This window comes from Cyclopterus lumpus, chromosome 6, assembly GCF_009769545.1.
Source record: "Cyclopterus lumpus isolate fCycLum1 chromosome 6, fCycLum1.pri, whole genome shotgun sequence".
Lineage (NCBI taxonomy): Eukaryota > Metazoa > Chordata > Actinopteri > Perciformes > Cyclopteridae > Cyclopterus > Cyclopterus lumpus.
The window spans coordinates 22,971,616-23,042,724 of NC_046971.1; the positions used below are offsets into that span (position 1 = coordinate 22,971,616).

The following is a 71,109-nucleotide window of genomic DNA, read 5'->3' on the forward strand; positions in this document are numbered from 1 at the left end:
AACTGAGAGCCTGTAACCGGTTGGTGTGAGCTGATTAATGTTCTGCACTCTGCATATTCCACCCCATTGTACATGTCAGCCAGACTCCAACTGTGGCAATCAATTCAATCAGCAGCGCTTATGAACCCATTACAATCTAGCTGAGAGCAGGCGGGTGCTGCATCCTTCAGCTGGCCTCAGAGTAATTACTATTTAGTCAAGCCAAAAAGGGTAGAGGGATGAAAGGATGGATGGATGGATAGATGGGTGGGTAGACTAATAAAACACGTCCCTAATGACTCGCATGTGAACATGAATATGCATCACAGCGATTGGGCAATAAGAGTAGGTGTTGCGTTATTTACACCCCCAACTCTCAACCCCCTCTGAGAACGCTGTTGCACGTTGCCACGGTGACTAACGTGTACCATAGCAACCGCTATGCAACATTCCAATCCTGATTCTGGAGGCCAGAGGTTTTGCAGCGCTGCAAGGACGTCTACGGGCCTCAAGGGCGTAATATGCGATGGAGGGAACTCATTGGCCCCTACGCTGCCGGAGGCGCCCCCCCGCTCTCCCCTCGAGCATGATTACAGGCTCGGCTCTGCATCCGCACAGGAAAGGGGGTTTCGACAACGCTGGCAGCAAGCGTTCGAACCACTAACTTCTGGACCAATGGCGTGTGTTTCTGTGTCACTCGACAGAGAGTTGTCGTGCTGCTGTTGTGTGCGTGTGTGTATGTGTGTGTGTGCGTGTGAACGTTAGAGCCGCAAGTGTGTGGCTGCACAGTCTAAATGGTTTGGGGCCTTATAATCACTGGTTTAAAACTTTACTTCAACCTCTACGTCCAGTTAAGAGTTCTAGTATAAAACACCAAAAATGCAAATGTCATTTCTTTTTTTACATTGAACCAAATTCATTCTAATTTAATTCCATTCATATACACATGTTGTATATATATATATATATATATATATATATATATATATATATATATGCAAAAAAGCCAAGATGTCGACGGTCAAAATCCAAGATGGTGGCGGTTGAAATGTCGAACTCAAGGCTTCAAAACTGCATTCCAAGAGCCAACGGGAGACGTCATGACAACTAATCCACTTTTGTAGAGTGCAGTGCACCTTCAGGTAGCTTCACGGTGGAAAAGAACCTCACTCACAGTATTTGATGATGACAAAATAATTGTTTTCTCTTTTAAAAACCAAGCTCAGTTTGGTGTTGAAGCTCGGTTAATATTTGAAGATCTCGCCGGCTTGAGAAGAGACAGACGGCTGGCATGTGTTATAATAAACATGGATTAAGTTGTCAAAGCTAGAACAGCACCTCCGCTTCAGGATAGAAAGCCAAGGCAAATAAGCAACAGATTATTTGGAGAGCAGCAGCAGCGCTGCTCCGAGTAACAGCTTTTTATTTCAAAGCAAATAGTTTAAAAAAAACTGAAATACTGCTCGACGGGGTTGCCATTTCTTTTGACTCAATACAAATATTAACTGTGGGATTTATATATATATATATGTATATATATATATATATACATATATATATATATATATATATATATATATATATATATATAGAGAGAGAGAGAGAGAGAGAGATAGATAGATACAGTAGATAGATAGATAGATAGATAGATAGATAGATAGATAGATAGATAGATAGATAGAGAGAGAGAGATTTACACAGAACATTCAACAGCTTTCTGGCGAAATCCACTTTGGCTCATACAATCATGACAATGTGGTTAAGGTAGAAAAAGAACATTTTGATATATATATTTATATGTTTTACTACAGCTCTGAGTCTCCTGCTGGACCACAATTACATCACATACTTGACAGATAGCATACTTCAGCTGGAAGGACTCGCATCAGATTCACCAACAGCGATAAATCCTTGCGCTACCCGCTAGACCGGCACGATAATTCAGATCTGACGCCCATATCGGTAGGACAACATTGTTTGTTTGTGCCTTCTAAAATGGCTACAGATATAATCCTTTTTTATGCCGCGACAACACTATGGTCAAGGTTTTCTTAGGCACAAAAACAACCTGGTTAGCTTTCGGGAGAGATCGTGGTGTCCCACAGGGCGCCCTTCTTGGTCCTTTGTTTTTATTGTCATCACTGCTGCATTACCATTAATGCACAAGCCACACTATTTTTTTATATACTTTTCAGATATTATTTTTCTCTAAAATGCTGAACCACCTGCTGCTCAATCTCAGAATCCATCGGCTTTCAGCCTTTTCAAACGACTTAGCCTCTTGGGCCAAGGCCAATGTTTTAAGGGTTCCAGTGAAGCCAGTTGATATCCGGACCATGATTTCTTTTTCCGTGCTCTGGTCATAATTTATAGTCCGATTAGCCACTTGAAACGCGAGAATGTTGGAGTTGTGAGACGACACTACGGAAGCTAATAAAAACCTAAATCGTTTCCAGAAGTTAGCCTAGCATCTGGAGCAATGTGTTTGCGACTCTTTCGCTCTCCTCGTGGACTACTTACCTGCATTCAACCAAAGCTTGCTCGAATGTGATTGGTCAATACTGCTTAGACTACAAAGGGAAACAGCTGATACCAAAATATTGTACTGTTAGATTATGCATTCATATGCCAATATCTGTTCACAGTGATTACCTACTGCTCTAATCTAATTAGAATGAAACAGGTTAAGTGGATACAGGTTAAACATTTTCAGAGATAAACTGAAAAAAAACTAATTCACTTTGTGAATTGAGACACAGTCTCTAGTTCTCATCAGAAGTGTTGTTAATAGTTTTTTATAGCTTGATTTTCCCTTGATTTTCAACAGAGGGCATCTTTATTTTCCTTCAACCTCTGCAAGCTCAATGTTAACCTAAAAGAAATTTGTCAAAAATATATTAGGCAGCACATCTCAGCTTTTGGGAGAGTTGGTCACTAAATGTTCTATTCGTTTTCATCCAAAGATTGATATCAAAACTGTATTTTCACTTACAGACTGATAGTAAACCAAGAATTTCTTAGCGTTACACCTTAAAAATATAGATTCTACTTTTCAGACCATTGTAAAACTGGGAATTACACGACAACTCAATGTTTAACATCAATGTGCAACGATTCCTCTCGATCAAAAACGTGGTTTTGAAAGTTACAAATATAGTGTATCATTATATATATACGAGAAAAGGCAGTGATAAGGAGAACGAAGTCTACAGGGGACCGCAGTATAGTACTATGTATAATCTTTATCGAAAAATGTGTAACGTGAACAGACCAAATACAAAATAAAATGCAACAAGAATTAATTCCAATCTGAGGATGCCTCTCAGTGCCATGTTGGTTATGTATTCTACAACCTCCTTCTGCCCTCTGCTGTCCAACTACTATATAACAGAAACACACCAAACAAGCAATAACAGATGACACATAATGCATGAAGCATAGAACAAATACCACAAGTGTGTATGTGCTTTGGTGAAAACATAAAACAAGATGTCTGCTGTTGTATAGCACTACAAAAGGCAGACTCTTTGAACATACAGTAACTATTGTATCATATTCAAGTGTAACACATTAAGAGTAATGTAAACCAATAGGCCTACAATATAACTCAAAAGCACTTTAATCCATTTACTTTATTTACTAAAATATTCTATTATGTGTCATAAAAACAGGGACATATTGTGGTCTATTCATGGTTATTAAATAAAACACACAAAGCTTAACAACTAGCTTGATGATGATGATGATGATAAATGGAGGCTGCAGGGGATTGATAACATGAGTTGACAGAGCTAGAGTTCACTGAAAGCAGTGAATCAGCTTGTCATTTTTTCCAGTGAAAAGTCATGCTTTTGCATTTGAAGATTCTTTTATTTTTAAGATTGTATGTGCTGTTTGCGACATCCTTGTTTCAGGAGGATCTTCTACATTCACCAGCCTCAAGACACGATCAATAAAACTTTCAAACTTGAATTCTCATTTTGTGGCAAACTGCCCAGTGTGTTCTGCTTGTGTCTTATATAGTGTGTTGCTTTGGAGCTGTTGATACTTGATTGCACATCTGTACAAGGAATGTATTGGAAGATGTATACAATAATAGATGTTGGGCAGATACTTTACATTCTGCAATCCTTCTTGTTTGCACATTTCTGGAAGGGAAAAACACACCAAATAAAAACAGTAGATCAATCATATGCTTATGGATGTATTTTAATAAAAATAATTCTGTCAAAATTAAACAGAATACAATATTTCTTTTTTTAACATGTTTCCAGTACATAGTTTTTTTTTTTTTTTTTGTCAATTATCATTTTTACTTATTTTTTTATATCGTTTTAAAAGTCATGCTAAGTAGAGGGTAACTCATTTCACAATAGGTTTTTTATTCTTTTTTACATTTTTTCTTTTGCTAAAACTCAAAAGTCAAAATACAAAATTAAAATCATGATAGAAGTCAATTGTGCACAGCTTGTCCGCAATGCCTAAAATCCATTTCTCCGGCATCTCCAGAAGAGGTCCATGTGGCTTCAAGAGGCCCCCGGGGCCCCATTTCCAAAACTGCTCAAATCCCTCCTTTCCTTAAAACAATCACTGATCCCATCAGTGTTTATGTTTATATATGCAGGGTTAAGAGGAAGGATGCGTGGTAACAGTGCTGAGACGCAGCCCAGGCTCAAACACAAAGGACAGCTGGGAGACTTGTTCCCTACAGGGATGCAACAGAGGTTGTTCTTCCACATGTGTGATTGTGTGTGTGTGTGTGTAACAGAAGTCCTTTACAGCTGTAGAAGCAGATGTTGTTGAGTGTGTGCTGTATGTGTGGTTATTATAGAATAGTTCCTATCATAGCAGACGGTCTTTATAAAAACCAGCTTGGTAAAAAGTGTGACCCTGTAGTAAACCCCACATATTGTTCCACGTTTTTCTACATCAGACAAACATTCTCTTGGAAATGGAAATATACACTTCAGAGTGAATCCACCAGAATTTTGCCAGGTCACAACAAATCAGCCAAAAGTGGCAGCTTGCACAAGTCAGACAAACAGTAAGTCAGTGCTATTTGGTAGAAAATAAGTCTGGTGTAAAAACAAAATAGTTACAATGATTCACACAAAGCTAAAGGATGGAACAAAAACAAGTTGTTGTACTCAACATCCAATTATTGGGTTGGAAACAGCTTGAAGTCGAGTCCAATTTTGTTCATCCGATTAGATGCAGAGACAGAAAGCTGATAGAATGTCAAAATCAATCATTTAATATTAACTAAATAAACAAGATATTGTGAAATAAATGATCCACTGAACAGACATAAGAGAGCCAATAAACTGTGAAACAATTCAATAAATGATAAAAAACCCAACTCGGGACCCAGCGGGGGCTAGCTAACGAAGAGTTTGTTTGCTCTTCACAGAGTGAAGAAACATTTCCAGGGCCTCTCAGCAATTCAGAGTTAACGTTAACCAGCTAATGTCAGCCACCGGCACTCGCTCTTCGCTTTGGTGCTGCGTAATAACATCCAAGCCCACAGGCCAACCTAGCTAGTTAGCTGGCTAGGTAGGTAGCGTATGTGGCCTTGTTAAGCTCAATTAAAAAAGAAAGCCTGGTTTCTGTGCGGCCCGTTTATGGGCAGCAGCAGCAACTAGTTGGTTGATTCAACATCACTAACTAGCTAGTTGGTTGGTCAGCTACTAGCTATTAAGTTGTCTACTGGCTAATAGGAGCTAGCTGGAGACTCAGTCGAGAGGTGAACACAGGTGAAAACAGACGTTTGATGACCAGCTATTGTGAAATTTAATTATTTCACAATGCATTGCTTTAATTATATTTTTGGGGGGGCGACGACGACGACGACGACACCTTCCAACACACAAAACTGGTTTTAACAACCTTTTAAAAAGGGGTTTGCATCATCAAACGGCAAAAAATTTAAGCGAGACTGTGACTTAATTATCACATTCACAGTCATCAGCCGAAAATATAAATAAAAATAATCTTTGTTTGACATTTTAATTGCGACAGCACATGCACAGAGCAGGTCAGGCTGTGGGCAATGGTACAAAAAAAAGGAACACACACACACTGTGCTCGTTAGTCTGCCTGAGAGACATATTTTCTCTACGCTGGCAACCGTGATCACAGGTGTTGTAGCTGCAGCTGGTGCTGAGCTCCGCCACCTGCAATGACATCGCTGATTGGTTCATGTTGGGGTCCTTACAGTAAAACTAAGGTTTCGACACTTCTTATTTTCCAATATAAAAAAGGAACAGTTGACCCCCAAATCAGAAATAAACTTGTCTTTTCTTTTTTCATATTACCCGTAGTGCTATTTCTCAGTCCAGGATGTATTGGTGCGAGCTATCTGCCGTAGAAATGTCTGCCTTCTCTCCAATACATTGGGACTACATGGCACTCTGCTTGGATGCTCAAAGCGGCAATAAAATAAAATAACAGACATCACTATGTCTGACATATCTCCAATACTCAGCAGCTCAAACCAAAACATTCTCGATCGATAAACGACACTAGCAGGAAGAAGAGAAACATGTATTTTTGATATTTTTTTCGGCTGAACTGTTCGTTCAATCCCTTGTCGTCAAACTACGCCTCTGGTTACTGGCAGCGTTCTCCTCTACAGAGCCCTTCTATTAGTTGTTGTTTTTTCCACGAGCAATTTATTTTCTCTTTCAGAATGTTTCTACGAATTGTTATCCTTTAATCATTGCAACACTGACAGAGAGATGGATTTTTTATTTCAAATTTCTGGAATAATTTAGGGAGCCAGTTTTGTCTCATAAGTCTATCTTCTATTTTCCATCAGCAGCAATGTTTTCTACTGTACGTAGTCAGCCTTGACTGGGGCTGCTGATCTGCTCCACACAATCAATGGTGTCTTTTTGTTTCTCTCCCCATGCTGAGCACTTGTTTGCTCGCACCGGTTGAATTTATTTAAAGACGTGCATGCACTTTTTAAGTATTTCAGGAGGATAAAATAGTCTTTCTGTCTTCTGCATCTCATCAAAGACGATGTTAATATGCCTCAGGGTTTGTAAAGTTGACCTATAGTCGTGAAGGGGGGAGCTAGATGTGGGTATTGTGGTTTGTGATATGGTGAACAACAACAATGAGAGTAAAAATACTGATCGCAGGGAATCAAAATCCACCCATTAAAAACAGAATAAAAAATAAAAAAAGGGGATTCACAATTTGCTTTGTCCAGGAAAAGCACAACAAACTGACAAAAAGAAAAGAAACTATAAAAATGGCTAGATAAACAGAATAATAATTCATTATCTTTAAATAGTGTCACACATGTCTTTATTTAATAATACTAAATTAAAAAGGAAGCTTTCTTCTCTGCCGCTCTCCTCTGCTCCTCTGTCTGTGCCGCTGGCTCTCGGTCTGACGGACAGCCAAACACACCAATCACACGCATGCTCTTTCCTCCGTCGCCATGACAACTACCTGCTGGACATGCCTTCTCGCCGTGTTACTTAACATTAACCTGTGGAGAGACGGGTAATCATCTAAGCAAAGTGATGAATGAATGGAGCAGGATTTTAAAAAAAATTACATTCATATTCCTGCACAGCACGATTTGGTGTTTTGGTATTTTCACGAGTCCGTAATTGTACTTGTCATTCAAATGTTTTTCATTTCATCGTGCTTGTAATTCAATGTCGAAAAAAGAAAGGATGGAGACTGAGGTGGTTTCGGCTGCGACGTTGCTCTGTTCAGCCATACTGTATATTTCAATATGGGATGCCAAATGTCACATGTCCTTTAAAAACAACGACAGGACATTTTTCACCTCTGCTGTAGAGATTCAGGTGGATAAACCTGGATAAACAATGTGTATCAGAGAAAGCGTTTATTTAATTAGTCTTTCAAGAATCTAACAGCTGTGTATCCAGTAGAGACTATTATGAGAACGAATAAGCTGATTGTGTGTTCAACTGGAGCAACAAAACCTGTGGGTCACCTCCCTAGAACCTAAGCCACAGCAAACACACCTACAAAAGCAATCAGATACCTGTTATACAAGTGTTTAAGTAACTGTTGATCATTACTTGAGATGAACAGATAGTTTGGTTAGCTGGAGAGTTGCCCGGGAAGTAAAAAGCTAATAGCTAATCCAGGGGGCTAACTTCTTAGTTTATTTTCAGTTAAACTGAAAGGACTTATTTTAAAAATGTAGGTCCAACTGGGAGAGTCACCACTTGCCATGAAACTGGTTGTTTTGTCCACATTTCTGAATCTCCACAGTGGGGGGTGTTAGCATGGCGCGTAGTCCGAATGTAAGAGAAAGACACGAGTATTGTCCGAGGATTGTTACGTGACTCACCTGGACCTGGGCTAGTGCAAAAAGTTGTCGACTCTGGCGAAGGAGCATGAGCCGGACCGGACCCGGGCCATTAGCTGAACACACTCGGTGGCCTGGCCGAGCGCCAACATCAGCGGAGGCTGCTTGGGCAGATTTTGGGACTCTGGAGTGGGAAAACACAGTGAGGAAGGCGGGGTGCAACACGTCAGTCACAATGCGGGGTCTGAGAGATTCACACGGCGGTCAGGTAAAAACTAAAGTGCAGTTTGAATTTATCAGTCACACACACCACACACATACTATTGTGTCCACGTTTGCTCTTTACCCAGTATGGCGCTGTTGAGTGCAGAGCAGAGGGATTCTCTCTGGGTGGGGTCTAACTGCTGGCCCACGGGGCAGTTCCACGGGTCCGAGTACGCCAGCAGGCTGAATGCATCCTAGAGACAGACAGACAGACCATATGAATACATTCTGCATCTTTCAAGGTTAGGCTCATTTGGCTTCAAGTCTACTTGGTTTGATTATTGATATATTTATTTCTCTATATATTTTATCAATGTATTTATTTCTCTATATATTTATTTATTATTTATTATTTTATTATCAATTAATCTATGACTTTATTTATTTGAAATTTGTCTTAAATTTATGAATCACTTTATATCATCATTTAGCTATATATTTATACATGTATTTATCTGTTTATACCATTAATTATCTAGCTATTTATTTATTCATTCATTTATTTATGGAAATTGTAATATGATCTTTGGTCTCAATTTTGACGACACAAACTACTGTATAACTTATCATCTCAGTCAGGCAACTTGACACCCATAGTGTCACCATCACAAGTGAGTTATTAGTGCTCACTTATTGCTAAATATGAATTATTGAGACACTTTTGAGCTTACGAAATCATTTGGCTCAGCTGTAAAGAAAAGACAGAAAGACTGCCGACCAACTCTCGAGCAGTTACTTGTGTGACGCACCATAGAAAACCTAAACTGTGCACTTTTGGCCGGGCACGTGGCAGAGAACTGGTGTCGTTGAACGGGAGGTGAACATAATCTTCTAAAAGAGATTCTGTTGCGATAGAGGTTTTGCTATAATGCAATTTGTACAAAATTGGTATGATATTAGAAAGTGGTCTGTTTGACAGTTATTCGTGGTTTACTAGAGACTCTATTGTTCTCTGTGGACACAGCCTGCAGCACAAAGTCATCCGAGCCTTCTCCTGTTGCCCCGGAGAACCGAACCACCAGTCGAGTCTTCTCTCTATCGCAGCACATCCTCATTCAAACATTGCTCGAATTCCTGAAGCGTGCAGAGGACACACCCGTTAACGGGTGCCAACGGGAATGAGGCCAGTTTTGGCGTCACTTTAACCTGCTGTAGCGCAGCTGTTCGTCGAAATCAAAAGTGTGCGCATGTGCAGTTGTGCGCGTGTACCTGTAACATCTTCTTGTGCGTGGCATTCTTGCCGTACTCGCGGCACAGCTGTTCATTGAGCACCTGCAGCTCCCGTCCGAACTGGATCATCCTCTCTGTGGCTGCCTGGTTCCCTCCACACAGCTGTCTGCCATTACTACAACCATCATCTGCTGGCAACACACACACACACACACACACACACACACAAAAACACCATGATTGATGTTTCTCATATGCTACATGCAGAGTGTAGATCTGTCCGTGTGTGTGTGTGCCTGTTTGTTTGTTTCTTTCTTTGTGTATGTGTTTACCTGTGACCCCATTGCCAATGCTGTTGTCATCAGGCTGAAGGATCTCTTCGTGTTTGTATGTGCCATTCATGATCCGCGCCGAGGAGCCCTCGACGACCCCGTTGGTATAGTGCTCTGCTTCGATCTCCATCTCACTGTCACTACACACACACACACACACACGCACACACATACAGAAAGACACAAAAGAAGGCATTTACAGAGAAGGCAACAATTGGAAATCTAAACACGACTGAAGACAACACTGAGCAGAGGTGACAAAGCCCATGTGAAGGATTTGTACAACTTGTACCTTCTGTACTTTCAGCCATGTTCCCGTAGCGTGCGATACAACTTTGTTCGCCAATTAGATTGCGGCAACCTGGTGACGTGACTTTGTCGCGACAGAAGTCCACTGAGGCAACGAGCACCAAAAAGACGGCCAGTTGTATCTGAACCACTCGTCTAATTTGACTCGTACACAGCGGAGCTGTATCACGGCAGCTGCATCTGCATGTTTCAGTCAAGAAAGTGGAACGTCATCCTCACCTACAGAATGCTGGTCAGAAATGCTAAATTAAGAACCAAGTTGTGGAGGTAAAAAATAGAAAATGCTCCCCCTGCTGCTTCCTGTCATGAAGAAGGTGCTACATGTACACCAAGTATTTGTCCACAGCATTACATAGTCACGACTGGACAAACAACAACAATGTTTATTCATTAAGAGTTTAGCACTCAAAAACTAGGGCTAGGCGATTCATCATATGTTATTTTCTATTTCTGGCTTCCAAAATGATTTCTGGCTTCCAAAAATGTACGAAAAAAAAGATAATCGAGATGAAACGGTTATCTTGACGCTCCCGGTTTGTCTTCAGGGCCTTTAAAAACAGAAGATATTATGCCCTCACTCGACGCAGGAGATCAAAATAGGAGATTTCTTTTTTAATTTGTTTGTTTATTTTGCAGGGACAATGCACACCAATCAACACTAAAACTGTAAGTGAGCCAGAGTTAGCCAGATAGGCTAATTTTCATCTGCTGTCCCAGGCTAGATTATTTTGAAGGCAGCCTGAAATCACGAAATGTCCAATAACATAATGCAACTAAGATTCATCGATAGACAGACAGTGAAGTATGGACAAAAAAAAATTCACATATAAGCAAAATAAAAGTGTACCTACACATATGAACACATATATATCACTGAGGCACATAACATACATCAACACTGAACAAGACAAATGCACATTTACACCAAACAAGCAGGAACATTAATCTTTGAATGTTTTGCTTTCTATAAATAATCCACTGGCACACAAAGTCAAGTGTAGTAACATAGACGCTGCTAATGTTCTTCTGTGCCAAAGTTATTATTTGATTGCATATTAATGTCTTACAATTGCTGTCGTTATAATTCATTGATGATAAACTGTCCCGTGGGGCACCTTTTATGATCCAACTGTGAGTGGAATTTCAGCACTACCTCCTAAATCTCCATTTATTTTGCGACCATAAATTGCGGGCGTGTGCTGCATTCGACTGAGCGCCTTACACTCCACACCCATTGTGCACCAGCGGTGGTGCCAGGGGCCACAGGTGCGGTTTCCCTACCTGGTTTCCTGGGTGCTGTGCGGCTGGCTCTTGGTGGAGTCGGAGGAGTTAGACTCGGAGTAGTTGACGGAGGACGGGGAGGAGGAGGTGGATGAGGAGGCGGAGGAGGACACGCTGGGGTATTTGATGCCACCGGCGCCGGTGCCGCTGTGGCTCTTTGACTTGTCGGGGGGGGTCACTCCGTTACTGCAGGTCGGGCTGTCGGCTCCTGTGTGGTGGGTGGCAGCGAAACACAGACGCACATCTCATTTCTTACAAAAGAAAAGAAACAAAATGTTCTTTTTGGTGGATGTTTTAGAGGCGATGAGCGTGTATACCTCCGGCGTGCAGGTGTGTGTTGCTGGCTCCGTGGCGGGGGCTGAGGCTGGGCGACCCTGGGTAACTGTCCTGGGACTTCGGGGAGCGGATGGTCAGGCAGCGGACCTCGCTGTCTGTGCCGTTCACCATCTCCACGAACTGGCGACACCTACAATGAGAGGCACTCTGGTGTTGTACTGCCATTTTTGAGTGGACGGTTTACTTTTTTTTTCATTTTCATACAACATCTTCGCACTGCATCCAATCTTAGTCCTTAAAACCCTCCGACTTACTTCAACATGAATAGTAGGTTGGGGTTGTGTTCTAACAGGCTGGGGTAAAGCTGCTGAGTAGCCTCTATGGCTTCGCCCACCCGTCCCGCCAGCACCAGCTTCTGTATTCCTATTGGACCAAAGAAACAGGGTGCTATTCACAGCACATTGATCAAGAGGAACCGACACTTACACAGCGAACATTTGACAGGTCATTAGGAGACAAACAATACCCATAGTATCATATTCTGGGCACCTTTTGTTAAAAAAAAGTATGGGATGCTTAAAAGCCATATGTCACATCTGATAAGAGTGGAAATATATTATTTGACGGGGAGAAAAAGTTCGCTGGAAGTATTCCGTTGAGAAAACAGCTACAGCTTAAACGGTTCCGCAGAAAGACCTCAGCAACACAGTAAAATGGATATGTGAAACAATATGCGTGCGGTTGGTTTGGTCACTCACTCTGTCTGTTCTTTATAGATGTCTGGTCCTCTTGTATCAGGGTCTCGGTGGCTCTGGCGAAGGCTGTTGCGGTGGCACAGTAACCGTGATGCACCAGGTAGCTAGACACCATACTGGAGATAGGACATAAACTAATTATTGTTTATAAAAGGTTGAAGAAAGACTAAAAAGGGATTTAAGTCTGGGGATATATCCATGTTGGATACCCCAAAAGAACCAAAACTAACAGAGTGATCCCTTCTCTAATGCTTTCTGACTCCCCGATACGGTCTGTGGCTCTCGGCCCCAAGCACACTGGTTCCTAGTGATGACATAAATCTTAAAAGAAAAGCTGACAAATACTGTATATAGTTTCATCATTGAAAGAAAATGCTTGAAAATGTCCTAAAACATCTGGGCACTGTAGATTCCAGCACATCTTACTCACACATTAGCAAATACGGCATTTGTTGGGGACTACTTTCAGCGGTGGTTAATCTACATTTTGGGGATCTAGTGAGTATTTTACAGCAGCAGGACAGACTACGTAGGATTAATCAAAGTAAATAATAGTACCAATCTTCATGGTAATAAGGGAATATGTCATCCAGGGCAACAGCGGTGTTACATTACATTACATGTCATTTAGCTGACGCTTTTATCCAAAGCGACTTACAATCATGTTACATTCATACACTGTAGAACAGCTACAGGGAACAATTCAGGGTTAGGTGTCTTGCTCAAGGACACATCGACTAGGGCGGGGATTGAACCACCAACCCCCTGATTGAAAGACAGAGCTGCTAACCACTGACCCACAGTCGGACAGCAACGGCGCTCTATGGCGTCATCTTTATAGCTTTCAGACATGTTTTCAGCAATGTTTCTGTAGCATCACCCAAAACAGCGTGCCCTCACAGCGACAGGTAGGTGTGTGTCTATGTGTGCGCGTGTGTGTGTGTTCACAGAGATGTGGCGACTGAACCTTACTTCTGCAGGACAGCCTGCCACTCCCCCAGCCTCTCTCCTATGGGGAAGCGGGCGATCATGCCGTGGATCTTTGCCCGCCATTCGCTCATGTAGTCCTCGATGTCGAAGACAAATGGCTGCTGGCCAAAGTTGGCGTCTACGATCTCTCCCGGAGTTTGCAGCCCCACCGTGGGGTACAGGTTGGGCTGGTGGATGTTACAGATAAAACGTGAATCAGGTGGTTTTGAGCATTTCTTTTTTTTAAATTTTTTTTTTACATACAAATAAGTGTGTTAGACTAATTAGGTATCAAGATGCATAATCTTGAGAACGTTATAAGTTGCATAATAATCGAACTTGGACACTAAACTTTTTTATGACATATTTTTAGTACATCCTGGTGTTCAAATGATACTAGAAATGCAAATAATAACTCTGTGCCCAAGTTCTTAACAGCTTTGTTGATGGAACGCCTCAGTTCACAGCTTGTTAGGTTCCTGTAATGAGAATCTGTCAGTGGGTAAACTTTTTACTTGGCTATCATCAGAGTGGGATCTTCAGTTCTTGTTCTTTTTTTACTATTTGGCTAGTAAAACTGATAAGGGGATGTTGTTTTGGAGAATGTTTCCAAACCAACTGACAACGCAAGCTGCAATTAGACGTGGGCCTGCATGTACAACATCCAGCTATATATGTGTGTGTATATATATATAAAATCATTTATCACTACATGGTATGATAAGGCTCACATGGTTTCAGTATCATACTATTGGCTTAATGTGCAGAAAACGTTGTAATACTGTTTGTTGTCAGAGAAAATGTTTGAAGCAAAATAAACGGGTATAAATTGGAATATTTTCATGGCTGGCAAGCTGCTACAGAATCAAAACTAAGAGAAAAAGAGAAAAGAAAACGCTGGTAGAGTTAAACTGGTGTGCGTGGGAAGGGTTCTGTGATGCGCATGACAATGATACTTACAGGGAGGTCTGTGAAGGCCACACCTGCGGGACAAGAGGACACACTGTTAGAGTTAGGGACACCTGATGATTTCAAGCTAGAGATGAAGTGGTGACGTCTGTACGATTAATTCATGTCCATGTACGCGACGCGATCCCAGACCTAAACTGATGCCGTTTTTGGTGTAGAAGCAAGTGTTGTTGATGAGGTTCACGCAGCAGCCGATCACGTCACCCGTCGTGAACGTCGGGCCGTACGGCTGGCCGGTCCCGGAGGAGCAGAAGGAGTGTCCGTCGTCTCCGTGGTAGCCGTACGAGTGCTTGTCCCATCCTGAAACAGGTCAGGGGTTAGGATTAGCTCACTTTTTTTGCACTTGTGGTAAAATAAAAAATTAGAGCCAGGCGCACTGTGACATCAACAAAGCTCGATGAGTATGCGCGCCGTTTCACAGCATTACTCCGCCCACCCTGCCTGCCACCATTCAGATATCAAGTGAGATAAAACGGCTTCTGAAGCCAGCGGAGTCCGAGGCGACTTGCTCCAGGCAGCTCTTGTCTCTGCTGCTGAAGGAGTGGAGACAGTTACTCATCGACTTTGGCTGCTCAGATTTCTCTCTCTCTCTCTCTCTCTCTCATATATTTTTATATATATGCAGTGCTGTGGGTGACCAGCAGGAGGATCTTGTCTATGCAAATAAACTGGTGAGTCACTGCCAACAGGAACAGCAGCTCAGGAGGATGAACCAGGACACCATGGGGGGGGGGGGGGGGGGGGGGTATTTATTAAACCAGTTTATTAGCTCACTGCAGCTGTAGAGTAAAAAATGTATTTCATGGAGCTGTATTTCACAGGTTTGTAATTTCGCTCAGAATTTAAATTATAAAGAAATGCGTAATTTTGGTACAAATGAAAACAGGATGGTGAGGGAAGGGCCTTTTTCCCCCTCACAGCAGACATTTTGACTCGTCCTTGTAGGAAAAGCACAGGTGTGTCTAACAATAGCTCCGTCTAATGGATGCACAATGCCAGGACCCTGAAACTGATGCAGCTAAATGGAATTTAGCCTCCATTAATTGTATTATTAACACCCGTGTTTATGTCAAAAACATCCTGTTTTTTTATCCCAGTTAGTGAACACCAGTTGCTAGTGTAACCTAAAGCAGTGGTTCTCAATGCATTTTGGCAATTAAATCCCTTTAAAAGTGCAAGCGGTAGGTTTTTGTGACTTTCTGGGACCTTCAGTTTATTGCCTCAGTGAAAGTTTTTCCTTCAGTTATTGCATAATTTTAAAGATTTTGAGAGATAAAGTATCCAGTAAAAAGAATTCCATAAAAATGATAGGAAGAGAAATAAGTCTATTCTTCTGTCCAAGAAATATCTAAACAGACAAGATGTGACGTGTTCATTATTGAGCCATAGCGGGGCAGATTGTTTACTTAAAAGAGAGCCAGGCTAGCCGTTTCCCCCTGATTTCAGTCTTTATGCTAAGCTAGCCCTAGTTCACCCAACTGTCGAGCAAGTATTTTTTCCAAATATTCCCAAAGATGTCACACTCCTTTAGCAGCTCGACCGAACGCGCAATAATGTTTACTAAGTCTACAGACAAGCACACAATTCAACAGACATATGGAGAATAAGCTTTACAATCATGAATGAATAAAGCGGAGATATATCCTTGGTTACAATGACAGTTATTTCTAGGAAATTTGAACGGAATTACAGTGTGGCCACATATTTTAAAGTATAGTATTATATGTTCAAGCCCACCAAAACATCTGAAAAGGAAAAAAAAACAGTGTCCGGTTTCTGATGATGAAAACTCTCTCACATTACGCTCACAGTTCTAATTTTATATCGGGGCTTTTGACCATGTCGTTCTTTTCAGAAAACCTCAAATAACCTTTAAAAAGAGAAGGAAGCTTTGTGCACAGAAGATAGCCCAGAGGAGGAGGGGCTGGTAGTTACAACATACACATGTTATTTTTAGGTCACACACATAGTGAGTCTGACCTAAAAATAACCTATATATATATATATATATATATATATATATATATATATATATATATATATATATATATATATATATATATATACACACACACACACACACACACATACATACATATACACACACACACACAATTCTAAAGAAGCTGTAAAGCGATCTCTAAAGGGTTACATGCGTCCATCCAAGAGAGATATACTGACACACCAGACAGACTGATCCCTGTATGCCCTCACCCCCCAAAAACTTAAATACAACCAAGAACAGAAATGACTTTCGTCCCTCTTTGAAGGCCGTATCCTTCCAACAGAAACTAAAGCAGCCTTCTGATGTCTAGAGAAAACATGCAGACCGGATCCACAAAGGCGGGACTCCTAAGTTCTACAGCACGAATCCCCCACAGCGAGAGGAACCAGCTGACCGACATCAGTCATTCACTTGCAGTTGTTCGGATGACCGGCATGTCATGCCCTAGGTTTTTGACTCTTTCCTGAACTGACCAGGCTGAAAGGGGCAGGTGCTCCCTGACAGCATTCAGCTCACTGCTGCCTCGTCGCCGTCTCTCCTCAATCACAGCTCGCCCGTCGGTGCCAAAAAAGCAAAGCAGGGTTAGTGAAAGTAGGTCGTGGACTAGCCCAGATATTAGACGCGTCCTCGTATGTGTGTGCATCTGTGAGCTCGTAATAAGAGTATTAACCTGAGCATAAATGTGTGACTCCGGTTCTGTGTCATGTGCCGTGCTTCTTTTGAACTTGAGCGTGTACTGGGCAACGTCTCCATGCATTCTGTGTATGTACTTCTGCTTGCGTATGCGCACACGTGCGTTCGTGTGTGTGTGTGTGTGTGTGTGTGTGTGTTATTAGATTAATCTGCTGACACGGATATTGCCTCTAAAGCCAGGCTCACTGCTCCGACATGCTAATGAAATGGGCAGGCCTCCACAGCAGGATCAGACACAGAGGTCAGCAGTGGAGAACGTTATACTATTATGGGGACACACACAAACACTTATATCAGTGGATAGATATAGATATATTTTTAGCACTTTTAGTCTTGTGTTATATAGATATATATCTATATCTATATCTATTAAAAAAACACAAATGATGAACGCATGACTTTCTGCAGCAAATATGTGCACATTGAGTATACGATCAAAGACTCAATTGGTCTGTCCAGGACACACAGATACACACACACACTTTCATAACTACTAGGCGAGCAGGCTTGGAGAGCTTGTCCCTCCATGCGGTTCCACCCTTTGTGTGATATTCGACACGTGTGAGGAAAACCAGAGGATGGTTGATCTCTCTGTGTGTGTATGTATGTGTGTGTGTGTGTGTGTGTGTGTGTGTGAGTGTGTGTGTGTGTGTGGGGGCTCTAGGCTATTATACGGCCACTACGCTTCCTCCTGTGTCATCAGAGATCGTGGCAACAGATGACGCGACCATGGGATGGTTGGCATTCCCATTTTGTTGGAAAGTAGCTTACAGACGGTGGGTGCACATCACACAATACATGTTTATGTGTCAATAGACAAAGGCTTGAATGATTGTTGTCAGACTGTTGTTTCTTTTTAAATCTTTAGAGTAGCACCTTTGTTCTCTAGATCCGGCCAGTGGATTCATTGGCAGTGGTCCGAGTCCCACTATATTCACACATATATTCGCCGATTGTATAGGATGACTCATCTGCTTGGCATGTGCTATTAAGAAAAGGAACAAAAGATCAAAAGGTGCTCTCTCGCCACATTCTCACTCCCAACTCGTCAACAACAGCACTTCAGGGAAAAGGTTGTGGTTTGGGTTAGAGGTATGCTTTTTTTCTGTAAAATATGTCTGTTTGTTACATAACTTACGTACGCAACTTTAGTTAAGCGCATACGTTACATAACGAAAGTAAGGTACAATAAGTGAACGTTGAAGCTTATGGACACCTGGGTGAAATTCTGTGTTTGTTGAAAAAGCGGATTTCGTAGCTCTTTATACTCAGTTGCTCTGACGCAGATGAGCTAACGTTGAAGCTAGATGAAATACAGGGTGTCTCGGTATCAGACGCCAAGTTCGGCAGTTTGGAGTGAGAGCAGGATTTGGCATCGTAACTAGTTCAAAGTTATTTATTCCATCTTCATCTTAAGATCTCGGTTTAGTCTTGTGTTATTTCATGCTCGGTGGTTTGGTTTTGTATTGAGCTTAATTCTGGAGAAAAAAAAACGAGAAAACTTTAATGAAAGGGGAGCTCCACTGATTTTTTTACTTGACTTCTCAGGTTGACTTGTCATAAGTACTGTTATATGGTATCTGGTGTAGCTTTGTCCAGAAACAACTCTTAGTTTCGAGTGTGGAGACAACAAATGTATACAAGTAAGACGAGGTAACACACTGGGAAATGGAGTTTGAAAGATTTGGGAGTTTACCAAGCATGGAGGGTCCAATGAGGTCCAATTCACACGCATTATGGAACCAGTATGTATTTCAGCTCGAGGGTTCTCAACCTTTTGTAACTTAAGACCCACTTCTGATTGTAAAAGATTTTGGAGGACCACCGATCCAAATAAATGAGTAAAAAACGGACATGAAGGATACACGGATTGCATGTTGTTAAGTGACACCGAAAGTAAACATGACTTTGGTTTGTTTACAAGGAAACTCCACAGGGCACTTAACTCATTTTGGGGTCAAAAGGTTAAAAACAGCTCAGCCTTTGATGCTTTCAATAATAGACTAGTTTTGGGCCAACTGTTAATTTAACTTCATTCAGCCGTTAATAATCCAGTTGGTGTTATGGTTGTTCATGAGGTCAAATGTGGAATTACTTAAAAGGTCATCAAATGTAATTCATAATAAACTACACTGACTATTTTTGACACAGACAAAAGCATATTATATTCATATAATTTGATATTTTAGGGCCAAAAGTATTTTCTATGTAGAATACAGTGTGAGCAATCTATCAATCCAAAGTGAGTGTTTGTCATAAACCAGAGTAGTCCGAGGTCAGACTGCAAGCCCAAGTCAACATCATCTGTCACTGATCCATAGACTGCTCGCTGACATGTCCTGACATGTTCTTTCTGCAGCTGTCAGACAGAATCCACAAGCCACATCCAATTACTATAGCCACGCCACACGTCCTGTCTTTCATCCCCCGAAATCTCACAGGAGCTTGGCACTTCTCCGGCTACTTTCACCTATCCGCAAAATACATTACTTGTCGCTTCCCTCATTCCTCTCATCCACGTTTGTGTCTCTCCTCCTCGCACAGAGATAGGAAAACCATGACCTAGTGTGCCAATATCAACCCTCGTTCAGTGTTTACATTGCTGAATAATACCTCCCGGGTCAGTGACGTAAAAGCTTAAGTTAACCAACCACAACACAGCACTGTCAACGCTTGATCGTAATCTGAGCCACTGGGGTTGGAGGGCTGGAAAGGTGGGCCAATGAGTAATTAGGAAAGTCCAGAGTCACGGTTTTGGCCAACCCCTCCAGAGACTGTCCTCTGTGTAACCAAATCCGAACAAAAAGAAGAAAAGAAAGCTGCGGGGCATTTTTTTCTTTCCAGCTTGTTAACGCAATGGTCCGATTCGACCGCCAGGTGTTTGAAAATGCTGGCTCTGGCCCAGTGAGCCGACATTATCCCCGGACAGTGACGTGATTAAGTACTCGGCATGCGCTCTGTTCCTCTTGAGTAACCTTGGGCATGTTTCTTTTGCCCCATCTTGCCATTTGCTCCAACCACAGACTGTTGTTCCACCATCTTTTCATAAATTAATATCGACATCAACCCTTCGTGCCCACTGTAAATTAATGTCAGCATTGATCTGTCTGACAAAAACCTATCTATCTTTCCCCATGCTGGTCATGTTATGGTGACATCATGCATCATGTTACTCACCAGGCAGTCTGTTCATGTTGACTCCCTGGGCGGACAGGCCGATGCCCATGTACCTGCACACAACAAGAGAAGAAACATTCAAACGTTTGTAGATTTTACACAGCATGCACAGACATTTAAACATATCTGTAACTACACTCCCCCACCCCCAAGAATATTAGTACTTAGGTTGGGTTAACGGTGAAATATATTCGGATCAACGTCAGGCAGTGGTCGCATCAAAAGTGACAGCTAGCGCTGACAGCTTAGGGACCAGCCGTGACATCATAAGTCCGTCACACGAGGCTAAGCGCCTCGGCTGCATCCTTTCCGTGTAAGCAAGCTTTGCGAAAGCACAACGAGAGAAAAAAAGAAAACACATTTCTTGCCCGATTGAACGGGTCATTACTTATTTCTCGTCCAACCCAGATGGGCGGCCTTATTCACAAGTTTCCTGTTTTTTCCTGAGTGACATCTTGGATATAAGAGGAGGAAGAGACGCTGGTGACTCATCAGTCCACTGGAAGATGTTTTTAAGGAAGTCTTTTAATAAGTTGAACTAAGGGTGAGACAAGAAGCGTGACGCAGAGTGACAGGAATAAGTCTGTATAACTCCAAAGAAATGTTTATCTATGGGCAATTTCATTATCCATAATAAAACAAGACAAAGAGACCTCTGTCATGCCATCACCTGCAAGAGGCTGTACTTTGAGCTAAATGCTAACATCATTTGAACATTTTCTACTTTGGACCAATGATGGCCTTAAATGAAAAGTTAAGGGATCACCACAGTTATTACAATTCATCCTGAGGGGACATAAATGTCTGCACCGCATTCCACTGCAATCAATCCAACAGTTGTATTTCTTATGGTGGCACTAGAGGAAAAGTATTGGAATCACTAAAGAAGGGTTCATCCTCTGCAGACAGCTGTTGGCGCTGGACAAAAAGTCAAGGAAACACCAAAGTCAGTCGGCTTCATCCTCTGGAGACCACGAATGTCTGCACAAAATCGCATGGCAATAGTTGTTGACTAATATCAGAGCTAAAGCAGCGAGCTAAAGCAGCGAGCTAAAGCAGCGAGCTAAAGCCAAAGCAGCAAGCGTAATAATGTCTGATATGGGTTACCCTGGTTATGAAATCATTAAGTTACTACTCAGCACCCATCAGAACACCGAGACTATGCTTTCTATCAGATTACAATCATAGTTTCCCTCAAACTAAATAAATCATACTGAGCCTTTGACCAGTTCTTAAAATGGAAGTGTCCAATCACTCTAGAGCTGCCTGGCGTTTCGGGAAGGCTTTCCATTTAAAGCTGAGGCAGCAGTTACACATACAGACACTCCCACACCGCAGTTGTCTTTTACACCACTCGTTTGTTCTGTTCGCACTCAGCGTTAACAGTATATTGTGTAATCGGAGACTATTATTGGGGAGGATGGAGAAGAGTTTTGATTCCTAGGAGTCAAAAAGGGGAGTTTTGAAAGCCGGGAATAAGCACGTAGCAAAGTAATTGCAGAGTCGCTGGTACAGATCAACAATCACAACAATCCCATCGGATGCTTAAGCTGAAGGGCAGTAATGCGGCTTTCTGTACAATTGAATTTGAGTTCAGTTTTCAGTTAATTTAGTTACCTCAGGAGCAGGGCATGATGTCACCTATTCTGGCTGCTATCTTGGCGCAAACAATGCCTGGATTGGTTTAATCACACGGTAAGTTAGCACAGAGTGTACTCGGGTCAACATATGAGTACAAGGAATAGCATGATCAGTTTTTTGTTTTTTTTTGCACTAGTGCCTGCACAATAAAAAAGGCGTTACAACCTGCCTACACATTTTTTTCTTTTCCTAATAATAGTTTAAAAATGTATCATTAAAAACCACTAAAACACGATTAGAATTCTACATTGCTTCTCTGCTGTCTTTTGATGTCCATTCATAATTCATGTTTCTGGAAATAACTGGGCCAAACGTCCCATTTGGATAATTCTGGTGCAGTCCTCGTCCATCAGGTCTTGTCCCCCAGACCTGACGGGCATGTTGCTGAACCATTTTTGGGTTTGTATGGTCCCCATTTTCGTTGAGGCAGCAGAGGAGCAGTGTTGGTGCAACTATCTCTCTGTCTGTCGTGCCACCAAACTGATCGGAGGACATCTGATGCAGACATTGGCAACAAGACTGAAACTGCTCTGATATAGGTTGTGAGTGAGTGTTTAGCAATGGACTTGGAACAGTCACATCAAGATTGCTGTTTTTCTTTTTTTTTTAAATGCCAATTTCAAGGTGAGGGAAAGGCTGCTGGAGTAGGTTCACAAATTCCTGAGTTGTCACGGTGACCCCGGAATGACTGACCTTACCAAAACAACCCACGGGAAACAAAGAAAGTAAACTCTGGTCCAGTGGTTTTTGACACAGAGACCAAGCTAACCTAAAAACACATGTACTCTAGTAGACTTCCTAGATAAACCGCTGTAATGCTATTTGGCACGTTAGTTTGACACGCTAATGTTTAGCACAGTCACATTTTTTCTTTCAGCTAACGTTTAGCATGTCGGCATGCTACGAGAACAGACAGATTAATTTATTTAATGATGGCATGCTGGTGCGCTACGCTAACATTCATTTTAAAGCAGCACATCTGAGGCATACATGGCCAAGTGGTGCCATTGGGTGAGCGAAGACACTGGGCGTTCGTCCTCTGCGAACCCACATTGCTATGGTACTGAGATCAATTAAAGTCCAATTCAAATATTGCTCCTTGCTAATGCCTTGTTTTTTTTTCTACCACTAGCTAGAACTTCCGTATGTGCGTAAATTAGAAAGAAATAGGTTTAGAAAGCAGCCAATGCAGTGTCGGGATCTATGCACCCGAACGTGAAGCATGAGACTTCAGGCAATACAATCTAATGTCTGGGTATAATGAAGTAATAATGGAGCTCATCAATTTTAATCTATAAACTTTTTTTATTTTGTTTGAGGGCCATTTTGACCCGGAAAACGTTAACATACCTCATAGGACACGTGCGATAGAGTCCTACAAGAATCCACAAAACCTGGAAATGGTTCCCCTCATTTCAAAGTCAATTAGGTTAGTTGTTTTTTTTCCTCAATGGGTTTTGGGTTAGATGCCTGATATAAGGTATGTGGTTTACACAAGCTTAAAAGATTTTGTTTTGGTTCTACGCTATAAAATACATCAGGAATTTCCCCCGGGTCTTAAAAAAGGCAGTTGCTAACAAAATGACCAAATGGTACTCTAAAACATCACCACCCTTGAGCTTCGTGTTTCCTTATTTTCAACACCAATCCTAAAAATCCAACGGACAAACCCCATCGACCTTTTTTGGTTGAAGGCACCGGTCCGAATGCTCAGTTCCGGGGTTGAGCTACAAAAATATGCCATGCCTGCCCCACCAGCTTGGAAAACAGTGCATCAAGCTCGAACAGAGTTGTATCTGCTTACCCATCTCGGCCTTTGCTGACAATCTTGACCTCGAAGTAGTAGATCCCGCAGGCGGCAGGGATTGGGTGTGTGGCTCGCACCGAGGCTGCGTCCTTGTGGTTCTTACCATGGCCTGCAAGAGGAGAATTACAGGGTGCACGTGAACAACACGGAAACATCCTTTCATGCAAGAAGTCAACTCTCAGTGCATAATAAAGGTTTGGGTTGGTGTCGAGTTCTTCATCTGGAAAGAACAAAACCAACCGTTGACAAAGTGGCATCAGTCTCAGTTTTCTTTCACTTGCAAAATGCAGCTTTAGAATAAACATCGGAACTGTGTTTGATTGCTGCTTTTTGGAAGAGTTTCACCAAACAAGTTTGCTTGTTGGTAGAGTGTAATTCCAAAACCAGCGCAGGGAAAGCCAACTGCTCGTAAAAAATGAATTCCTGTGCACTTTGTTTGCTTTGCTTTTGTTGTCTCATGATATGACAGACTTCTATCAACTGAGTTTAGCATCTTTAAAATTGTTGCGTCTGGCAAATCTACTTGCAGCTTTAGACGGTCAAACTATTTTTCACATGTAGCAGTGTAAAAAAATGTTAATGCTGGAATATCTGCTTCTTTTCTGAAAAGAAAAAAACTACTTGTGCCGTGAACTGGACTACAAACGCGTGATAAGAGCAGCAATGTGGTATTGCCTTTGGTTTGCCACCGATGCTGCTCGCCTGAGCATGTTCTAAGTTGGTCAATGTGATCCATCAGGAGCTTCTATTTTTCCATCCCCGTGCCTTTGTTTCCACGAACAGGCGCCTCTTTGTCAATTACTTAGTTTTCTCGGACGTCATATCAATCTACAGATCAGACACAGCAGCGTCTAACAATTTGACTTGATGCACTGGGACCTGCAATGACATCCAGGGGTGACACCATACTTTCGCTAAGGTGACTTTTACATCAGTCGCATAAAGATACATGACTTTACATACAATCAGTGGTAAAGATGTGAGCAGCGGGTATCGTCTCTGGACCTATTAGATCCAAGCACAAACAGTCATTACTGTCTGTCATTCTATATTCAGATGGCTGCTTATGCAATCCCTCGGGTCAAGAGAGAGAGAGAGACACTACCGTGTTCAGCCGCGTGTTGTGTAACTGCCATCTAGGCTCTAAAGTAAACATGTGCATCTCTTTCTGTTACATGCAATCCCACCAATGACTGACTCCGCCCCTTCTGATAAAGTCATTGTGAGCTCAGTGTGTGTGTGTGTGTGTGTGTGAGAAATTTAGATAGGCTGTAACCTTAAACGAAGCAGCTGGCTGTCAGCAGACACCTTGAGGCTGTGTGTGTGTGTGTGTGTGTGTGTGTGTGTGTGTGTGTTGGAGGTTCCAGCTACTAACACACAACCCGACTGGGAACATACAGGACACCCAGTTATGATCAAATATGCTAGTTGACTGAAACAGAGCACAGTGTGATCTATATTTTAAAAATAACATACATTTACACTCATCACCCAAGTACGGCCTTTATCAATTCCATGCAATCGTTCCTTAAAAACTGTCAACATGATTAATTGTAGTGCATTACAAGTTGTAAAACATAATTAATACGCACAATATAAACATATGCTTGAACCTACGTTCATCCATGTGTGTGTGTGATTGTCTGGTCCGATGGTAATATATATATATATATATATATATATATATATATATATATATATATATATATATATATATATATATAAATAAATAAATATAAATAAATAAAATAACAATAATGTTGCCTGTAGAGAAAAAAAAGTCCACATTGTCAGGAGAAACTCTGTTCGGGGTGTTTTAGAGACGTAAACCTCCAACTACAACACAATTAGCTACTGCTACACAGTACAGTACTCCAAACTGTAACCTTTACGTAAAAATACTAACGATTTAACTAAATTAAAAGGTCCTTTTGAGAAAGGAGGCTCACACCTTTCAGCTGTTATGTGACATCAAACCTCTCCACTGGAGGTCAGGGATTGAAGGTTTATGTCCCGCTCTTACCCCGGCAGCCCAGTGACACAGGCCGTAATTGCTTACCAGGATGCCAGTAATCCCATCCTGGGTTTCTAAGCTTGATCACAAGCAGGTAGAGTGAAAAGCCCTACTGTAATGTCAGGGTTGCAAAATTACTCAAGACTAATTTGTGACAACGTTAATACTCAGGTGTGGCCAAGCAGTGGAGGGCTACATATTGCCCATTCATGTAAATGGTTATAGTACAACTGACAAATACACCAAAATCCACTGCTTGTAATGTGGAACAAGTATGAGTACTTGACACTGTTTTAGTATGCTGGTTGAGTCCATACAGCTCCCCGTACAATATAAAATCGTCGGTAGCCACTCTGAACACGCAAGCTCGATGGTCTACCATCTTTCCGATCTGAGTGTAGGCCTGAAGCAGACGGGCCGTCAGTGTTGTCGTCTTGGGGACTTTCTCACTAGAATTAGCAACTTTTGGAGATTTGGCTTCACTGGGCTTGGGTTTTAATGTTGGATACTTTTTGAAAACTAGCGTACTTGCTAGTTTCTCAAGTTTACCAACCCTGCCTTTGATCATATGAAAATTAACTGCATAAAGCGTTTTACCCACAGTGCTTAGCGCACAGAATGGTGGTAGAGTTGAAGGTGGTGGCCTCCTGACTGGGAGCAAACGGGATTCAAGGGCTTGTTCAAGGACACTGCTTAATGTGGAGAGCACTGGGCCGGGGATTGAACCATCCACTATGAAGAAGATAATACAACCCGCTCCTGAACCACAAATGCCCTCCGTAATAGCAGTATGTGGAGTTTAAATACCTCACCAGATCCCCCTCAAAGATCTGCCAAACTTAGACCTGAACACAGGACCGCTGAACACTAGTGGTGTAACGGACCACTGTCAATCCCCGACCTCATGGATCCTCTATCGCATGTTAACCAGTGATTCATTACACCGTTCGGTTACATTCTGATGCGTTCAGGCTCTGTTCAGTGAAAATTAGTATTGGGCGTAGGTAAATTATTACTTTATCGTGACGTGATCACATGTAATCTTGTAAAAAATAGTGTTGGTGAGAAACATGAATAAATCCAGTTGTTTGAAGGAGACATCTTGAACCTTGTAGACCAGCAGTATAACCCAACAATAAATGGATCTGTATCATCAATGATCAGCAATTGGTATCGGTGGCAAAAAAACATGATTGTGGATCTGTAAAAAGTTATATTTGCTCCCTTTTCTCTTTTATGCTGATCTGATCTGCGACTCTGATCTGTTGCACCACTACTGAACACACCTGTGGGAATGTGTGAGCTCTTTAAAAACTGAACCGTACCTTATCTATTGTAAAACACGCAATAGAAACAGTAAAACTCAAAGATTTGACGGGATTTGATGAGCTGGCATTCTTGAAATTCAGCTGTCGAAGGATCCTTCCTTGACTTTAAGAAACACCCATGGTTTAAAAAAATTAAGCTACCGTACCTAAATATGTTCCATTATTCTTTTACTCCACCTACAGTACTCGCGTGATGAAAATGCAATGCAGCCACAAGAAACCTTGAAAGAAAACTCCCTTTAGCCACAACTTCAATGATCACGCGGCTAGGACTTCTAACTTCTAGCAGGGTGGACACCTTGTTTTGTATCTGCAGTACTTTTCTTTTTGACTCTCTTGTGTTAAAGTAGAAGTGTGCTTATTGAACTTGAACCAGTCCAAGGTGTCCTGGGGGGACAGCTCTTGGATTGTGGGCCACTGGGGTTGCTCCTATGAGCAATTAGGTCCTTGTATAACTGGACCAAAAGCTTTGGCTTCACTCTTGGCACCTTGTCAATCACTTTCTCAATAGTTCACTCTATTGTGCTTGGTCATTTCGTTTGTGATTTTTATTTTTTTCTCCAAGGATAGAATTTAAAAAAAAAATGTTTCCAGAAGATTTCAGTTGTTGTAGCTGTGTCAGGCTGTGACCTGTCCTACATCCCTTGTGGAGGTTTCACATTCAAGGGGTTTGGATGAGGGTCAGCATCTCATGGTTCATGTCGTAAGAAGGTGAATTATCCCCGACAGATTTGGAGTGAAGTGCTGCCACAAGTGCAGATGCTTAAGCTGCTTTAATTGATTTGTGTGGGCCCCTCGGGGGCAGTGCAACAAGTTGCAATCTAAACGTTTGCATATCGTCAACCTTAAAAGTTGTTTCTTATTTACACATCCAACAGGGCAACTTTACCCCATCAGCTGGGACCCTGGGCCAGTTGCCAGGCTATCACAGGTCAATTTAGAACCTTCAATTAAACTAATCTGCATGTCTTTAGACACTGGGAGGAGAACCCGGAGAAAAACCCACGCTGACACAGGGAGAACAGCCTCGGGATCGAAACCTGGCCCCCTCTTGCTGTAGGCGTCAGTGATGACAGGCGGCGCACCTCAACGCTGATACGCTAGGCAGTGTCACGCAAAAAATGTGCCTCATTCGCGCCTGGCAGAAATTTGCGTTACTCGCATCCATTCGCGTCTTTGTATGTATGTGAACAATTTTATTCACTTTTGGTGTGAACACATTATCCCTGGAGGGAAATTGCTAGCCAATCGATTCTCAATCAGCTATATGTTCATTCATAATTACAAGAAGCACAGACAACACTATAGAGTATGCTACGGTTAGGGATATACACAATGTTTTGCTCCCTCAAGGACTCCACCTGTCAACCAACTGTATCTGGCTTTCCATTCAATAATCCTTAAGGCCTATACATACATTGTAATAACAGTGTAATCATATTTTCATCAGAATAAAGCAGAGACATATTTCATGGGCCACAGTGCTACAGTTTTTGTAATACTTTTTTTTTTTTTAAAACATCACTCATTGGTATTTTCATAGCCACTAAGTCAATATATTTGTTTTTGTGTTGCAAGTGTTTATTTATGTACCTTACTATTGAGACAGGGTAAATGAATCTGTCTGTGCACAGCAGGACTACATAGACACTGTGTGGCCTTGAACAGAGAAAATTGGCACACTGGTCAAAATAGCATTTAAACCACAAGGGTGAGAGGGAACAGAGCGGGAGCTAAAACTATCCGGAAAATTATCCCGCACACTCCAGAAAGAGACCTATTTATACATCATCCCGATGAACGATTTTGCAGTGTCACCTAATCTGGGCATTTCTCGTCGACGTAAAGACTCAATGACCTACATAAATAACCCCAACATGACATGTCTTATCTGCAGACATACACGGGCCCATTCATTGTTCTGTGCCAATGCCAAAGCTGTGACAAGTGCACAGGTAATTTGAGACAGAACGCCAGGATCTCAATAGTATTGATTTTAATGGAAAGCTACATGAAAGGAGAAAAACACAATGTCACAGCTCTTTTTGTCACATCTTCAACACAAATCAATGAAGCAGCATCCGAAATCCACTCCACTGATATAACAGAACGCAGGCTGATATTACATTTGACCACTGATCATAGCAACAGCAGGGACCTGATCCAGTATGCATCAAATAATCTGTGGGCTGTATCTCGCAATCTTCCAGAGAGTCTTGATTTTAACAAAACCATTTCTTCTTCTTTTTTTCACGGCCTTCCCTGCTTTCCACAAACAGCAGGACCGTCATACAAGCCTGTGCCAAACATCAGTTCCAAAATGCACACAGCCTGCCTGCATCCTCTCATCCCCTGCATGTCCCACTGATGTAAACAGCCAACAGGGCCCAGACTGGCCTCGCGATGCCTCTGTGGGGTTTTTCTTCGCCTGAGATGCAGCGCTAGCTAGTGGGAGGGAGGGCTGCCCTGACGTGTCGCCTGACGAAAAATAACAGAGCAGGCGAAAGACTGTAAACAGGACTTCGCATAGAGTCACCTTGTTTTGATTCAGGAGCTGGGTATATAGTTATATACAATCGAGCTGATAGGCCTGGCAGGCCATACTGACGGTTGTTAGACATCCGAATTAATGATTGATTGATTGGACCGCCTGACGACTAACGTTAAAGTAGCTGTTGTGGGAATGCACAAAAAGAAGAAGAAGCTAGCCGATACCAAACGATGCATTACAAGATCGTTACATGTGGCCTAATGCAGTGCGCAGAGGCCTCCTCCCTCACAGCAGCTGTTAAACGAGCTGCCTGCTGGAGGTTCGACCTGAGACTGTTGTTGAGCTCAGGGCACATACAGCCCTGAGCTCATGGAGTTGGACCGGTTGCTTCCAGGCTATGGGGAGGAGAAGGGGGGGGGTTACAAAAAATGATTTACCAATTCTGGAAAAGACTTCTAGAACGCCGTCACTGAAATCACGCGAGAAACACAACAAAGCCTCTTTTTTTTTATTATTCTATTTTTGGTGCTGGCTGCTGTCAAAAAGCTAAACAATTGCAGCACTGCCCCCCACAGCACTAGCTACATTGTAACGCGTTAACAACAAGTTTGGCTCGTGTCCATCTTTTCTTGTCATCTTTTTAGGTAAATACAGCATTAGTCACCATATATAGCGAGGCTAGCTCCCGCTAGCTGGTGAGCCACACAGCTAGCCTCCGGGAGCTAGCTCCTGTTAGTTAAATGCCATTAGTTCGCTGAGCTCGATGCGTCGTTCGCTTCTGCCAGTGGCCCCCCCTTCCAGTACAAACTATGGAGAACGTCAGAGGCACAGTTTACTGCAGACAAATAACGCCACGAACGGTAACTAAACAAAAGGAGAGTACGTGTTGTTGAAGGTGGATTTCAGCGTGGTAGTAACAAGACAAACTGTCAGGGTGAGCGAGTTTGCGGTCAGACGATTTGGGGCATTCCTCTGCTCATTTGTGAAACAAAGCAAGGTTACAGGAGAGGCAGCTCAGATTAGATTTACCAGGAGTGCGCACACACAATCAACATAATCGCATACTGAGTGAGTAAGGGGGGAGAGAGATATAGAGACACCTCCCCCCCTCCGCAACAGCAGAGTGACAGATTTGAGTTTAGACCCTCTTAGCTGTTGTGACTACTGGCCGAGACTATCGGGGCTGAGCTAGCTCTCTAACCTTTGTAATGGACCCGCAGGTTGTTCTGTGACAGCCCAATGTAGCTGTATTTATCCTTGGGGCTCCAGGATCGGGGTAAAGGGGTCTCCTCCTCGTTCACAGCTGGGTAGAGCCGCTTCAGTCGCTCGTTCAGCTCGTGTTCCTGGTAATTAAAAGCAGGATCTCCCAACGGCAGGCTTCCCGCTCCGAGCTCTGCCATGTTGGCCCCTGTTTCGTGCCTTATTGTTCGTTTCTTTCTATCCAAAGCCCCGTGTCAGTCCGCTTGAGCTGTAGGTTGAGAGTGAGAGGGACTGAGGGGAGAAAATAGCAGCGGTGTGACATCCCCGGATAAGCAGCAGAATGCACTGTAGGCTGGACTGGTGCGGTCTGGGTACTGTAGTTCCGCTACACGTTCCCCTGAACGCGCACTCTCTCGAAATGACTACACGGCTCCGCCGCGGTCATCCTGGTGAAAGGCTTTCCCTGAGAAAAGAAAGTGGGACATGTAGTTTTTCAGCTGTTAAATTTATAGACCTTTTTTCAACAACATTAACGTTATATAATTTCAACTTGATCCCTTGTTGTAGCCATACGTGGCACGCGATAATGTGGAACATACAAGTATTTGTAATACATGAAAATCCGTTGACGGAATTCATATTATTTCCAGAACAACAGAAAAAGTGTATTATTTTTCTCTAAATATGCCTAATGAGTTTTTATTCAAGAGATTTTGCCAGGTGATGTTTTTCGTATCTCTATGTTATTAGGCCTACTGTAATGCGGCATTTTGGAAGGTGCAGTTCATATGGGATATTTATGAAGTATAAAAAAGAAAAATGTATTCATACATATAATTGGAAAAAGTCAGCGTTGATGACTTGTACAGACTCGTTTACAAAAAAAGTCGCCGTTTCCCATGTTTAGACAGCGTCTCCGTGTTCTTTATTTAGAAGGAAAGTTTTTTGCTTACACGATTTAAAAACTAGTTAGGCGCGCCGCGGTCTACTATGTGGGTCTTGCTGCGTGGTCCGTTCTCGTTACCATAGAAACCCCGTTACAATGCTGTGATTTGTAATGCTAAAGCCAACCTTGAGCTAAACGGGCCAAATTCAGCAATATAACTAGCTAGCTAACGCTAGTTAGGTTATATATATAGGTAGGACAAGAGGTTGCTCCGTTATTATTGGGCCGCCATAAAGTCGCTAGAAATGTCGCCACATAAAGATGTAACATTTCCAACTTTAACACCGTCACACAAAAAAAGGCAAGTAATTAAAATATTAAATATATAATATACAACTTTTTTGTTTTATTATTAGGTATCTTTACTATGTAGCAAAGTATGTTCAATTTCGGTGTGCAACCCTGTTGTATAATGACAACTACAACAACAAGTAAACTCGTAACTACAACGTGCAATAAAAGCACTGTTTGATTTGCCGCAATGGGGGATCAAGGGTACACAAGTCAGTGGAGGCATGCGAATCTAGCAAATCTAACAGCTGCTGCTCATCAACAAAATGTGTACTTCTACAAAGACAGTATTTAAATTAAGATATGTATTAGAGTAGCTGATTTAATTCAATTATTGTGTACTGCATGTATTTACATGCTTGCTTACTTTCGCCACAGTGAAACATAGACAGGCTCCGCTTCATGCAGGTGTGTTGCTGTTTTTACAGCTTGAGAGCAGATAGCAGTGCAGATGGTGCATCTGCATAAAGAACGTGTGGAAACAGGCCAGCCTGAAAAGCCCCTGAAGTATGTGGTCTGGAGAAAGAGATTAATGAATGAGTGCTGCACACACAAACCCACCTGCACGTACACACACACAGAATGCAAGATTTTAAAATGTTAACAGTCTGGACTGTTTTTTGAGGCGCATGATCTTTATATTTACAGATTTGTCCGAACATGAGCACGGTATCAATCTTGTCATCTAACAAAGCACTTTGAAAATGTCACTTTGACCAAAAAAATTTATAAAATGAACGATACCTTTCATGTTAGGATTTTTTATAAATAAGAGGCTCAACTAAATACCTAAACTATACAGTACATTGTTTAATATATCAAAGTTTCTTCTGGAATGTGTTTCCATATTGAAAGAAGGGGCTAAGGACCCGGTGGAGCTGCAGCTGGCTCTGAAGGTGTGTCGGAAAGACCTGACTAAAGCCCAGGAGGAGCTCAATAGGATGAAGGCAGAGTACTGGGATGTCGTGCCCAGACGCAACTGGGACACCCTGGAAAAAACACACAAACAGGACCTCCTGCAGGTAGACACATATGGACACACGTGCTGCACACACAAACCCACCTGCACGTACACACACACAGAATGCAAGATTTTAAAATGTTAACAGTCTCCGCCGCGGTGTTTTTATATTTCCAGTTGAAGACGTTGCAGGGTGACTTTGACCAGTTGAAAAGTGAGTACGACACCCTGCTGGAGCTCCACAAAGGAGGCAGCATGCAGATTGAGGCACGCCACCCCGTCCCTGTGCAGGTACTTTATAACACCCAATATTCAAAAGGAATATGTTGTGATCAACCGTTATGTAGTTATGTCTTCACATTTGAAGGTAATTTGTTTTTTTGGCAGGCCCCCCAACAAATTTTAAAAAACAATACCATTTTAAATGTAAGGGGACATAGCTAGCTTAGCTTAGCATAAAGGTTGGGAATGGGGAACTCTATAGTCTGGCTCTGTCCTAAATTAAACACAGACCCGCCTACCAGCAACAACAGTTTACTAAATCTGTAAAAATAATATATATATATATATATATATATATATATATATATATATATATATATATATATATATATATGAATTGCTGGTTGGTGGATATTTTTTTATTTGTTTTACGTTTAGACAGAATCAGACCAGCTGTTACCCCATTTCATCACTTATGCTAAGCTAAACTAAGCTAGCTATTTCCAGGCTCCAGCTTTTTATTGAACCAACAGACACCAGAGGAGAATTCTCAAACTCTTGGCATAAAGGCAAATACGCATTTTTCCCAAAATGTTGAACTGCGACTTATTACAGCTGTTTGTGGTTTTCAGATGGAGGATAGTTTGTTTCAGGGGCAAAGCCAGATTCAGTCCGACCACCTCAAAGACCCAATCAACTCCAATGCCCCTCAGAGCGGCACACTCACTGTCCAGGAGTTGAGGTGATACAAATATAAATGCAAACAGAAGCATACACACCATTGCAGTCACAGCAGTTTTATTCATATAGATTAACAACATCTAATGGCACCCTCTATTATTAGACCCTCAATTCAGAAGTAAACATCACAAATATATCATTTGGCAGGTCTTGTGTGTTCATGCATGTTTGTTATGTAGGACGGCCCCGAAAACAGGGTTCCCTCTGAAGTCAGATCAGGAAATAGATGAACTTGTGGACTCGGCTCAAAGTAAACCAGACAGCAGCAATGACGCCATCTCCTCTCAGAGACTGGTACGTACCACCAGAGGTTGCACCATCTTCTCACAATCTGTGATCCATGGCCTGCATTTGCAGCCACTCTCAGACCTTCGTGCTCTTAGTGGGTGAAAACATTGAATTACAGTGAAATTTCCCCCAAAAGTGTGGTCATTGAAGCCAGGGAATCAATCGAAAATATCAGAATCAGTATACAGTGCATTCCGAAAATGGTCATACTCCTTCACCTTTTTTTCCAAATTTTGCTATTTTTTCCTTCAACATATTAACTCGATACATCATAAAGGCAAAGCACAAACAATGTATTAGAATTTCTCTCTTATTAAAAAGAAAAAAAAGAAACATCACATTGACATTCAGCCTCTTTGCTATGGCGCTTTCATCTTTTTTTTAATTAGCTCAGGTGCCTCCCATTTCTCATCTTTGAGATGTTTCTTATTTGGAGTCCATTGCGAGATATCAAAATGTGCCAAAAGTGAAGGGGTCGGAATACTTTATGAATTAATTGTATTTTTTTTGTTTTAATTGGTTCTTGTTCGTTTTTTAAAATGTGTATCTCTTGACTTTAATGCTCCAACAGCTAGCAGCATCCGATGCGAGAGCCTAGAAGAATCAGAGGAAAATGTTGCATCAAACCCCTGTCCAGCCGGCGACTGATATAATGTTGTTGTATACATTTGATAGATTGTTCGTTAAGGAGGTTGGACAACTAACAGTTTCTGATATTTAGATATGGCAAATGTTATGTACATTAGTCATGCAATATCACTGTCTGATCAAAATAAAACAGTGCCATTCACCACCATTGTATTGGGAGCTGCAATAGAAGCCTCACAATGTGGATTTGGTAAAGGAAAATGTAATTTGACTGACCCTGAGATGCTATTAGAACCATGGGTGCCATGTAGAGTGAGTTGCCAAATGCTTATCAAAAACTTAAAAAATCACTATAAATTTATAATGGTCAGTCAAATGGCTTTTTATTTGTATGTTTCTTGCATGCATAAGCTATTCGTTACAACTTTGAAATACATGATTTCCAATATATTTTTCATCAAAATTTGTCTTTTATTTTTGTGTAGCAACACATTTAATCCCCGACTTTGAGTATGTGTGTTGGTGGGTGGCTGTGCCGTGTTTTCATGACTTGTGGGGACTTAAATCTGTTGACACAGTTACATTGTGAGGACTCGCCTTACTTATGGAGACAAAATGCATGGCCCCAGAATATACATTATTACATTTTAGGGTGAATACTCGGTTTAAGGTTAGGGTCTTCAGGAAATGAATGTAAGTCAATGGAATGTACACAAAAACGTGACAAAAACACGACCTCCGTGGCTGAACTGAATTGGATATTGCCGCATGGTAAAAGCACTGTTTGATTTGCCGCAATGGGGGATCAAGGGTACACAAGTCAGTGGAGGCATGCGAATCTAGCAAATCTAACAGCTGCTGCTCATCAACAAAATGTGTACTTCTACAAAGACAGTATTTAAATTAAGATATGTATTAGAGTAGCTGATTTAATTCAATTATTGTGTACTGCATGTATTTACATGCTTGCTTACTTTCGCCACAGTGAAACATAGACAGGCTCCGCTTCATGCAGGTGTGTTGCTGTTTTTACAGCTTGAGAGCAGATAGCAGTGCAGATGGTGCATCTGCATAAAGAACGTGTGGAAACAGGCCAGCCTGAAAAGCCCCTGAAGTATGTGGTCTGGAGAAAGAGATTAATGAATGAGTGCTGTTTGTGGCCACCCCAGATAAACTCTTTTCGGCCATGGACAGTCATCAGTAAATGTTAATTTGACTGTTTCTTGTTTGAAAATGTCCCCCAGTCTGAAATTAAAGTACATGCTAAGAAAACCTGGTATTTGTGGCATACTACATTTGACATAGCTAAATATTGTTATATATACTAAATAGTATAGTAGAATGGGTATTGGAATGCACAGATAGTGTCATGATCTGTCATGTTTTATTTAACGTAGAACGCATGGTCGGAAGTTTCAAATGTGAAAATTCTGACCACCGAGATGTCTGGAACGCAGCATGAATACATGAGGAAAGGCGGGTGATAACCAGGGACAGGTGGAAGTTATCAGGGAGTGGCTGTCAAACAAAACAATTTGGACGGGAAAAGCACACAAAGGCAGGAAGTGAAGTTATATAAAACGGTAGGAGAGGTGAGTAACAAAATAAAACAGGAAGCACTTAACACGACTGAATAAATGGCATGTAACAAAGGGAAAAACATCATCTTGAAGCAGGACAGACCATGACCGGTGTGCCAGTGTGTGATTAGATGACTTGCCAAAGAGGAACCAGTCCTCCTTGCCTCGCTTCCACTCCATCTCGACCACCACAACCGCCAGACACACTTTTTTTCCCCATTTGTCCAGAATGTGCATGTTTGTATTCTTACTGTCGTCCTCTTGCATGTTTATTATCCGGGCAGCAGCCAGACCTGGAATTCTCTCTGTGGTCCTGGTGCGCAGCAGAAAGGGAGAGGAAGGCACCGAGTTCTTCTTGTTCGTCACCATGTTTTAAACAAAGTTGTCAGTCATCTGGCCATAGCAATGTGCTTTCCTATGCTGTGACAAGTGAAATGAAGCATTCAGTTGGTACATTTTACTAACTTACTCTGTCTACGTTCCCTAACGTTACTACTCTACAAGTCGATTTAACAGTTAGTGCTCACCTCAGTGAGTCTGGGACATGCCATAAATTGGTTTAGTTTATACAGATCGTAAGAGCAACGATTCACATAAAAATGGCCGCCGCTGTGACCATCCTGCTACGTTGAATTGAATGGGAAAACATGAGCCTGTAATATGTTCAAATTAAGGAGTAATACATATTGTATAATGATACATAACATGTTATAATTTTGTTACGGTTAATACGTTGCAGTAAAATGCTGTCCCATTTGTATGTACATAATTGCTGGCCCTTACAGCCTCTCACACTCAATCATTGTCCAGGTGATGTAAAGTGAAGTCCCTGAGGGTTCAGGGTTCAAGGCCTTAGGAGGGTCATTGGAATTGGGCCAATGTATGTTCTAAATCGGTTCCATTTCTATGGTTTGTAGAGGTTAAAGCTGTATTTACCCTGATCTATCACAAAGTACCAATGGGGAGTTTTGAACGATTTCATATATCTGAACAGTCACATTTAACCCGCATCAAGCTTGCCATCCCATCTGGAGCTTTTGAATCTGCTTCGTCATTGTCAGCAAAAAGCACCAACAAAAGACCAAGCCCATCCCAGAAGCCAGGAGTTTAAGAAACACATCCTTCCTGTCATCAGATTCCTCTTCGCTATGTAAATCTGCTGTGAAACACAAACATGGCTCACATTGTTTTCTAATCCCCCGCTACTTCTGTATTGCACAGAATGCAGTAGCTCAAACTCTGCACAACAAAAGTCACTACAACTGCACGTTCTGATGACCTCACTGCTGCAGCGCTTACCGGACAGGTGAGGACAAAGAAACGCACAGTTTTAGAGGGTCACATCATCCGGGACCCCCATTGACATGAACCACATGCACACTCAAACAATTTATCCATGTATGAATGAGGTTCAGGAGTTATTAGAAAAGTCCAAGGACATATACAGGACTTGTTTGGGCTGAGAAGCAGCTCAAGCTTAGGGCAGAGAGCTTAAACTATGCCCTCATCAGTTTAAAAAGGACACATGTATGTATGTACCTAATACATGTCAAATATAATACTAATGTAAATGTTTTAGCTTAAGCCTACTTATGGACCACACAGTACCCTAAACCCTTCCATTACCTAGTTATAAGTGTATATCATGTAATGTGCTTTCTTAATTAGTATTGACCTGAGGGTCAAACATGTGTGTATCGATTCCCAGCCAATGCAGTTGTACGAGCTGTTTGTTGTGTGTCAATGAAGTGGTGATTAAACATTTTTCGGTTAATGTCTTAAATATACAAAGCGGTCTGAGATTGGCAAATTGATCTGCAATGCCGGCCAAAAATGTCATGTGGATGATCAAAGTAGTGCTTTTTGAAGCATACACCAAATCATTTTGGCTCCTTGGATTTACTGACTTTTCTCCATATCACATTTAAAATCCATTCCAGTATAAGAACAACTTGACCTGGTAAATAATTCTACAAATCATCTACAAATGACAAGCAACCTATAATCAAGAAATAGGGCTGGGCAACATGGTTGAAATGATCACAGCATAAAATAAATTGGATTACCAAATGGACAAAGTGGCCAACTGCAATGGGCTTAACGGTGTGTGGCAATGTATGTGTAGTGATGGATTCAGTGCAAATAGTTATACACCATATAACTTGAAGAACAATATAAACTGAAATGGTGAGTGATGTTAGGTGGCTCCTGCATGTTTTACCTAATCTCCCAGCCCTGTCTTGTTGAGGAGGTTTAGTTGAACTGAGCGACTGAATAGGGGCCTACAGCTAATCTTTGCCCCTGGGCCAGATTGAGGTGTATTATTCCAAAATGTGTATATTCATATCACAATTAATTTAACAATATTGAGATATGAATATATACATATTTTTCCAATATTTATATATTCATATACTGTATACATGTATGCAATGTGCCTTGGACAATAAGATGATCAAATTAAGCTAACTGTTCTCTGTTATCTATTACATCAGACAAAACACAAAGCTACCCTTTTATTAATTAATTAATTTCTATACTAAATTCAAATAGCTTTAGTAGTATGACCATAACTAAATACAATTGTGAGACCTAGAAACAAATCAAATGTCGAACGTGGGATGAACTACAATCCCCAGAAGGCACCGGGTCTGGTACGGCTTTTGAATGCGTGACTTCATAGCGAAGCGGACACTTCACTGTGCCATCGTGAAGCAGGCCTCGGTGTTGGTTAGAGAGGTAAGTTTATTTTAAATGTTTTTAAGAAACCGTCTCGTGGAATAGTGAATTGAAACATTTTCGCAAAGCAAAAAGTGATAGTTTCGTCGGACATTTGAACAAGTGTAAGATATTAGAAGTAGTTCAAATGGCTGTTCCCACCCGGTTTAGGGCAAACGTTGGGCACGCCTATGTAGGGGAGCTGTGCGCGCGGGCCCAGAGGAACCGACAACACTTGGCGGAGACCGGGTATTTTTAGCAACCGGTAAAATGGCGAACGCCAGCCAGTCAGTTAGCTAACGCCCGGACGTATAATGTATCTGGCGTGTAACATTATCAGGCGGGGAGGCATGCTAGGTGCGTGAACTGCCTCTGGCAACACAGGCTAACGTTAGCAAACAAGACCGCTCACATGCTAGTAGCAGCAGCAAGCTAGTTAGCTCACGGTAACTAGCCAAAGGGTTACGAGAGCGTTCCCGCTTGGTAACGATCCTAAAGAAGCTTACGTTCTCTCCCCCCTGCCCTCAACGGTTGTCCAGTGAGCCGGGGACTGTTTGTAATGTTTTACAGGATGTTGATTCGAATAAATCGTGGATTTTCAGAGCTCTCGGATTGTCCCAGGGACAACTGTATAGTTATGTTGAAGCACATGACTTGTGCTGTCAGTGTCATTGAAGTGAAGATACCAGCAGTGCGGGGTGTTTAGTACAACTCTGCTGGTTAAAGTAGTTTTAAGGCTTGTTTTTACATAGTGTGACTGTACTCTATATGTGTTTGTGCACTTGAGGTCGACCGTGTATATTTCTCAGTATCAAGGAAGTTTCCCAGAAAGTAAGTCAGCAAAGTGAACACAGTTTTGTTTCAAGCGGAAATAAATACATGTGATCCAGATAGGTTAGCAATATTCTGTTGCCTCTTTTCCTTTGGTTTGTACAGTGTGAGGGTATACACTGGATTTAGATATTGCATTCATCTCAGTATTCATAGTAAGTGAATACAAATTACACTCTGCCTTTTAAGTTTATACTGTATTGTAATGTAGTTACATTGCTTTTGTGTTGTAAATGATTTAGAGAATTTCTTAAACGGCTCCCCTTCTGCCCCTCCATCTTCCCAGTGTGTGTTGCAGGGTGATTCAGGATGGTGGACCAGCCTCTATGGGAGCAGATAGGATCCAGCTTTGTGCAGCATTACTATCACTTATTTGACTCGGACAGATCACAACTCGGAACCATATATGTGAGTGTGGCAGAACAATGCTTTTGACACGAGGTGTCATACCACAGGGCTGGGCCGCACTCGTGAATTCACTTTGTTTAATGAATGCTACACAAATCGAACACTATCTTGAGTACGGCCAAAGCTCAGTGTGCACTGTAATCCAAGACGGAGCCTGCTTAGAATAGAGTGGGGCCTGTTTTTATGTGTTCTCACTTGATCAATAAAAATTAATTATGAACACCGTTAGACACAAAATCTTTGAATTAATCAATTGTGCAGTTAATCTATTAGTCGAGGTACTGACATTTAATCATATTTTTATAATCACTTACTCAGTTTCAGTAGTGTTGCAAGCCAAAATGCCAAATTATCTCTGGTTCCAGCTTCCCGCAGGTGGGGACTTCTCTGTCAAGTGTGTGTTTATGCAATGTTATTTTTAAATATCTAATATTTTATACAACTGGACCTGCTGATTGATCAAATATAATGCTGTCATCACACCAGATGACCTTTCAAGCGATTTCACTGAAATCATGAGTTTTTGATGGACTTGCGTGCTCTGGTGATCCCAACCGTTTAGTGTAAGGTGGTCATAAAACTCAGTCCGAGCCGTCTAAAGTCAGTCCTTTTCTCATCTTGTCATTCTAATAATATACAATATGTTTAATATAATTGTAAATTTTTAGTCCACAACCAATAGGTGCGCTCTCTCCATAACTTTACAAGAGTGCTTAGGAGTGTATAATGCCCACTGTATTAACTCCCACTCTTGCGGTGAGTGGCGTCTTTGTGCCTACCTACTGCCTGCGCATGGCGCAATAAGAGGGGAGAGTCCTCAAGCTGTTTAAATAAGGGCTGGTCAATGCGATTGCTCCGAGCAACTTTCAAGTGAATGAATTACAATTTAGTATATTTTAATATATTTCTGCCTTTTCCCTGATGGTCTGAATAAGTGACTTAAGTTGTTGCTTGTCACTTTTTAGTGATTATATCACAAACTTAATCAACACAAGTCTATTTACACCTGATGCAGGATGGGAAATTATAATTGTGGGCTCCTAAATAGTGACCCTGCAAGATCCCCAGTCTTTGTGAAACATGATGCAAAAAAAACCCGTCTTTAAATGTGAGCGTGTGCCAGACTTTAACCTTTTCAAAGTCTTCCTGTAGATGGAAGGCATGAGAAGAGTAATATTGTATGAAAGTAGGTTGTCACACACCACAGGGCTCCAGAATGGGACAAAAATTGTCACATATTTGCCCATCATATGCAATTACATTTTTGGGTAATTTCTTGGTTCTTAGTCCTGCACCAACAAATTATTTCTTTGTTTGTGTTTTTTTAACTTCATTTTTACGCATCAATTGTCTACATCAGACTGTTTTTTTGTATCTACAATGTAACTAATTTAAAAAATACACAACATAGTCATGAATTAGTGTCATTATTAACCTTCTCACTCTGACTCTCAAAACTGGACTCATGCTTCTTTCATGTCAATTTCAAACTGATGGCCCTTGAAGGGAGCAAAGCTTGAGTTTTTTTGATGTGGCCTTTTTGGTAGACCCTTTCATCTGTAAATGGCATCCTCTGCAACTCATCTTTTTCCTCTCCATCTCTCTGTCTTGCACCACACAGATCGACGAGTCATGCCTCACATGGGAAGGACAGCAGTTCCAAGGAAAAAAGGCAATTGTTGGGAAACTCATTGTGAGTTTACTTGGTAACATATTCCGTCTTTTGAGAAGCACACTGGGAATGATAGTCAGTATATTTTAAATGCAACCAAGAAACTAGATTATTCGGAGGAATCTGGTAATCTAGATATTCGGACCATGCATTGACATGCACTTCCTGTAACCTGTTATTGTAAAATCTGTGTTAACATGCATCTGTCAAGTAATGTGATTTCTCCACAACCTTTTTGTGGTAGTCAAAACCAGCGAGTACATTTTTGTTGAGGATGATTATTATATATACTCATTTTAAGTTGATGAAAGTAGTTAAAGATAAGTTTTGATTTCCTCTATTCTTTCAGTGTCTGATATACCTGTATGTATTTTAATTTTGTATCCCTGTCTGTGTGCCAGAGTCTACCCTTCCCAAAAATAGTGCATAGTATAACAGTGCAGGACCACCAGCCAACTCCAGACTGCAACATCTTGAGTATGGTAGTAGGACAGCTAAAAGTAAGTTGCACTGTTATTCACCTCATTTTGAAGCATGTCCTGTTCCAGCCAAATCATCATGCTATATATATATATATATATATATATATATATATATATATATATATATATATATATATATATATATATATGCACGCACGCACGCACGCACGCACGCACGCACACAGACAAGAGAGAACAACACAGGTCCTAAAATTGAGAAGTGCCAAAGTGTTGCACAAGGATGCACACAATTTATTTTGGTGAGTGACAATGAATGTATGCAGAAACTTTGTTTACAAGGAAACTCACAGGGCAGCTTTGGGTGAAACTAACAAGCTTTAACTAGCTAGCAACTTTGTTTCCTCCCAGGCTAGTTATTTCTTCTAACTTGGCAAAGAAGGAAGTACACAACTGTTTCTCCACAACCAGTCTACTGACTTCGATGTAACTGATATTAAACCACTGTTCTGCTGACTGTGTCCTGATCCCTTACTCGTTCTGTTTGTTTATGTGTTCGTAGGTAGATGACGACCCCGTCATGGGTTTCCATCAGAGTTTCCTCCTGAAGAACATTAACAGTGCGTGGGTGTGCACCAATGACATGTTCAGGCTGGCCATTCACAACTTTGGCTAACCACCCCACCCCCCCTCCCCCCCACCCCCTCCCCGCTTTGGTGGGCAGGGGCGCCCGTAGTGAAGGGCACCACGTGAGTGAAGTATGGAGGGAGGGGAAGGAGGGGTTGGAGAGATGAGAGGACACTCGCCTCTCCCTTCTGCTGTCTCATTTACGCCTGCTTGACTCTTGCAAACACCGGATTCTAGATGTCAATCACTGAACCTCATCCAGGTGGGTTTACAGACCGCCCCAGTAGAACTGCGATTTGATCCTTTGCTGAGAGCCAGCCAACCAATCAGATGCCCCTGTCTGCCACTTCGCTGATCTGCATGATGCCGGGAGTCCCCCATTACAATATTGACACTCAAGGCACCAGAGAGAGACACAAACAGCTGAACGACGCCATTTACTCCAGTTCTGCGCTGCTCTCCACCTTTTTCCTAATTCAAACCTGTTCTACTCTACTGTTAACTCCACTGCTATAAGCCAGTTCTGTTGGCACTGTTTTTTGACTGGTTTGTAGATTCAGGTTCAGGTTCAAAGGTGGCTCCATCAGTTCCGACTTGCGTTCCAAGTTGTTTTTAGATGCCACTTGTGTTCAACTGAGTTTCATCTTCCTTTTACACAACTGTTAACTTTGCTATGGTTCCCTCTCATGCCTGGTTTTGCTCTCGCAAAGCAAAAGATCATGGACAACAAAGTTTGACCGCACTGTGTGATTGGCTCCTGAATATTCTCTCTCTCTCTCAATCTGTCTTTCTCTCTCACACAGACATGTCTGGCAGTAAACATGGACTACAGCCACGATAGACAATAAAACCTGGACTCTTTTTCTTAATGCTGTGGCCTTGTCTCTCCATGTCATTCTGTGGCTGATTGTTTCCCCCCCAATCCTTCATTTATCTCTCCACAGTAAGTCTTATTACGAGTGTTTTCAGTGCATATCGTCGTTGCTTTTTGCCAATGTATTAGCTTGGGTGACTTTACTACATAGGATTAGCTCTAGAAAAAACAATAGCGAGTTTATATTTATTGTGATCCAGTTGATTTGAGAGGCAAATATTTAAACATGCCTCTGCCGGTTTGTAATCGGGCTGATACTGACCTTATTAAGTGAAATATTGTGTGTCGGACAGATGTGACCGATCCACATTAAATACGGATTGTAAAATTCCCTCTTTATTAGATACATTCATTAAGTCATAACTCAGTTTTTTGTGCCGCAAAAAAAGGCCTGTTCTCATGTCGCGTTAAATAAACATGAGGCCCAGGTGTTTCACGCTGTGAGCTATACAGATTTAACATCTGGGAAGAAGGGAGCACTGGTATCGGATCCAAGCTCATTAATGAAAGTTACCATGAGTTGCGTATCGGAGGGGGGGAGGAAAACCGTGTTTTTTTTTAACCCCAAGTCAGCCCACAGCTCAACTGTAATAAACTATTATAAGGTCACCAGTGTTTATCCTCTATTGCTGTTGAGGCTGTACAGACAATATTACGGAGACGGTAGACATTTTTTTTTCAATAAATTCCCAGATGAAGTCATAAAGTCAAAACCATGGGTCACAATTGCCGATTATGGCTATAGGCATAAATTGTGGCAAAGCATATGTTAGTTTACAACAAGCTCATTGAACAGACTTGTCCAGGAGGCAAAGCACATAAACAAACCAATCAATGGGAGCGGTGTGGCTCTATGAACACAACCGTTATAGCTCGACAGAATCCATCGCAACAGGATTTCCAAAGCGGGAGCACTCGATTACCCAAATGCAGCACATTGACAACATACACCACCTTTGAGGTCCTACAGATAAACTCTTTAATTGCGTCATGATGTTTTCTTTCTTGGGACATCATGATGAATGTTTAGGCTATTTCCTCACTTTTCCAGTGGGAGTTTTCTTTTAGGGCTCCGTTCTCGACCGTATTGACGAAGCCCTTCGTCTATGCAACTTATGGGGGGGAGCCCTGAGGCCTTGGGCCAAGTCGGCCTGTTTGGTACCCATTTATGTGCAGCCGATATGTGCTGGATGTGCATTTCAGCCATTGCTGAGGAGGGCTTTGGTTTTGAGTCCAGTTTTTATAATTTTTTTTATTCAGTTTGACCCAAAGGTACTTGTTTGAGTCCAGCCCCTCATACCGGATTGGTTACTGGGACAGGGGGCTTCCTGTTCCTCCTGTCCGTCCCCCTTTGGTCCTGCTGATGTTGAGTTTAAGGTGATTGTTGTCGCATCAATGGCACAAAGCTCGCCATCAAGTCCTCTTGGCTCCTCGTTGTCTTTGTTGATGCATCCGACAATAGAGGGGTCATCGGAAAGCTCTCGGAGATGGCAGGAACCAGGATCTGACCGGAAGTCCGAGGTGAGTTAGGTGAGTAGCGTTTCTCGAGGTGTGCCGGCGTGGCTAATTGCCACCTTTTTAAAACATTTTTATAGAGGCACAAAGAAGGAAAGAAAGCCATGTTTCTGAACCAAGAGGCCCACTGTGGAACCCTTTGTTTCTCAAACATAATAATAATACATTTATTTATATAGCACCTTTAAAAACGGTTTACAAAGTGCTCTACATAGAAGCAAGGTAAAAACATAACATCAATACAAGTAAACATTTCAGAAAATACATGAGGCAAAAGAGACCATGCCATATAGGCAATGAACACAATAGAGGAATAGAAAATTACAAATACAAAATAAATCGGAACAGACAAACTAAAATAGGGGAACCAAAGAACTGCATAAAAGGACGACATCTTGGAGTGTACCAGTCCGGTTTTGGGGAGTGGAGTCAGCAGGAAGAGTAGAGTGTGGTGGGGGAGCTGTAACAGTTCCTAATTTCGTTGCCACCATCTCGCTCTTGAGAACTGTTGTTGTGATGACGAGCTGCAGCGATGCGCTCGGCCGACCAGAGGGAGGGGATGGAAAGCGTGGAGCGATCAGGCCAGGAGCAAACAAACCCTCCGCAGGAGGCTCTGGATGCAACAGGGCCGACGAAGGAGTCCGAGCGCCCCGATGGCCGAGACGAACGGAGGAGCAGAGAAGCTGTTGAGCCCGAGGGGCTGCGAGGTGGAACACTGCAGAACCATGCCAGACGAGGAGGATGCAATCGCCAACCACGGACCGGACCACGGGAGCACCAGGACCGCTGAGAGGCGACCAGCCTCAGAGCAACAGCATGGAGCAGGGAGTCGGCCAGCCAGCAAGAGACCGTCGGCCAGCCAGCAAGAGACTGTCGGCTAGCCAGCCAACGCCAGTTGTCCAGGATTGTCCAGGCGGCAGCGGTGGAGAGCGTCCAGCAGGGAGTCGGCTGGCTCGTTGGCAGCCACCGGCCAGCAAGAGACTGTCGGCTAGCCAGCCAACGCCAGTTGACCAGATCGCAGTGGTGGAGAGCAGGAGCCAACCGCAATCACTAAATAAAAAATAATCCAAGATTTGCAGAATAATTAAGTCAGAAGAATGGCTACACTGTTAAATACAATTTTAAATAATTAAAATGAATGTTAAGTTGTAAAAAAGGTAGGAAAAAAAACGTCCTAGACGGAGCGGTGTTAAGTTTCGCCAGGACTACACTGCATTGATGGCATATTTTAGGATTTCCTGTCATCTGATAAGAAAGTTCCATCGAGAAACTCCAAATATTAAGTGACATAAATATACAATAAAGCATGGCAATCGAAGCACACTAATCATCTTTACCTGTTTTAAGAGTTAGATGTGTAATTGTGGCTGTCAAGTGCAGCAGCATCTTGTTTTACAACACCATTAATAATTTATCCCTCTAGAAATGAGTAGTTTAAAATTAGGGATAGTTATTCACCCTGGTGTTCATTACCTAATTTTGAAATTCTTATCTGCATGTTTTTTTCGGCACTTTTTTTCATTAAGGTTCAGCTTGCTTTTGCCATTGTGAATAAAATATTCTATTTGACTTGAATGAGAATACAATTGACAGTGAGACATGGTACTTAGATGATATAGAAGGTTAATTAAAATGTAAGGATTCAAAACAGGAAATGGCCACAATTGAGGGAGTCTTTAGTGTTCTGGAGAATGGTTCAATTAAAAAGCAGCATCAATGACAGAATATGATAAAACCACATATTCAATGCAACAAGAGACTTCTTCTAACTTTTAATTTGAATTTTGAATTCACAAACTCATTGCATTGAGGTCAAGATTGTGGCAAAAATAATAATAAAATACTTGTCTGTTTGCTTTATTTATGATCAGATATGTCATTTTCTAGTTGAATATAATGTGTTTGTGTGTGATTGTCAATGCAAAAAAAGAAGAGCAGGAAGAACCAGGTGAGTGAATTCCAGGTTCTTAGAGAGGCATAACAGTATATGTTTAGCCAAGGAAAGAAGACTACTACTTACTGTAGTTATATATTGAATTGGTCATAAGATTCAAGATTTTTATGTGCCATTAGTGCCTGGACCAACAGTCCAGACACATTGGAATTCTTATGCAGGGCTCTCCGAGTCAGCGTTTCAGAATACAAGATATAAAATATAAATACAAGATATAAAAGAGAACACTATACAGAAGTGGTGATCTATACAGAGGGGTGTTAAATTAGACAGTTTTTTAAAAGTTTGTTTTAAGTAATAAAATGAAATGAAATGACACATATTGCACATAAGTGTAGTGAGGTAGTGTTGGGTTCTTAGTTACAGTGGTTTTGTGTTGCCATCAGTCTGACTGTGGCCGGGAAGAAGCTATTGAAGAAGCGTGTTCTGTGGGTGATGATGCTGTCCGCTCTGCTGTGTCTCAGGTTGTATGAGCATTGTTTGTGTCGGAGAAGAGAGTGAGCTGGGTGGAGAGTCTCTGATGATTCCCTCTGCTCTTTTACGACAGCGCTGCACATATATGAAGTCCATGGAAGGAAGTGTTGTCCCTGTGATCCTCTCATCTAGGTTCTTGTTTTTTCTTATTAACAATATATTTACAGCATACACCTTAATATAAATTAAACATTAAAACGTGTGAACAGTTTGAGGCCAGCTTTGTAAAGGTTTGAAAGGCAGCCTCTTGTGAAGCCAGCTCTCTGGGGCCCCGAAGGCGACACACTAAATAGTAATACATGAATTCATCAAATTTGAATTGAAATGAAGCCATTAAAAAAAAAGTTGCTTTCAAGTGCGCTTTAGAACTGGGACCAGCCTGTCATCTGCAACGGGCCTCGCAGCTTGTCGACCGCAGTTCACTTTTGTCGCTCGAAGTTTGGAAGGTTGGCAGAGAGCTATTCCCAATACATTTGGTAAAATATATGCATGCCTAATTGTGTGTGTATACGTGCACTACTAAGTAGCACGTATAGGGCCCATCATAAAAGTGTATTTCCATACGCTATATGGAAATACGCTAAGTAACTTACTTATTGGTTGAGCAACTGCAGACCTATGAGCACAATCAAATTCTTAATGCTGCCTATTTGCTGTTTCACCTCAAATATGATTTCAGTTGTCCAATGTGTCTGTCTGCACACGACCAAAAAAACGGGGAAATTCATAAAGTGTCCAATTTCTGACGAAATGCCCCATAGGCGACATCATGCCTTTTTTTAACGCAACGTTACAATCTCTATGAACCTTGTGAGAAGACGCTGAGGTAGGAACCAATGACGCTAAGGTAGGAACCAATGATCTGACGCAGACACGAGCCGGAGCGTTTGACGTGGACATAACGGAAGTTTAGACGGTTGCTCTGGGTGAACGAAGGGAACACTGACAGCGTCGCATCAAACAAGAAATTATTCTCTCCCCCTAAATTAACCCAGTTTCCCCTTCCCCCCCACACATGGCGTCCAATTCTAATATAGACATTGAGGGTGCGACCCAGCATCTCCGGGACATCCTCAAGCTCGACCGCCCTGGGAACAGCTCCGGTAAGTCGGACCGGGAAAGGAAAAGCGGCGGCGCTAGCTTAGGCCGCAGACGCTAATGGAGCGCTAGCCTAATGAGCTAACGGTAGCTACATTGGTACCTAGCTAACGTGAGTTGGCTCAACAGCGGCGTCACTACCTGCTAACGAAAGCTACCCCATCGCGTGGAAGCACAGTTTGGATGTCAATAGGTTTTACAAATGTATTTTCTGACTGACTTTCGCGGGGGCACACGTGTGGAAGGTGTGTTGTTTGCGCGCCAACTACCTCGGAGTGGGCTCAAGTGTTTCTTTTTTATAGCGTTAACTGAGCTAACGTGACGTTACGAGCTTCAGCTAGCTTATGTATCAGTCTGTTTACTGGGGTAGACAGCTGGGTGTATGGCTGCAGGGCGACGAATGCGTAATGTTCCTTTTAATCGAAATGATCTCATCAGCACCTGCTCATTTCATTTGTGACTTCGTGGAAGGCGAAGCTAGGTGGCTCTTTTTTAAACCGAATCGGTCAGCCGTGATCATGTCACTGCTATCAAGAGCTAGCTCGAGCCTCCATAACTGCGTAACGTTAGAAGGTCGGTGTTCTTTGCCGCTTTGAATGCACTCCTTACAGCTTTGTTTGTTGTTTCCGCAGCAGAGTAAACGCGCTGTTTTTTAAACTTGCACCTGTCAAAATGTTTGAGTGTTGTAACCTGGGAACTAACGCTAACTACTGACTCAAGGGAGGATGGGTGGGTGGAGGGAGGGAGAAAAGAAAACATGGCTTCACCCCCCAAACGGGTAGACTTAATCATGCTCCAGAGTAACCTGCTGCTGTATTAACATTGTTTGGGGGAAATACACCATATGGCTAACTGTTACAAACGATGGCAAGCTACTCAGACGGCTCTTACTTGATGCCCACAGGAGTTTTGCACAGCAGGCATGTTGATTTGTCGTTGCAGGTAAAGCACAGGTGTAATTGATAACACTAATCATGGCTCTGTTTGATGGAAGTGTCCCACTGGCTGCTGTGAGCCAGCAGGCGTTTCAACAGGGCTTTGGAGTTGGAAAACATAACCTACATGTAGACATTTAAAAGGGTTAGAGTTCTACCTGTTTTCCTCTGACTCATCGAAATGTTTGTGTCTTGCTGACACCATCTGGCTTTCTCTCGGGAATATATTAACAGGTCAACAATAATTAGATGCATTAAAGACTACTATAGCTGAAGAATTTATACATTTTCGTTTTTATTGGCAAATTTCTTCTTTTAATAGATCCTTATGTGGTAAAGAACCACCTCACTGGTGAAAATCAAAGGGGGAGGTGGTTATCCAAACTTTTCCCTGGAATATTGATATCCTGGTGGGTCTTTACAAATAAAGTTTGAAACTCTGACTAAGTAAAACTCGTCAAAATGTGAATTATAAATGTTTAAAGTTTATTTATTTTACACTTATTTGCACAAGTATTATGACTGTATTGGGCGGCGATTGCGAGCACCGTCAAAATAATACTGTAATACATTTCCAGAATAACTATTGTCTCTTTGCAAGTTGTGAATTCTCCTGCAGGATTTTGTATTTGTATCTTTGTACAGTGTTTTCTGTGACAACTGCATTCAATGCTTTTGAACAGATGCATTGAGTGATGGCCTGAGAATGCCATCTTTTAATGGAGAGCTGAATGGGTTATTGGGAGCAGCCGGCCTTCTGGGAAGCACCGATCGGTCATCCATGTCCGACTCTACCAGACCCATCTCCACAGACCTCTGCAGCACTCAGGAGTGTCAGATAATGTACATCTTCAGCCAATAACTTTGGCACATTAAGCAGAATCACAATACTGTCTCACTTCTATTTGAATTTGATCATTTAAAAATAATAATATTCTCTTTAAGAAACCAAATCCATTTTTAACTTTAAATGTGCATCCTGCAATTTCAGCTGTCTTTCTGGTGATGATGGCTCCACCTGTATCCCCATCACCTCCAACAATGTGGAGATAGTGGCGAGTCAGGATACCAGCATCAACAGCAAGGCTCGTGGCAGCAACAAGGTAAGAAGTATTTTTATTTGTTCTGATGCAAGTTATCACAGGGGTAAACATTTCTTTAGTTGTATGCTTCATTTTGAATTGCCTGGCCTTGGCTCTGGAAAGCCAGAGCCTCATGGATAAAAGTCATAATGGTCTTTTCAAAGAGATTTTTAATTTATTTTGAATAGTACATTTGTTTTTCCAAATTCAGGTGAAGATTCAACCTGTTGCCAAGTACGATTGGGAACACAAGTATTATTATGGCAGACTGATAGCCGTGTCCAACTCCTTCCTGGCCTACGCCATCAGAGGTGAGTCCTGAAACATCCTAACATTAAATAGCACTTGAGATATTTAACAAGAAGAACTGCTCCCACAGGTTGTTTTAATCCTAAAGCAGTGGATAAATCGTAACCATGGATGTACATTGAATTTTATATATATATGTATTATTCAATTGAAGCCTTTAATAAAGAAATCAAAATACAGTGTATAAGCTAGAGTGCTGAATTGTGTACTGATGGTAGAAAGGTAACGCAATCCGCACAAAAGTCCATTTTATTAATACTTTAAGTATGACTCTGTTGTAATGAGCCGTTCCTCAGAGTTGTTGCTGTGTGCGTGCAGCACTTTGCTCGAGGATTGGAATCCTGCAAGAACCAGCAGTTTTAACTTTACAGCAGTCAAAACCTATAACTGTGGGTGGTGGGATTTGGCTAGAGTTACCCAGAAGGATGGAGTCAACAAATGATTTTAAAGAAGATTAAAGCAGGTCATGAACCTCACCAGCTGCACTCCTGCTCTGAGCTTTATTGTCTATATCAACAAAACTCCTTTAAAAAAACAATGTATGAATAATATGTGAAAAAAATTAATTCTCTTAAATGTGATATCTGTATATAGGACATCAGATGCCACGCGTACATTTTTGTATTTATACATTTTTAATGAATAGAACAATTATTTTCCAAAGTTCTTTATCCGTCATCTATTCCATTACTTTTCCTGATGTCTTAAATGATTGCAGTGGTATCATTTTAAATATCGGTATCAAGACATTTAGACGGTATGGTTATTCTTTAACAACCATACCCTGCCTTACCATCCCATACCCTTTTGAGTTATGATATTGTGACAACACGACTAAACATTACATTTTATTTCTCTCTTGTTTGTGGTGTCTAACAACATGAATAAAGTGTAGCTCAGTGGGTTTTTGTCTCTGCTGCTCACAGCATTGAAAAATGCGACTGCAACAGAAACGATGACCGTGTTACACTGAAAACTATAGACAGTGAGGTGGGTGTTATCCAAAGGAACTATTTCCTTATTCAAAAGTATTTCTTAAGACAACCTTTGTGTTTGTGTGCTGAGCATGATGGAGGGCCACGGTTCTAGTTCCGATTGTCTCCCAATATTATCCCGTCCTTCTACTTTGACCTCATTTTGATATAACACGATCGTGCGTGCGTACGTGTGTGTGTGAATCAAAGTGCTGTGACAGCCCAGGTTCCCTGTTCAATACTATTTAAAAATAAACGTCTGTTCCCTCAGGAGCCAACAACCACGCAATGATTCGCGTCCTGAGCGTGAGCTTTACTGAGCGCTCTCTACTGAAGGGCTTCACTGGAGCGGTCACAGATCTGGCTTTTGCCCACCTCGACTCCTCGCTGTTGGGCTGTGTAGATGAGGCGGGCAACCTGATGGTGTGGCAGCTCACCTGCATTGGAAGCAAGATACTGTATCCTGATATGTGGGAGAGATATAAAAGGAGTGTGTAGGAGGCTTTGCAGGTCTATGTGTGTCTCCAGAGTGGTGGTGGTAGTAGTAGCAGTTACTGGTTGGCTTGTGTCTTTCATCTCATATTTGTTTGTGTACTCTTTAAGTGCAAATAGTCACTCACAGCAGCCCAAACTGCCTGGTGATTGAACACAGACCCCTGTTATGTCACAACCTGCTCTGGCACAGCAATCACTGAAGTTTGCAAATGGTCTTTCGTCTCATTATCCTCAACCCACGCTCGCTACAGGGATCAGATGGTGGTTCATATCCGACGGCCAGAAGACTCTCCGCTGAACTCCCACCGCCGCCTCATCTGGTGCCCGTTCATCCAGGATGAGGAGAACCAGGACGACACCAGCCAGACCCTAGCCCTTCTACACGAAGACCTGGTATGAATGTGTTTTTCTTTCTTTCTTTTTTTCGTCAGTCTCATCAGGAGAGAGAAAAGTGGGAGCCATGCCTCCCTAATTTTATTTCCCTCTCTCCGTCCAGGCTGAGGTGTGGGACCTGGAGATCTTGAGAGCCAACCACAGCAGTTGGCCCGTAGATGAAGCTGATGTAAAAGAAGGCCTCATCCAAATCAATGGACATACCCAGGTAGGAGGCGGGATACAACTAATGAGTGTTGAATAGTGCTTAAACAGTCAAGTATTAATTTAATTGCAGTACATTTACGTGATGATTTTCCGCAAGCACGTAAAACTATTTTTAATACTTTAAGTGCATTTTCATTAGAAGAAACTACAGTAACCTAGAAGTCCAAAGTAGTATGCTGTGTGTTACACATCCCTTGCAGTGCTGATTGTGTATGTTGCTCGGTGTCTGCTCCTCCAGCGAGTCAGTGAGGGGGCCCTTTCTCCAGATGGAACCGTGTTAGCCACAGCCAGCCACGATGGGTACATCAAGTTCTGGCAGATATACATCGAAGGGGTACAAGACAAGCCGAGGTACGTAAGGAGGCTGTCTCTTTTACTTTCAGACTTCATCCTGATGTGTATAATGTTGAGAAGAAAATAAAACACTAGGTCTACAATGTATTCACTTGCTGACCTTTCGTCTCACCCACTCTGTGGTCGTTGGTTTTCATCCCGTCGTCTTTTCACTTTTCTTTACCCTTCGTTGTCCAGGTGTCTTCACGAATTGCGGCCCCACGGAGGACGGCCCCTCTCTTGCCTTCTTTTCTGTGACAACCACAAAAGACAGGACCCTGAGTTAGTATACACTTGTGCACACGCACATTTCAATCTGAGGCTGTTGCTCTTTGTTTACGTTCTCCTTCTCCTCCTCTGCCACCTCTGATCTGTTCCACTCTGCTCTTTTGTAGGGTTCCATTCTGGCGGTTCCTTATAACTGGAGCGGATCAGAACCAGGAGTTGAAAATGTGGTGCACTGTTTCCTGGACCTGCTTACAGACCATCAGGTTATTGCTGCAATCCATCACTATAATTCTAAGTCCTTTTTATGTACTCTTTCCTGTGTAATAAGGATGAGTATTACTATACACTGTTATTATATACTATACAATACATTAGGCTTATCTTACTAAATGTCTCCCATTGAATAGGTGCCTCACACCAGTCAACATTTTGTTCTCTGGTCAAGAGATTTCTGGATGATTATTCCTGCTATCTGAAGATCATTTTTTCTTTACATTGCTGTTCAATGTTACGAATGGTGCTGTTTTTTTCCATCTTGTAGGTTTTCCCCAGATCTGTTCAACTCCTCAGTTCTGCCTAGTCTGAAGGCCAGTCTGGACCTCGCTTCTGAGTTTCTCGTCCTCACCGACGTACAGAGGAAGGTCAGCACAATGTTTTCAGCTGTGTGGTTTTTATTTTTTTTATTACAGATATCAACTGCCAATGTTACTTCTTAATCATTAAGGTGCTTCAAATGCATACACCCATTAAGGCTTAATGAATGTGTGCATTTGAATCATTTTCCTTACACTTTATGAACACTAAAGTATGAGACCCACATGGACCCATTATTATCTTTTTCAGTGGGGTCGGGACCTTTTTAGGGAGAGATTGCAGGTCAACAGGATATGCCACATTTGTGGTGCACATCTAGAAGCTGACTAAGCTGATTAATTTGAGATGTAGCTCAGTGTGTCACGCTGTTCTAGTCATGAATCATAAATACAAAATAATTAATCGATTTAACTTAACCTAAGTAATTAAGATGCATTGTGAAAGTGTAAAAGTGCTTAGAACATTATGATGGAGGCCATTCTCATAATTTTTGTGTTAGTTACATTTAGCACCAAATCTGTGTAACAAATGGTATAATTTTTGACCACTCAAGAACTGATAAAAATTGACAAAATTCAACATTAAGACCTTGAGGAACACTATAGAAAAACCCTTTGGTATCTACAACTTAGGACATTTGGAGATTACTGCAAGCATTTTGTTTTTTGCAGATTGGATGGCGAGCACTTCTGTTGTGGAAACTGCTTAGAAAGCACCTTATATTTTTTTCCCCTTGCCTAAAATGCAGTCTAACTTTTGTGCGTCATTCATTCTTTTTCCAGACAAGCTAGCATGACCCGGTTGGTACCAGGGGATTCATTCGGTCTTCTTGTTTCACATTAAGACTAAGCTCGTCACGGCTTCTTTTAAAGACTGTAAAGGCCCAGAATTGCTGGTGGTCCTGCTGGTCTCGAACACTAATTAAATAAAATCTTCTTTGAGTATGCCACATCTGAGAGAGCCCGTTTGACTTGATATCGTTTAAAGAGCCACTCCTTTTGTAAGAGTGGGTCTAGCCTGTCTAACAGTGGCCCATGTTACCCCTTTATTACCCCCTGTGCTTCACACTCTACTGATGTCCTCCTTCGCCAGGTTCTGTATGTGATGGAACTCCGGCAGGACCTGGACAAAGGAAAGGCCAGTTTCACAGCGGTGTCAGAGTTCTTGCTGACCCACCCCGTGCTCAGCTTTGGGGTCCGGGATGTCGCCCACTGCCGATTGCGACACACTGAGGTCCTCCCTGCAGAGGAGGAGAGTGAGATTATGACAACAGGTGTGCATGTGCACTCACAAACTCACACAAAAAACTTTTTTCACGATTCTTTTGATCGTTCCTGTTACCATTATATTTTTTCTATCGATATATTGCATGTTGTTTTCCAAGGGCCACCACACGCATGGTTACTTTAAAACAAGCCAATTTATTTGCTGTCAGGTTTCTTTTTTACTTTTTGGGAACACTGCTGCATAACAAGGGGACATAAAAGTATGTAGACAAAAATAATACTAAAACATCCGCTTTTAAAAAGGTGTCAAATAATAATTTCCTATAAAATGTATTATGACCGAGTTAATCATTTAAAAAAATGTTGACGGCTCTGAAATAAATGTTTAGTTGATGAGCGATAAGTAGGAATACGGTGTTTACCTGCGTATATCCTGCACTAAACCACCACTCTGATGACAAGCTAAATGTTACCCAAAACTAGCCGTGTCCTAAGATTACCATAGATACCTTTCGTGAAACACCATCGCACAAAGTAATTTAAGATAATATCGTAGCTAATGGATAGCGGACAGGTTGCAAAACAAATTGACACAGTCTCACCCCACCCCGAAATATTCAGGCTGTGCAACAAATCTGTTGATTTATGGCATTAGTGAAGTGAAGTGACTCGCTGTTTATTTCCTCAATCTCTGCCATACACCGGAAAACCGAATACACAACATAGCTGTACTATAAGTAAAGATGCTCACTCCTACGTACATCGCCAACAGAATTGGCAACCACTTGTTGTGAAGTGTCAACTCTCCCTGACTGCCAACATTACCGCAATAACACGCTCCTGTAGGTACATGCTGTACAACATCAGGAGAATACGACCTCTTCTCACTCAGAAGGCAGCATAGGTTCTGGTCCAGGCTCTGGTCATCTCACGGCTAGACTATTGCAACTCCCTCCTGGCAGGTCTACCTGCTAATGCCATTCGACCGCTACAGCTCATCCAGAATGCAGCTGCTCGACTGGTCTTCAACCTCCCGAAATTTACCCACACTAGTCCGCTCCTCTGCGACCTTCACTGGTTACCGGTGGCCGCCCGCATCCATTTCAAAACATTGGTACTTGCGTACCGTGCTGTGAACAGATCGGGTCCGGTCTACATTTAGGACATGGTCAAACCGTACACCCCAGATCGTTCACTTCGCTCGGCTTCTGCCAATCGGCTTGTAGCTCCTTCACTTCGATCTAAACATTCAACAAAATCACGACTGTTTGCTGTGCTGGCTCCTCATTGGTGGAACGAGCTCCCCATTGACATCAGGACAGCAGAAAGTCTCTACATCTTCCGTCGCAAACTAAAAACACATCTTTTTGGACTATACCTTGAATAGGGAAGGTAGCGCCGTAGTAGCACTTTAGTAGCACTTAAATGTCTCTTACTGATAGCACTTTGTAGTTTGGCACTTTAGTAGCACTTATATGTCTCTTACTGATAGCACTTTTTAGTTTAACGTTATTGAAGAAATTGTACTTGCTTGATTCTTGTTGTTCTGAGTTTGGACTCATGGTTTAATGCACTTATTGTAAGTCGCTTTGGATAAAAGCGTCAGCTAAATGACATGTAATGTAAAAGTGAAAAGCAATGGAGTGGGGGGATGCATGTTATCAATAGCACCTTTTTTAATAAAAAGAAAAAAAAGCTACATTCATCCTATTAACACAGCATTACTTTGTACATGTGTGTTTTCTTCCAGAGGGAACTCAAGGACCAACAGAGTCCAAGTCTGGGATCCAAATTAAACTTTACTGCGTCCACACCAAGTAAGTTTCTTCCTACAGTTTGATGTCCGTGTTAAGGTCATGTTGGCTCGAATCAGGCTTTATTGTCCCAAAGGGGCAAGTTGGTTAAAGACAGTCAATACTAGTACATACCAAATTACCAAAGACTAGCTTTTCATTTCTAACGGTCAAGTTGAGTGAACCGCACTTTCAAATTTCCTAAATGTATGTAAGTGTGGAGGTATGGGGAGTCCAGCATAGGAAGCATGCAACGGACCCAAGTCTAGATAACTAGGGTAGTCTTAATTTAGTGTGTTTGTGTTTTCAGGAGTCTGCAGGATGTCCAGATCTGGTTTCAGCCCAACTTGAGTTCCAGCTCCACAGTCTTCTTGCCCAATTCTGATCCTCAGGATGGTTTTGGTAAGTCACAGTCCCAAGATATGAAAATACAACTGACAAGGACAAATGTTGATGACGGTGGATGATGGTTTCTTACCCTACAAATGGTGTTGAATTTAATTAACTCAACATTGATGTTTCTTTGGAGGCAGACCATTGAATAAAATGCCGCAAGTCTCCCTAATGCACTTTGTGTTTGTGCTTTCTTTGTATGCCAAATACCGCTACACAAATAAGGCACTCTTGAACATTTTGTGTGTCCAGTAGGGTTTTCAGACCATCTTACTGACCAGAGCTCCGACAAGGAATCAGGAAGTGGCTCCCAGACCGACCTCAGGAAGATCCCATCACTTCCTGCTACCACTGACTTCCTGTCAAACTCGGGTGCCAGCAGTGGCACCAAGCTGATGACTCCCGATGCCTTCATGACACCAAGCACTTCGGTAATGTCTCTCCGGAGCCTTGTCTACTGCTTCTCTCTCTTTCAATAACAAGCGGTTAACAACCTGCCTGCATGCTGGAGTGAAACTCCGACATCAACCAGTTTACAAAATAGTCAAACACTTCAGCAAAAGAACATGCCTCAAACTATTTTTGTATGTTGCCTAGCAACATCTTTCCCCCCATGAATACCTCTGTCCTCCTGCATATTGTGCTGCTACTGGCACTCAGCAGACACAAGGCCGTAACCCTAGTAATCATCCATCCATACAAACTGTGTACTACTTTATCTTTGACTGATCCAGAGATAAAGCAGTGAGCGGCTGGAAGATAACAGGAATTACGAGATTCATATTGTACACTTTAGCTGAATTGGACAAAGTGTACTCGGGGATTAGAATCGCTGACTGCACCTTTTTAATGTGACTGGCATTAAAATTTGGTCGGGGTGTGACCAATTCCAACTTTCTCCATGTGGCTCTATTTAAGTTCAGTTTGGGAATTCATGGGGCTTTCCTTTCAAATGTTCCTTGACGAACATCAGAAAGTATAGCAAGAAAAGTTATACAGGTTCTAAACTGTTTTAAAAAATTATAATTATTGACTGTTGTGTTTTTGAGAAACACTTCATTATAATTGCATCTTGTTAATACTCACTTTATTTGTCTCATTTCAGGTACCAGCATCTCCTGGCAGCAGCGCCAGCAGTCTGACCATTGTGACGGCTATCAGCAGCAACTCTGACTCAACTAACAGGTGGGCTTCTCTTTGCATTTTAGAAAGGATAAGATTGTAATTGGGATTAAGATGAGATTAATAGTGACCATTATCTGTATTTTTTTGAACGTGGTAATGGCGAAAACATAAATTTCATCCACGTCCTCGTAACATTGTATGGATTGTTACGAAATATCAGCTTCTTTCCTCCATTCAGTTTTACAAACGGACTGTAAATCACCATAGATTAACATACCCACATGATCTCACATGTGAACATGTATGCCTACGTTATCGTGTACAGAGCTAGGGACGAAGTCAGCCAGAGTCCAAACAGAGCGGAGAACATCAACAACAGCAGCAGCAGCAGCAGCAGTCTGACACTCTCTACCAGCAGCCCGAGAGCTGGGTCTGCTGTGCTTCTGCCTGGACTGGAGAACCTACCGGTAAGACCCACTCTCTTACTTCTACCAGTCTCTTGATACTCTACATGGAATGGTGTTTTTTTGGGGGGTTTTGTTTCTTTAATCGCTCTCCTCTTCTCCATCCTCAGGCATTAGCTTCCCCGAGTGGGCCTCTCGCACTCGACAGCCCTCAGGTTCTGGATTCTCCCCTTCTGCCCCCTCTGGCCTCTCCGACCAGGGCCCGCTCTCCTGACGTCATCTCTTCCGCCTCCACAGCCATGTCCCAGGACATGCCAGAGATTGCATCCCAGACCCTGCAGCTTCAGCGCGGTCTCGTGTCCAGTTTGGAACCGCTACCTCTCTCTGCTCTCCAGACGGACAGCATGGCGTCCGCCGCATCCGCCCTGCACCTCCTCACCTCCCCACGCACGGCCAACAACAGGTACGCTGATGTCGAGCAATGAGAGCTAAAGCTAAATTAATGCTGACTTAATGTTTGCAGCAAACACACAGATCTGAATCTGTCGGCAAAGTATTTCCATCTGTCTCCTTCCTTTTTATCAAGCATGCATTAAATGTTCATCAGGAATTCAAAGCATAGAGACAAACTTGCAGAAACTTCGGTGTGGACCTTTTTAAATTGACGGAATTATTTTCTGTCTCAGCCTGATGCCCCTCGAACTTGGAGGTGCTGACGGGCTAGTGGGCGGGGCAGTGGAGTCTGAGCCCAGACTCAGTCACACCCCATCCCTACTGGAGAACGCCTTATCACAGGAGAACCCCGGGGCCGGTGGAGGGTCTTCAGATGGTAGTATTGGCCACACACCGTGGCCGGCTGCTCCCGACATCACCAGAGAAACCAGGAACAGTCTCAGGGACAACGGTCTTGGAGACTGGTAAGAATTAGCACATGCAAACACGTTTAGCAATTAAAAATACTAACATTTCCATTAAGGATTTCACATAGTTCTAAAAATGTTACTTGTGAAATCCGAACACTAATTGTAGAAAAGTAAAAGTTTCCAGCATATTACTTTTTGTAAGATTGTAACATTTTTAAATTAAATATTGTTACTGGTGAACCAGTTTTGTTTACTATTTACAAAACCTTTAAAATGTTTTAATGTAATCCTTTTGGCGAATTCCTCACCGTCGTCAAGCGTCCACAAAGTGCTTGTTTTTGCCACTAATGGGCTCTGATTGTTTCTAGAAGGCTCTGACAACATTATGGAAAGGACTCTACCTTTCTTAACCTTGTTTTTTTTGCGTTTGATTCTGTCTGCTTGTTGTGCTCATGTAGAAGTCTCATTCGGATGACATGGCATTAACAATGAAGCGGTGTGAGAAACGTTTAGCAAAAAGAGGTCTTTGTCCACTGTGTTGTAGTTCAAGAGAGGAGTCGAAGGACAGACACCTGGGCTCACCGTACCACCGACGCTCCTATCACCTCGCACACAACGACAGTCAGGACGCCGGCGCGGAGCAGAGGTAACGAACACGCCGCCGCTGCTCTTTGTTTATGCAATTAAGACAAGCACAGTGTCTCGCACTCTGCATGTGCGTGTCTCACACGCTCCGTGTCCATCTGTGTCTGTTTCACCCAGTGACCCTGACGACGAGTTGGCCAGCCTGGCATCGTCCTCAGGAAACTGTGGCTCTCGTTCCTCTCACAGACTACCAGTTAAAGACTGGAAGACCTCGCCGCGAGCCTCGCCAAAAGTGAAGAGGAAGACCAAGAAAGATGACAAGTGAGTTGATGCCAAAAAAAATTCCTCGTTTGTGTAAACATTCCTGGCAATAAACGGATTCTGATTCTGATGTTTGATGACGAGGGAAGTCGGTGCAAAAAACGGACGCTAAAAAGTCCATTCATAGTACCTAACAGTGTGACGTTTGGTTGGAAGAAGTTCTCATGAATTTAGCTACAAACTAATTTAAATCAAAGTGACATTGAGAAAAATCTTTAGCAGTGGTCATATTGTACTGTGACTGCAGCTGAAATCGCTAGTGTGAGGTAGAGGCTGTATAAATGTGTGTTAGCTGCTAGCCACCAGCTGCATCAACGCTAGGTGGAGGCAATCCCTCAATTGTAAATTCCGTATAGAGCTCCTTTTAATGTAACCCGATCCATCTCTCGACTTCATTGAGCAGCTGGGGTTATATGGATAGTCAAGATTAGACAAAGATGACGACGTAGCTCCCATATACTTCATCTGTAGCATTTGTTGGGGTATTTGAAGACAGTAAGAATCAATGACAATCATTCAATTTAAACATTTTGCTTGTTACATTGAATCATTGGTTTGAATATTGTCGGTAAAGGTTTTTGCATATTCTTTCTCCTCAGTGAATTGTCTCAGTCCAGGCAAATGGACTCTGGTCAGGTAAGCTGATCTTTTATGTTAATTAACTGCCACAATGTTACTCTAAATGGAAGAATATTATTTTTTAATGATTTGTTCCCTCGATATTCTCTTGGAAAATACATTACAATGAATCTTTTTTTTTTTTTTAAATTTGCCCACCATTTGAAATACATTAACAATCTGTTATATGAATGTTGAAGTAATGATTAGGTGTAATTCATGTGCTTCAGCAGCACGTTGCTGCCTTTTTTTTTTTAATCACACTCTCCGTTCCACAGATGAATGCCGAAGTACAGGACGAACTGTTGATGCTCCTGCGCAGCCAGCAGAGGGAGCTAACTGACCTGCGTGGTCAGATTGAAGCCATGCAGAGCACCATCATGGCCCAAGTAGAGCACGTCCTCACCAACCACCAGGAACAAGAGCGTATCCTTCAGGCTTCTCCCTGGTCACACAACCACTCTGCACCTGAGGCCTCATTGAACAACTGTTCACAAACACTACTAAAAGATCATTTACATTTTGGATTTGACCAAAAAGCAGTAGCAACATTAATTTGCTTTTGATCACACAAACTGAGTAAATTTACAATTTTCCAGTAATATTTTAAGGCAAATTCAAATGATTAAATATTTGTATGTGTTTTCTACAGTACTATATGTGTAAGCCCCAGCTCTTGTCTTTTCTGATGGACGTCTACAGAGTAGTTACAAAAGTTCCCACGCAGGTCTCGATGATGACTAGCCCTCTACATATATTATTGCGAGCCTTGACCCCTGGTGACCTCAGAGCGCCGACTGGAGCGAGTTCTAGCAGAGAGTCAGAATCATCAGCAGCAGCTTCAGGAACAACTCGGCCAGCAGCTCAGCAACACCCTCAGCTCGGTGCTGACCAACAGAATGGACAAAGTGCTTCGAGAGGAAATGAAGAAGACGGTCCCGTCAGGTGAGCACAGGCACACAAACGCATGCCGTTGAGAACTAGATCCACCATCATAGTCAACAGAGCGCAGCTGTACGCCGACGGCATGTGGACCCATGTTTGTTACCAGACGATGGCGGTGTTGCTCCGTTTTGTTGTTTGGCAGTTGTGGACCAAGATGATTTTAAGTATAAATCTTTACAGTCTGCTGTGTCCTGTCCTTGGCTTCTCTCCAGTTTTTCCGCCATCCTCTTTCTTTGTTCAGGAGACAAAAGTCTACAAGTCTTTATCTCTTGTAGCCGTCTCCAAGGTACTTTTAATTTGGGCCTGTTTCTGAGGGACACCTGAAAGTGCCTGGTATTGTTTTGTATTTCTTCACTTCATTTTCTTTAGTTCTTTAACTAGTCGTCGACAAAGATTCTATATATTTTTTTATCGTGCTCAGACAGCTGTCTGCATTTGCATTCAGAGTTGTGGGTCATTTTGCAGCAAAGCAGTTGTTTTGAAATGTTTTTGACATCATCGCTTATTTTCGGGAGGCAGCGTTTTATCGGTCTCAGTCTGTATTTGCCTTGACTGCCATCGGGCCTGTTGGATAAGATGACATTCACAGATGTGGTGGCCGATGCGGATGTAAAAACTGACCGGGTGACAACAGATGGCTGACATATAAAATTAGATAAGGACATTGTCAAAGAAACGGGTGTTTGACGTCTATCAGTCTATTCGCTTATCAGTCTGACAGCTCGGATCAAAATTAGTGCTTAGTGTATTCCTGCTAATCTGTCTTGCTTATTCCGTCCCCTCTCTAGCGATCTCCAAGAGTCTGGAGCCAGTGACGGGGCAGCTGAGCAATACAATCGCTGCCAAGCTGACCGCTGTGGAGATCACCCTGAAGGACAATGTCAGCAAGGTGGTCAAGTCCAAGGCAAGTGGCTGGCCCTGTGTCCTGTCCCATCACTGTCCTGTTTCAAGTCTTGGTAACGCCGCACACTCTCCTGCCCCTCACCGAAACCGCTTCCTGTTTCACAGAACACAACGGACGCTATTGGCCGAGCAGCGGCCGAGGCCATGCAGGGGCCCATCCAGGCAGCCTACAAAGACGCCTTCCAGGGCATCGTGCTGCCCGTGTTTGAGAGAGGCTGCCAGTCCATGTTCCAACAAATCAACGACAGCTTTAAACAAGGCACACAAGAATGTAAGGCAGTCTTATCGAACATCAACATGTGTGGGGGTTTTTGTCAACAAATAAGAATATCCATGTTTGACCTTTTCCTATTTTTTTTTTGACTGTGGAAATACACTTTCCATTCAATCACTGGCCTTCCAGACACTTAAAGCTGTTCTGGTAACTCATCGTGGCCAATGTCCTGTTTGAGTCTCTTTATTGTTGCTGTGTTGGTTGTTCCCTCTTAGCTCGGTCTGAAATCGGTCTGTTTATCTGGAAGTGTAATTAAATAACCACCTTTGAAAAAAAAAAAAAAAAGAAGCTCAGGGACATCTTTTGTAAGGATGTCGAGGCACGGATGTGTTGATGAGCAGTCTATTTATTCTGCTCTTGTGCTCATGCGCCCCTCTAGAAGCTGGCGGCTGGAATTTACCAAGGCTGTCATAATGTGTACAGAGGGGAGACGCACAGTTACCCTGCAGTAAATGGGGAGGCCACAATGCTCCCCTGAGCATGTGTGCTCTTGTGAGCTTGTTCCAATTTAAATGTAATCCTCGATCAAATTCAGGGTTTTGGCTTTTTGCGTGTAAATATTGATTGTAACTTTGTGAATGCTGCGTTAAGCGCCGCACTGCCATCCAGCTACGGCACAGACCTTCAGTGGTTTATGCTCCGATCTGCTTTTTGCATTGTTTTCCATAATTAGTCCTATTCAAGGGTGGGGCGGGCATTGGACGTAATGCTATGTATTGAGGAAAACCGTGCAGAATCCTTTTGAAACAGGCTGAGCTTAATGCGCAAGCTGGTGAACAAAATAATAGCTGGAATAATCAGAGCAGGACAGACTACTCTCCGAGGGAAGAAACACTTACATTTTGTCATGTTTTATCACAATGAATTCAACCCTGATTTATTAGATCCTGTTCAGGATCTGGTTGTTTGTTTTGTGTTGAAGATAAATGATTAAAACCAGGGTTAAGAATGTTTGCTTTTGCAAAAGAACGTCCCGATTGTGGGGGCTGATTTCCTGTTGACTCATGTTCGTAGACATCCAGCAGCTTGAGAGCCACATGAAGAACAGAAAGCAGAGGGAGCAGGAGACACGGGACCCTGTGATTGGCCAACTCCAGCAGACGATCGAGAGCTTCCAAAGCTCCACCGATCAGCTGACCAATAACATCACGGCCAACGTGCGTGCAGAGGTCCAGCACCAGATCCAGATGATGGTGGGAAAGTATGTATCCTGGCGAGCCCTTACTGTTAGCTACTGTTAAGATCTAGAAACACATTTTCTCATTTTAATAGAATCTCTGCTGTTCCTCGTCATTCAACTACATTTACACATCTCCCTAAACATGGTCATGCTGCAGTTAACGGTTATTACGGGCAGTGATTAATCGGAGAGCATTGATTGACAAATCCAAGTGGATGTTTTGAATATCAGATATGCATATCAGCAGATGCCTCTGCCAGAAAGCCCTGGCCTTATTCATTGCCTATTGAGCAGGTTCATAATGGGGCTGGAGAGTAGAAACAAGCAAGGCTTAATCCCGAGGCTAATGTAAGAACATAAATTCGATGAAGTCTCCTGTTCCCTTTGCAATTAATTTCATGGCCTCCAGAGTTTATAGATTTGTCGGGGGGGAGCAGAGACAAAGTAGTTGGCCGTGTAAAACTTTAAAATCTTGAAACGGAAATGACAATGGACAAACTCAGAGATTCAAAGTAATAGTTTTTAATGTTATGTGCATCAATTCAATCAAAGGTTATGGCAACATAGAGATGCAATAACAAGAGTTTGAATGAGGTTTTGTTTTACTTGGCCGGCCCGCTACAGTGCAGAAAGTGGTTGAAAATACTCGTTGTGGGGAGGACGACCCTCTTGCTCACGTTTCCTCCTCTGACGGTTTTACTCCGCAGTCTGCAGGAGTCTATTCTTAGCCATGTGCAGCGAATCGTCAAAGGGGAGGTGACCCTCGCAATGAAGGAGCAGCAGGTGGTGGTCACCTCCAGCATCATGCAGGCGATGAGGTCAGCGGCCAGCACGCCTGTCCCAACAGCACACCTAGACTACCAGACGCAGCAGGCCAACATCCTGCAGCTCCTCCAGCAGGGCCAGCTGAACCAGGCTTTCCAGCAGGTAACACACACACACACACACACACACACACACACACAGGCCATCCTGGACTACACGGCCCAGCCAGCCAGTATACTGCGACTACTTTACAGTGTCCCGCTCGGAGACACGCATTTCTTTTGTTTTCTCATGAGTTGGGGAGGGGTTTGGGGTACCCCCGCCCCTCTGTCCTCCCCCTGGCCCCCGTAGCAAACTGACTTCTGAACCTATTCTTAAGTGGCTGCTAAGAACTCTTGTCCCCGACCTTTTTCAGCCCCATTTGTTCAGTATTTCTGGCTACTTGTCATCTTCCATGTTTATGTGCATAGTTCAGTTCTTGACCCACGGCCATTTTGATTGACATCGAAATAGCTTTAATAGAAACCCTTCCATGCTTTGAAGATTTATTACAATGAGACAACAACAAGGAACACAACTGTACTTTCTTTACAGACATTTCTCTGGCTAGTTTAAGAAGCAAAATAAAACCACCACGGTGGAGAATGAAAACCTTTCTCACTCTTATCTTAAGTTGCTGTATTGATCCTTTATTTACGGGTTTAACCTGAATACAATGCCTCTCTCCCCCCACTTCCCTTCCAGGCGCTGTCTGCGACGGATCTGAACCTGGTCCTGTATGTGTGCGAGACCATCGACTCTCAACAGGTGTTTGGTCAGCACCCCTGCCCTCTCAGCCAGCCCGTGCTGCTGTCGCTCATCCAGCAGCTCTCCTCTAACCTCACGACCCGCTCTGAGCTCAAAATCAGGTGAGGTTATTGCAAATACTAACTTATTAACGTTATAATTCGGTGTGCAGCTTATAGACTAACACAATGAAAAACAATGGGCTTAACGATGTATGAGGTTTTTGTCATTAAGATACGGACTTTCATAACAATGCATTGAGATATCGGGGAATAATAATGTTAGTAAGCTGAAGGCTTCCCTTCCCCTACAAAAGGATGGCTGTGTAATTGGTTGACTTAGTTCAGTTCAGGCATTTGACCAGCCCAACTCGGCTGTGAAAAGTCATTATGGAAAGGACCATACGGAGACCTCAAACATTTCCTTGAAACATAGCAGATTATCAATAACTGGAATTAATTGTCATTTAAAAAATGGTCTCAATGTGTCGTCTCACACCACTGCGGTCTGACGTAATCTTGCTACGCAGCATGCATAGCTTGGGTTTAGTAAAAAAATACAAAACGGTGAAGCTCACGTCTTCCCCAAAAAATTCTTAATTTGAATTTCATTCTCTCACCAAGCGATGTCAGTGAACGCATCACACGACTCCCGTCGATCATTGTTTGCCTAAACCTTTGCTCCCCATCTCGCCTCCATCACGTGTCCATTATTCCTCGTCTCCCGGGTGCTAAGCGGTGCTAAACCCCACCACACTGCTCCGTCTGTAGCCCTGCTTACATGGCCGTCCGGGGAGCACGCATTTTTAGATCTCCATTGTTCCGTTCTTTCGGCCGTCCTTGTAGCTTTTACTCTGATGTTCACTCTTGTACTCCCGTCCCGTGTGTTGTTCTTGAGATGTGTTTCCCCTTAGAGAACACACAGACACACACAGACAAATATACCACTCTATCGGAGTCCCTTTACAGCACCATCCTGTGTCTGGATCACCTGCTTGGTTCTGCCTTTACGTTGCAGCTGCCTCCCACTGCTAACACGACCTGGAGGCATCATTAGGACGGAGCACAATGTCCTGGTCGGATGGTTCAGTTGAGAGAAATAAAACAGGATAAATCCCAAAACACTTTTTCACTCTTGTCTACTTTTAAATGAGAAATTTTGATTTTGAGCCATGCAGAGAAAGTCTGTGTTCCCACAAATGAATAGACGTCAGTGAATATTGGGACAAGGCAAAAAAACTGCAACAGTTGCAGGGCGGGTTCTTCTGAGGCTTTGCACAAGATAACGGAGCCGTTCTCTTTTTGATGGAAAGTATCTTAGGCTGGAGGTCAAGGTCAGCCATCTAAACTGTAAAGACGAGGTGTGAGAGCACTGGTGGTGTAACTTCATTTTCTGCTGTGATATTTGAGCGAAAACCACAAGGTGCCCGTCCGCACAGCGGGGGTAGCCAGGGAGGCGATGAAGGACGGTGCTCGACTTTCAAACCGAGAGAGACGGGGACGGAGGCGGCCTGCTGCTCTGGCTTTAAGTCTGTTATTATTTAACTGTAAAATAATTAGGTTAAAGATAATTTAATATGCTGCAAATAGATTTTAGGTTTATTCATTATTCCTTAAGGCTACCGGGTAGAGTACATTGTTGCCAATGTAGTTCATCTTTTTGTTCCATCAACCAATCGATTGGGGGATTCCTTACAGCCGCACTACAGACTATCGGTCCGCTCTCAGCGACAGTAAATAACATGAATGGGAACTGTGCTTCTGTCCCTGTGCAGCTACCTGGAGGACGCCGTGATGAATCTGGACCATGGCGACCCGCTGACGAGAGACCACATGTCCTCCGTGTTGGCCCAGGTGCGACCGAAGCTGTTCGCCTTCCTGCAGCAGGACCCCCACAGCCCGCTCAGCAAGAGGGCGCGGCGCCTGATGATGATGCTGCAGGGTCTCGTCAGCCACTAGTCCCTCGTTTAAGGAGCGGTGCAGGAGAGTCATCCCCTTTATAGATAGTGGATCATCACACCATTTTTGTTTTTCAAGTCCACGTCAACCCCCCGACCCCCACAGACTTCTGAGCAGTTGTTGTTGGGTGGAGATGGAAGAAGGAGGGCTCTGAAATGACTGAGTTTGCTTGGTTCAAGATGACGGTTCCCTCCAGCCCGCATGTCCGACACACCTACACCCAACCCGAAATCCAGCTCTGTCTCCCCGTTCTGCACCAGTGAAGTGTCAAGTTAGGAAATGGAAGCGGTTGTTTCTGTTTTATTTTTTACTGGACATAAAACAATAATGGTCTGGACAACTCTTAGTCCGCTGTAGATTCTTCAAGACCTTCATTACTCTTCCCCACCACCACCCACCAGAGGCATACTGGTCGTCCGTCATCGTTTTATCCCCCACCACGGAAAACCCGAAAACAGTACCGACAGCGAGAGGCTGAAATGTTCTGGACGTCCCGTCTCCCAGACACATTGTAACCCGGCTCTACTTTTGAAGAGTCAAAGAATGTTCCGCTGAGCGGTCCACGAGACCCGCCTCCTTTTGATTCTGCCACGTTCCTCTGACCTGTGAGTTCTGGGACACCGAGCAAGCCGTGATGCAGGGAACTCTTCTGAGCAACAGAAGGAGCAGCGGGGCGCTAAAAGAATATGCCGCCTTGCATCTTGGCCTGAAGAGCAAACAGCAGGCGCTGCAGGATTACGACGCAGTCTGTTGTTTTCTTTCTTTTTATAAACATCCAAGCTAATCCCGGAAACCAAAAGTAACACTCAAAGCCATTTCATGTCGGTGGCATATTTCCTTTCAGTTACTTCTTAATAGGTTGGAGACGACAACCTTGCCGGGCCAAATCTGTCTCGTGCTTTGAGGAGGATCGACACGTTGAATTGTTTTTCGCTGAAAGTTAATTGAATTTGTTCCTGCGTTGTTATTCAGGGTGGAAAGCGTGTCCCGCTCTTTCTCGATCTGGCCTTGTTTTTTCACAAATCATTCTAACGAGAGGTCTCCGATGGATCCAAATACGATTAAAGGATGAGAAATAACATTTTTTGCAATTGAACAAATATTTGCGGAGGTGCTCCAGCTAAAAAGAGTTTTGGCAGCCGTCCATGTGTGTACAGCTTTGTCATGTAAATCGATCAGACTTCTCCCCATGTTTTCCCGTGTCCCCTTTTCTTTTTTTTATATATATATATATATATATATATATATATATATATATATATATATATCTCTCGTTTAGCATTCGTAAGACTTGTATACTTTGCTTAAAGAGTTGTCAAACTAGCTATGATACATAATAAAACACTTCTTAAACATAAATTGTTACAGATGACGTTCTTTTATCAGGTTATTACAATAATGTTTGTAAACTTAACGTGCAGTTACTTCTCATGGGCTCTGGGAGGCGGCACTTAGATGCAGATGTGCACCCTTCTTGTCCTTTGTGTGTGTGTTTTTGGGACTCAGAATCATTCCTGCTCTGACAGTATGTATCTGTTTTACCAAACATTGAGAACGCCTCCTTTAAGCGCATTGCAAGTGTCTGATCTTTTGTGTTCAGCACATGTTGTTCCAACTGCAGGCGGCCGCACCGCTTTTTTGCCGATTTGTCAAATAAAAGTTCTGTTCATTTTGACCTCTGTGTTTAGAGTTGTGTTCAGGTTTGATTTGTCTAGCAAAGTGCCTTATTGTATTCTTCATGTTTGATCCCGTCTGGGCCTTTAGACTTCTTGCAATGTTTGATTGAGCCTCATCCCACAGCGACTCCTTTTCTTTTTTTTTTTACTTTCACATCCATTTGTCATTTATAAATAAAAACCAGTCGACGCATCTGAATGCCAAACATTTGATCACCTAGACAGCTGATTTGGACGGCCATTTAAATTGACCATGCAACAGGAGAAAGAGAGATGATATTCTGACTACTACCAACTTCACTTTTCATTTCCAGAACCTGGTTTATTATCCTCAGAGTGGTGGATCTGTGTGTGAAACAACTGAGGCTAGTGCTAGTGAGGCTCTTTCCATTCTGCTTGGATGCTTATGTTGTATCTTTTACAGTTTTATTTTACCCTAAACATTTTGGAATAATAAAAAAAAAAAAAAAAAGACCTGTTTACTTTATCGTGTCTTTATTCGTTCTCTACTTTCAGAAGATTTGTCCTGACCTTAAAGTGCAGGTGAGCTGAAGATC

The 71,109-nt window shown here is 42.5% G+C and overlaps 4 protein-coding genes across 8 annotated transcripts; 3 read left to right on the forward strand and 1 right to left on the reverse strand.

Annotated features, from left to right (window-relative positions):
- Positions 1-7,276: 7,276 nt before the first annotated feature.
- Positions 7,277-31,349, reverse strand: ranbp10 (RAN binding protein 10). Of its 5 annotated transcripts, none has more exons than XM_034534822.1 (15): positions 30,961-31,343; positions 23,924-24,035; positions 20,479-20,531; positions 14,736-14,903; positions 14,595-14,617; positions 13,638-13,822; positions 12,669-12,781; positions 12,225-12,333; positions 11,952-12,100; positions 11,635-11,842; positions 10,045-10,184; positions 9,752-9,900; positions 8,625-8,736; positions 8,321-8,462; positions 7,277-7,480 (listed from the first exon to the last, which is right to left on the reverse strand). In XM_034534822.1, the coding sequence occupies exons 1-14, from the start codon at positions 31,157-31,159 to the stop codon at positions 8,332-8,334; spliced, it is 1,851 nt and encodes a 616-aa protein (XP_034390713.1). In that variant the 5' UTR covers positions 31,160-31,343; the 3' UTR covers positions 7,277-7,480; positions 8,321-8,331. The 5 variants fall into 5 exon arrangements, 3 of the variants coding, with proteins under 3 accessions (XP_034390713.1, XP_034390712.1, XP_034390714.1); XM_034534821.1 differs by having other exon boundaries at positions 9,752-9,903; XM_034534823.1 differs by lacking the exon at positions 30,961-31,343 and adding an exon at positions 22,096-22,152 and having other exon boundaries at positions 9,752-9,903; positions 23,924-23,982.
- Positions 31,350-32,386: 1,037 nt separating this feature from the next.
- Positions 32,387-35,262, forward strand: tsnaxip1 (translin-associated factor X interacting protein 1). Its single transcript, XM_034534674.1, has 6 exons — positions 32,387-32,408; positions 33,052-33,218; positions 33,335-33,448; positions 34,012-34,121; positions 34,300-34,414; positions 34,980-35,262. Exons 1-6 carry the CDS (start codon positions 32,387-32,389, stop codon positions 35,004-35,006), a joined length of 555 nt encoding a protein of 184 aa, XP_034390565.1. The 3' UTR covers positions 35,007-35,262.
- Positions 35,263-39,219: 3,957 nt separating this feature from the next.
- nutf2 (nuclear transport factor 2) lies at positions 39,220-44,141 on the forward strand. Its single transcript, XM_034535684.1, has 5 exons — positions 39,220-39,315; positions 40,412-40,533; positions 42,155-42,226; positions 42,607-42,705; positions 43,208-44,141. The coding sequence occupies exons 2-5, from the start codon at positions 40,435-40,437 to the stop codon at positions 43,319-43,321; spliced, it is 384 nt and encodes a 127-aa protein (XP_034391575.1). The 5' UTR covers positions 39,220-39,315; positions 40,412-40,434; the 3' UTR covers positions 43,322-44,141.
- Positions 44,142-48,987: 4,846 nt separating this feature from the next.
- Positions 48,988-70,551, forward strand: edc4 (enhancer of mRNA decapping 4). Its single transcript, XM_034534818.1, has 30 exons — positions 48,988-49,192; positions 50,806-50,965; positions 51,114-51,225; positions 51,416-51,515; positions 52,759-52,945; positions 53,234-53,375; positions 53,479-53,583; positions 53,821-53,933; positions 54,114-54,197; positions 54,311-54,406; positions 54,685-54,784; positions 55,830-56,010; positions 57,714-57,780; positions 58,067-58,158; positions 58,402-58,580; positions 59,255-59,334; positions 59,600-59,741; positions 59,849-60,141; positions 60,365-60,595; positions 61,086-61,187; positions 61,304-61,447; positions 62,047-62,083; positions 62,344-62,491; positions 62,855-63,010; positions 63,799-63,914; positions 64,019-64,184; positions 65,202-65,388; positions 66,075-66,294; positions 66,877-67,040; positions 68,693-70,551. Exons 1-30 carry the CDS (start codon positions 49,105-49,107, stop codon positions 68,874-68,876), a joined length of 4,176 nt encoding a protein of 1,391 aa, XP_034390709.1. The 5' UTR covers positions 48,988-49,104; the 3' UTR covers positions 68,877-70,551.
- The last annotated feature ends 558 nt before the right edge of the window (positions 70,552-71,109 follow it).

Bases quoted from the DNA above. Each gene is read 5' to 3' on its own strand.
- tsnaxip1 (XM_034534674.1), top strand. From the start codon at position 32,387: ATGGGGGATCAAGGGTACACAA. The intron at 33,219-33,334 runs GTAGACACATAT...TTATATTTCCAG, and splicing joins ACAAACAGGACCTCCTGCAG to TTGAAGACGTTGCAGGGTGA. The intron at 34,415-34,979 runs GTACGTACCACC...ATGCTCCAACAG, and splicing joins CCATCTCCTCTCAGAGACTG to CTAGCAGCATCCGATGCGAG.
- nutf2 (XM_034535684.1), top strand. From the start codon at position 40,435: ATGGTGGACCAGCCTCTATGGGAGCAGATAGGATCCAGCTTTGTGCAG. The intron at 40,534-42,154 runs GTGAGTGTGGCA...TGCACCACACAG, and splicing joins CACAACTCGGAACCATATAT to ATCGACGAGTCATGCCTCAC. The intron at 42,706-43,207 runs GTAAGTTGCACT...ATGTGTTCGTAG, and splicing joins TGGTAGTAGGACAGCTAAAA to GTAGATGACGACCCCGTCAT.
- edc4 (XM_034534818.1), top strand. From the start codon at position 49,105: ATGGCGTCCAATTCTAATATAGACATTGAGGGTGCGACCCAGCATCTC. The intron at 52,946-53,233 runs GTATCCTGATAT...CGCTCGCTACAG, and splicing joins TGCATTGGAAGCAAGATACT to GGATCAGATGGTGGTTCATA. The intron at 56,011-57,713 runs GTGTGCATGTGC...GTTTTCTTCCAG, and splicing joins GAGTGAGATTATGACAACAG to AGGGAACTCAAGGACCAACA.
- ranbp10 (XM_034534821.1), bottom strand. From the start codon at position 31,159: ATGGCAGAGCTCGGAGCGGGAAGCCTGCCGTTGGGAGATCCTGCTTTT. The intron at 20,532-23,923 runs GTAAGCAGATAC...TGTTGTGTGCAG, and splicing joins GTCAGCAAAGGCCGAGATGG to GTACATGGGCATCGGCCTGT. The intron at 8,463-8,624 runs GTAAAGAGCAAA...TTCCCACTCCAG, and splicing joins ACTCAACAGCGCCATACTGG to AGTCCCAAAATCTGCCCAAG.